The sequence below is a fragment of the Schistocerca serialis genome, chromosome 9, assembly GCF_023864345.2.
Source record: "Schistocerca serialis cubense isolate TAMUIC-IGC-003099 chromosome 9, iqSchSeri2.2, whole genome shotgun sequence".
In the NCBI taxonomy this organism is placed as follows: Eukaryota; Metazoa; Arthropoda; class Insecta; order Orthoptera; family Acrididae; genus Schistocerca; species Schistocerca serialis.
This window is the reverse complement of record NC_064646.1, coordinates 230679732-230751820: the sequence shown is the minus strand read 5'-3', so window position 1 is coordinate 230751820 and position 72089 is coordinate 230679732.

Sequence of the window (72089 nt, the reverse complement as noted above, 5' to 3'; positions counted from 1 at the left end):
AAACAGTGGAATTCCCGTTGCACTCTTAATGTTACCACTGTTGCTTTTAATGTCACCAAAGGTTGTTTTGACTTTCCTGTATGCTGAGTCTGTCCTTCCGACAATCATATCTTTTTCGATGTCTTCACATTTTTCCTGCAGCCATAAATATTAGTAAAACGAATTGTAATATGTTGATTAATGGGGTCACACACAATGTGGAAAGGTTGCCAGTAACGAGATCCATAAAATCATTAATTAAAGAATCCTTAACTTTGTATGAGAATTTAGCAAAATATTGTTCGGTACCTTGGACGAGGAGAATGTCGCTTATTACAAAATGCACATGCATATGATCGAATCTAGACCAGAACAACTGTGGAAATTATCAAAGAGCAAGTGACTGTAATAAATTCCCTTTGTCTGGTCTGAACTGGATGGTAAATTCGATCGGCAGAAATGGGAAGTTGCTTAAGAATAGTATGACAGAAATGGAACAGTTCACACGTACTGTCTGAGAACTACAGATGTGACTCTGAAAAGAGCGAGATAAGTATAGAATATGAACAGTTAGTGAGTGCTGTAGTTCACGCACAGAAAGACCACCTGCACCACATGTGGTAAATTCACTAGAGAATGTTAAATACCTAAGGTTAATCCAAGCTGAAGAGAGATGTAAGGTTTCCATTATATCTAATTGTAGATTTTATAGGTATAGTCTATTGAATGTCATGGATCTTGATGTTTGAGGATATTTAATTGATATTCCCTTAAGTAGGAATTCTAGACAATTAAAATTTTATGTTGACCATTTGTTACAACAGCAGGTAAGGAACACAAATTATGTAAGGAGAGAGACGAAAGGAAGAAAATTTATAATGAAACTTTTGTGGAAATTACGATTTATGACCGAGAAAAGTGAAAAGACCTACAACGAGACAGGCATTATCCTAATAATTGTATTAAATAAAAACTAATTCATTAGCTAAAAGTTAATGGACACATTTATGTGCCAACAAATGGTTGTATGTAGTTTCTAGTGAGGAAGATAATACCATATTTTGTAATAAGTGTTCGTTTCAAGCTGTTGAAGTAAATGAAATCTGGATGATTGGTGAAAGGTGGGGTCCTCATATATTCAGTTGGATAAAGTGGTACAACAAATTATAATTGGAAAGAAGTAATACCAAATGTGGCTTTGAGCACGGATGTTGTGAGGGCCTGGAAACAAACATTACTGCCTGACAGGTACGATTATATTTGACTTTGAAATATGTAACATCGAATCTGTTGATTTAAGAAAACCCGTCAAAAGAGTAGAGAAAATTTCCAAAACCATAGGTAAGGAGTAGATCGAAATGGAAACCCAAGAAAGGGTCTAAAAATGTCCCATTGCTACATATCCTAAGTAAAACCTTAGTTATAATAGATGTTGCAACTTTGCGTTGTTCCGAATGTGATTGTTGCAACAATTGTATAAGAATTAATTTGATGATATTTGAGGTGGTGACTATTGTTTTCTCTTTCTAAGAGGACGACTGTAGTGAGTTCATCAGAGAAATCGAATTACCGTCGCGAGCAGGAGGACAAATGACAAAATAGTGACGTAAGAAAGACTTCGTAGAGAAACAGATGACAGAGTAATCCCAAGAAACTGACTATAGTGAACTAAATGTAGCTGCGTTCTTTCAGGATCATATAAACAATCCATGTACAACTTTTATTGTGCTACTGCTACTCTGTGTAGGGCCCTTTAATGTATTTCTGCGGGGAGCTGTCAGGACCGGGACTATTTTAGTTAAAAGTGAGAAAATAAGTGGGGCTGTTCCACTGGGGCTTCTTCGAAGACGCCAATGGGTGTGCGGAGCACGAGGAACAAGAACGGAGCAAAGCCAAGTAATTTTTAACGAGAACGCCTTCCGAAGCAAATTTTTAGGTTAGAGGGTCTCAGGAAACCGCAGAAATGGCGTCCGTCTAAATGGGGGCAGGTTAAAACACAGAAAGGTAGTTGCAGAAACGATCGGTGTTGTAAATGTGAATTGTCATAACTGTGTTGGAAAAGAACCAGAGTTCCAAGCCCTAATAGAAAGGACAGAAGCTCAAATAGTTATAAGTTCGAAAAGCTGGATTAAGCCGGAAATAAGTTTAGCAGAAATTATTTCAAATGATTTAACAGTGATCAGAAAGGATATATTAAATATTCTTGTGATGGCGTAATTATTGACGTCAGAAGTTGTTAACCTCGCAGTGAAATTGAGCTAGATATTTCCTGCGAAGTAGTATGTCGGACTAAACTATTAATTGGATCGTTTTACCGACCACCCGACTCAGAACATATATTGCTGAACAATTCAATGAAAACTTGAGTCTCATTTCAATAGGTACGCCAGTCATGCAATTGTAGACGGAGGTGACTTAAATCTACCATCGATATGCTGGAAAAATTATACATATAAAGCCGGTGACAGGCATACCACGTCATCCGAAATTGTATTGAAAATTATTTTCAACGTGTAGTTCATGAGCCAACTCGATGCATAAATGGTTGCGAAAGCATACTTGGCCTCTTAGTAGCAAATAATCCCGTACCAATTGGGAGTATAATGACGATTACAGGGATTAGCGACCACAAGGCGGTTTCTGCTAGGCTGAATACCGTAACACCCACAACCATCAAAAGGAAACGCAAAGTACATTTGTTTATAAAAGCTGATAAAAATGCTCTTCATGCCTCTTTAAGAGGCAGTCTCCACTCCTTCCGATCTGATCATGTTAGCGTAAAAAAGATGTGGATTGCTTTCAAAGAGATAGTATCGAAGGCTGTTGAGAGATATGTACCTCATAAAGTAATAAGTGATGGTAGGGGACCTGCATGGTACACAAAACGGGTGAGATCGCTGTTGCAGGAGCAACGAAAACAGCACTCCAAATTTAAAAGAACGCAAAATCATCAAGATTGGCAATGTTTTGCAGAACTTCAAAATATAGCCTGTACTTCAGTGCGAGATGCTTTTAATAATTTCCACAACGAAACTCTGCCTCGGGATCTGGCAGATAACCCAAAGATATTCTGGTCACACATAAAGCACATCAGTGGCATGACGCAGTCAATACCTTCACTGCGCAATAACAACGGTGAAGCCACTAATGACAGTACCACTAAAGGAGAGTTATTAAACACTGCTTTCCGAAACTCCTGCACCAAAGAAGATGAAGTAAACATTCCTCAATTCCAATAAAGAACATCTACGAAAATGTGAAACGTAGGAGTAGGTAACCCCGGCGTAGTAAAGCAGCTTATATCACTTAATAAAGGTAAGCCTCCGGTCCAGATTGTATACCAGTCAGGTTCCTTTCAGATTACGCTGATACAATAGCTCCATATATAGCAGTTATATACATCTGCTCGCTCACAGAAAGTTTCGTACCTAAAGACTGGAAAATTGTTCAAGTCACACCGATACCCAAAATGGAAATAGGAAAAATCTGCTGAATTACAGGCCCATATAACTAACGTCAATTTGCAAGAGGGTTTAGGAACATATACTGTATTCGAACATTGTGAAGTACCTCGAAGAAAACGATTTGTTGACATATAGAACGAATTCAGGAAACATAGTTCTTGTGAAACACAACAAGCTCTTTATACTGAGAAAGTGGTGAGTGCTATTGACAGGGGATGTCAAATTGGTTCCACATTTTTAGGTTTCCAGATCGCTTTCGCCACCGTTCCTCACAAGCGTCTTCTAACCAAACTGTGCCTATGGAATATCGCCTCAGTTGTGCGACTGGATTCGTGATTTCCTGTCAGAAACATCACAGTTCGTAGTAGTACACGGAAAATCATCGAGTGAAACAGAATAAATATCCGGCGTTCCCCAAGGAAGTCCTATAGCCCTCTGTTATTCCCGATCTATATTAACTACAGGGAGACAATCTGAGTAGCGCTATAAGCTTGTTTGCAGATGATGGTGTCATTTACCCTCTCGTGAAGTCATCAGATGACTAAAACGAATTCCAAAGCGATTTAGATAAGTTATCCGTATGGTGCCAAAAGTGGCAATTGACCCAGAATAAAGAAAAGTGTGAAGTTATTCAAATGAGTACTACAAGAAATCCGCTGCATTTCGATTACGCGATAAGTCACACATATATCAAGGCTGTAAATATGGGGAGATAATGCCACAGACATTATAAGCGAAATGGACTGGAAATAATTAAAAGGAAAGTGTTTTTCGTTGGGACGGGATCTTCGCAAAACATTTGAGTCACCCGATTTCTCCTCCGATTGCGAAAACATTCTGTTGGCACCCACCTAAAAAGGAGAAATTTCATCACGATGTAAAAAGAGAAATCAGGGGTCGCACAGAAAAATATAAGTGATTATATTATCCGCGCGCCGTTCGAGAGTGGAACGGTAGGAACTTCTTAAAGGTGGTTCATTGAACCCTCTGACAGACACTTTATTGTGACTAGTAGAGTAATCACGTAGATGTAGATGTAGATACATCCTCCCAGAAGTGATCTGCTTGCCTGTCATGGGTACAGCACATGGATGAAACTTATCAACCCATCAAATGAGTCGAGGATAGAGAAAAAAACTCATGACAGGAAAAAGCCATGTTCTAATTGTGGTTACTAGATGCGTAGATGCAGTGATCGAGAAAAATAACGAAGAGGCTCGTGGACAACTATATTCGAGTGGAAAAACAGTCACTCTGAAAACCTATAAAGGGTGAGCTATGGGCCGTAGTTTCCGGTCATAGAGTCAGCTGAATCTGTAGTGGACGTCTTTTTCCAATCACCTTCTCACTCCAAGTACCAAGACACGGCTACCTGTCAGGATTTCTCGAGTGCTGGCCAGGCAGAGACCGGAAAAGCCAACAGTTAATTTACAAGCGCATGTTCTCGACATCCATTACGAGAAACATATTAATCGATCTTTTCAACTGTTCGACTGTGCCCCCTGTGCGTGGTAACGGCTGAGTCGTTTACCTGCGTTTACCTGCGTTTACCCGTTATTGCGCTACATCACAGTTTGTATTTGCTAATAATAATTCCTGTACTCCCTTTGTATAACTAAAGATTTAGTGATTACTTTTTCTTCCAAATTCTTAGTCTCCTGTAATTTGTGAACCAATAAATTAGCCGATAACACTGATATGTAGTTGTGTTTCATATCATTTTCAGTCTGTATTGAAATTTCATAATGGTAAATTAACCGATCAAAAGCTGTTTCGGGAAGCGAGTGTACTTGATTTAAACGCAGACTTCTACAGCAGTGGGATTTTTCTGTCACAGAGAAGAAAAGGCTGCTTGCGGGAGAGATACAGGCCACCAGTGTGTGCTCTGGAATGCCCACCTCTGTGTGCATATTCCAGATGCGAAGGGTGGAAACTCATAATCGGAAAACACACGACTTTAGGAAAGCTTTTTTACAAAAAAGACTTCATATTTTAGGCAATTCTATGGTCGCCTTTGTGTCGCGTATGTGTGTTGTGCTCTGAGTTAATAGCTTCTGAGACGTGTAGTTTGCTCAAGAGTCTGTGTAGCTATAGCAGTGTTCATATCTCGGATACAAGTTAATGATGCTGCAGAATTAGTGTGTGGATGAAAGTTACTCACGATTTTCTCTGCAGTCGATAATTCGTGAAAACCTCTAGGACCTTCATGGAGTCTGTAAAAGAGCTTCCCAGTACCATGCAGGACAGGGGGTGAAAAACATAATGTCAGTGGTTAGTGTAACATTCACGTGATAAATTTTTGGCTACAGTGCGACGAGAGGAAATTATGCCTCTAACAGTTACAAACATTATCTATTCACGTATCAAAAAACAGTGAAAATTTTTAAATATTAATTATTTACATAATATTCTATGATATAATTGGACATATCGATGTGTACAATACAAAGACAATGATATTTGTAAATTCCTTTTATGATCTGCGTTTGTCTTCCTTTGTTTGTACCTTTTGTTGGATGGCTTTTGTAGGTTCAGCACGCAAGACGCATATCAAACTGAGGTCTGTTAAGAAAGTGTAATTATTTGTTAATTATTACTTGAAAATAGAGTTCATTATAATTATGAACATGAGTGAATAATTATTTGTAACTGTAATTCCTCTCTCAGTAAGCATTATCTGTGTTAATTATTTCTTTCTGCTGAAAGGAGCGCAGCCATTGATGATAGCGATTTGTATCGCGCTTTTGTCTGTGTTTTCCTTTGAAAGAAATCGAATGTTTCCTTGATGATGTCTAAATAGTGCACAATACGAAAATAGATTTTATAGCGTTCAATAAGCATTTTAAATATTTACTTATTTGCTCTAACAATAGAAAGTCTCTATCAATTGCCTGCCGCCATCTCAACAATTATCTCAGCGGCAAATACAAATTTAAATCACGCAACTCTGCAGACATAAATGCCGAACGTAATACAAATGTGTAAAAATAAATGTGCACTGGTGGTTCCGAACTCATTTTATATGAAAATGATTCGAATCAGATTGGTTCTTTAAAAACAGTGCTCATTGCACGATCCTTATAAGAAAGTTTTCTAGCTGATGTATGGAGCCGAAATTAATTACGCACGAGTTGCGAAGAATATTGGTTCAGGTAACATACGTCAGTGTTATGCGCGGCTGATATTCGGTGGTTTTAATGATCATTTTGCTGAAGATAACTGTTTCCATCGTAATCCATAGTTGTATTGAATCTGTTGTATGAACTGTGATTTAGTGACACACAACTTACAGACAACACTTTAACACGACGTTAACTTGGAGATCTTTAGCAACTTGATCAAATCTTTAGCCGGGAGAAAAATTATTTAGTAATTACCCAATGTAATAAAATAAGATTGTCATTTCCATTTAGAAATTAGTTAAATACCAAACCACTGAATAACACAGCGAACGCCACATTAGTGGGGCTGATTAGTACAATACTTTTTAGTGTGTGGTGTAAAAACAAGTCTGTGGCCCATTTACCTTCCGTGAGAGTCACTTTGTTACGTGGGACTCACACTGTTACGATGGAAACGCAATAGATAACTGGAGGTAGTGTTTTAAGTAAACAGCGAGGTTTGAGAAAATTTTTAGAATGCAAATGGCTTTCTTAACAACTAAAGGGTTTATATAATTATTTGAAAAGAATTTCTTTAAGTACTACCTTGAGGACTGTGCATTTCCTTGTTTTGCGGACATTAAAAAAACCTGTTAAATGCTGACCAATTATATAATTCGCATCGAGGTTAATGATATGATCTCATGTTCTTCCTAGTGTTTTCAAATAGAGGAGAAGATTAATTAACCGGCTCTTGTATGAAGGCGAGATATATAACCTTACCTACAAATCAATAACGAAGCTTACCAATAAAGTGAGTATCTCCCCATTAACATAATACCTATTACTGAGCTTGTAACAAAAAAAAAAAACCAGTGAAGCACTTCGACGTTATTTATACGTTTAGCCTTTATTAAACGAAGAAATACTTTCAAATCCGGTGTTTAGAGTAAACTGGGCTTTTTAATTTTTTTTTTTTTTTTTTGGTCATCAGTCTACTGACTGGTTTGATGCGACCCGCCACGAATTCCTTTCCTGCGCTAACCTCTTCATCTCAGAGTAGCACTTGCAACCTACTTCCTCAATTATTTGCTTGACGTATTCCAATCTCTGTCTTCCTCTACAGTTTTAGCCCTCTACAGCTCCCTCTAGTACCATGGAAGTCATTCCATCATGTCTTGGCAGATGTCCTATCCTCCTGTCCCTTCTCCTTATCAGTGTTTTCCACATTTACCTTTCCGATTCTGCGTAGAACCTCCTCATTCCTTACCTTATCAGTCCACCTAATTTTCAACATTCGTCTATATCACCACATCTCAAATGCTTCGATTCTCTTCTGTTCCGGTTTTCCCACAGTCTGTGTTTCACTACCATACAATGCTGTACTCCAGACGCACATCCTCAGAAATTTCTTCCTCAAATTAAGGCCGGTATTTGATATTAGTAGACTTCTCTTGGCCAGAAATGCCTTTTTTGCCATAGCGAGTCTGCTTCTGATGTCCGCCTTGCTCCGTCGTCATCGGTTATTTTACTGCCTAGGTAGCAGAAGTCCTTAATTTCATTGACTTCGTGACCATCAATCCTGATGTTAAGTTTCTCGCTGTCCTCATTTCTACTACTTGTCGCTACGTTCGTCTTTCCCCGATTTACTCTCAAACCATATTGTGTGTTCATTAGACTGTGCATTCCGTTCAGCAGATAATTTATTTCTTCTTCACTTTCACTCAGGATAGCAATGTCATCAGCGCATTGTATCACTGATATCCTTTCACTTTGTATTTTAATTCCATTCCTGAACCATCCTTTTATTTCCATCATTGTTTCCTCGATGTACAGATTGAAGAGTAGGGGTGAAAGGCTCCAGCCTTGTCTTACACCGTTTTTATTACGAGCACTTCGTTCTTGATCGTCCACTCTTATTATTCCCTCTTGGTTGTTGTACATACTGCATAAGTCTCGTCTCTCCCTATAGTTTACCCCTACTTATTTCAGAATCTCGAACAGCTTGCAGTATTTTATATTGTCGAATGCTTTTTCCAGGTCGACAAATCCTATGAAAGTGTCTTGATTTTTCTTTAACCTTGCTTCCATTATTAGCCGTAACGTCAGAATTGCCTCTCTCGTCCCTTTACGTTTCCTAAAGCCAAACTGATCGTCACCTAGCGCATTCTCAACTTTCTTTTCCATTCCTCTGTATATTAATCTTGTAAGCAGCTTCGATGCATGAGCTGTTAAGCTGATTGTGCGACAATTCTCGCACTTGTCAGCTCTTGCCGTCTTCGTAATTGTGTGGATGATGCTTTTCCGAAAATCAGATGTTATATCGCCAGACTCATATATTCTACACACCAACGTGCACAGTCGTCTTTTGCCACTTCCCGCAATGTTTTTAGAAATTTTGATGGAGTGTTATCTATCCCTTCTGCCTTATTTGACCGTAAGTCCTCCAAAGCTCTTTTAAATTCCGATTCTAATACTGGATCCCCTATCTCTTCTAAATCGACTCCTGTTTCTACTTCCGTCACATCAGACAAATCTTCACCCTCATAGAGGCTTTCGATGTATTCTTTCCACCTATCTGCTCTCTCCTCTGCATTAAACAGTGGAATTCCCGTTGCACTCTTAATGTTACCACTGTTGCTTTTAATGTCACCAAAGGTTGTTTTGACTTTCCTGTATGCTGAGTCTGTCCTTCCGACAATCATATCTTTTTCGATGTCTTCACATTTTTCCTGCAGCCATAAATATTAGTAAAACGAATTGTAATATGTTGATTAATGGGGTCACACACAATGTGGACAGGTTGCAAGTAACGAGATCCATAAAATCATTAATTAAAGAATCCTTAACTTTGTATGAGAATTTAGCAAAATATTGTTCGGTACCTTGGACGAGGAGAATGTCGCTTATTACAAAATGCACATGCATATGATCGAATGTAGATCAGAACAACTGTGGAAATTATCAAAGAGCAAGTGACTGTAATAAATTCCCCTTGTCTGGTCTGAACTGGATGGTAAATTCGATCGGCAGAAATGGGAAGTTGCTTAAGAATAGTATGACAGAAATGGAACAGTTCACACGTACTGTCTGAGAACTACAGATGTGACTCTGAAAAGAACTACACCTCATTGAGCGAGATAAGTATAGAATATGAACAGTTAGTGAGTGCTGTAGTTCACGCACAGAAAGACCACCTGCACCACATGTGGTAAATTCACTAGAGAATGTTAAATACCTAAGGTTAATCCAAGCTGAAGAGAGATGTAAGGTTCCATTATATCTAATTGTAGATTTTATAGGTATAGTCTATTGAATGTCATGGATCTTGATGTTTAAGGATATTTAATTGATATTCCCTTAAGTAGGAATTCTAGACAATAAAAATTTTATGTTGACCATTTGTTACAACAGCAGGTAAGGAACACAAATTATGTAAGGAGAGAGACGAAAGGAAGAAAATTTATAATGAAACTTTTGTGGAAATTACGATTTATGACCGAGAAAAGTGAAAAGACCTACAACGAGACAGGCATTATCCTAATAATTGTATTAAATAAAAACTAATTCATTAGCTAAAAGTTAATGGACACATTTATGTGCCAACAAATGGTTGTAGGTAGTTTCTAGTGAGGAAGATAATACCATATTTTGTAATAAGTGTTCATTTCAAGCCGTTGAAGTAAATGAAATCTGGATGAATGGTGAAAGGTGGGGTCCTCATATATTCAGTTGGATTAAGTGGTACAACAAATTATAGTTGGAAAGAAGTAATACCAAATGTGGCTTTGAGCACGGATGTTGTGAGGGCCTGGAAACAAACATTACTGCCTGACAGGTACGATTATATTTGACTTTGAAATATGTAACATCGAATCTGTTGATTTAAGAATACCCGTCAAAAGAGTAGAGAAAATTTCCAAAACCATAGGTAAGGAGTAGATCGAAATGGAAAGCCAAGAAAGGGTCTAAAAATGTCCCATTGCTACATATCCTAAGTAAACCATTAGTTATAATAGATGTTGTATCTTTGCGTTGTTCCGAATGTGATTGTTGCAACATTTGTATAAGAATTAATTTGATGATATTTGAGGTGGTGACTATTGTTTTCTCTTTCTAAGAGGACGACTGTAGTGAGTTCATCAGAGAAATCGAATTACCGTTGCGAGCAGGAGGACAAATGACAAAATAGTGACGTAAGAAAGACTTCGTAGAGAAACAGATGACAGAGTAATCCCAAGAAACTGACGATTGTGAACAAAATGTAGCTGCGTTCTTTCAGGATCATATAAACAATCCATGTACAACTTTTATTGTGCTACTGCTACTCTGTGTATGGCCCTTTAATGTATTTCTGCAGGGAGCTGTCAGGACCGGGACTATTTTAGTTAAAAGTGAGAAAATAAGTGGGGCTGTTCCACTGGGGTTTCTTCGAAGATGCCAATGGGTGTGCAGAGCACGAGAAACAAGAACGGAGCAAAGCCGAGTAATTTTAAACGAGAACGCCTTCCGAAGCAAATTTTTAGGTTAGAGAGTCTCAGGAAACCACAGAAATGGCGTCCGTCTAAATGGGGGCAGGTTAAAACACAGAAAGGTAGTTGCAGAAACGATCGGTGTTGTAAATGTGAATTGTCATAACTGTGTTGGGAAAGAACCAGAGTTCCAAGCCCTAATAGAAAGGACTGAAGCTAAAGTAGTTATAAGTTCGAAAAGCTGGATAAAGCCGGAAATAAGTTTAGCAGAAATTATTTCAAATGATTTAACAGTGATCAGAAAGGATATATTAAATATTCTTGTGATGGCGTAATTATTGACGTCAGAAGTTGTTTACCTTGCAGTGAATTTGAACTAGATATTTCCTGCGAAGTAGTATGTCGGACTAAACTATTAATTTCATCGTTTTACCGACCACCCGACTCAGAACATATATTGCTGAACAATTCAATGAAAACTTGAGTCTCATTTCAATAGGTACGCCAGTCATGCAATTGTAGTCGGAGGTGACTTAAATCTACCATCGATATGCTGGAAAAATTATACATATAAAGCCGGTGACAGGCATACCACGTCATCCGAAATTGTATTGAAAATTATTTTCAACGTGTAGTTCATGAGCCAACTCGATGCATAAATGGTTGCGAAAGCATACTTGGCCTCTTAGTAGCAAATAATCCCATACCAATTGGGAGTATAATGACGATTACAGGGATTAGCGACCACAAGGCGGTTTCTGCTAGGCTGAATACCGTAACACCCACAACCATCAAAAGGAAACGCAAAGTACATTTGTTTATAAAAGCTGATAAAAATGCTCTTCATGCCTCTTTAAGAGGCAGTCTCCACTCCTTCCGATCTGATCATGTTAGCGTAAAAAAGATGTGGATTGATTTCAAAGAGATTGTATCGAAGGCTGTTGTGAGATATGTACCTCATAAAGTAATAAGTGATGGTAGGGGACCTGCATGGTACACAAATCGGGTGAGATCGCTGTTGCAGGAGCAATGAAAACAGCACTCCAAATTTAAAAGAACGCAAAATCATCAAGATTGGCAATGTTTTGCAGAACTTCAAAATATAGCCTGTACTTCAGTGCGAGATGCTTTTAATAATTTCCACAACGAAACTCTGCCTCGGGATCTGGCAGATAACCCAAAGATATTCTGGTCACACATAAAGCACATCAATGGCATGACGCAGTCAATACCTTCACTGCGCAATAACAACGGTGAAGCCACTAATGACAGTACCACTAAAGGAGAGTTATTAAACACTGCTTTCCGAAACTCCTGCACCAAAGAAGATGAAGTAAACATTCCTCAATTCCAATAAAGAACATCTACGAAAATGTGAAACGTAGGCGTAGGTAACCCCGGTGTAGTAAAGCAGCTTATATCACTTAATAAAGGTAAGCCTCCGGTCCAGATTGTATACCAGTCAGGTTCCTTTCAGATTACGCTGATACAATAGCTCCATATATAGCAGTTATATACATCTGCTCGCTCACAGAAAGTTTCGTACCTAAAGACTGGAAAATTGTTCAAGTCACACCAACACCCAAAATGGAAATAGGAGCAATCCGCTGAATTACAGGCCCATATAACTAACGTCAATTTGCAAGAGGGTTTAGGAACATATACTGTATTTGAACATTGTGAAGTACCTCGAAGAAAACGATTTGTTGACATATAGAACGAATTCAGGAAACATAGTTCTTGTGAAACACAACAAGCTCTTTATACTGAGAAAGTGGTGAGTGCTATTGACAGGGGATGTCAAATTGGTTCCATATTTTTAGGTTTCCAGATCGCTTTCGCCACCGTTCCTCACAAGCGTCTTCTAACCAAACTGTGTGCCTATGGAATATCGCCTCAGTTGTGCGACTGGATTCGTGATTTCCTGTCAGAAAAATCACAGTTCGTAGTAGTACACGGAAAATCATCGAGTGAAACAGAATAAATATCCGGCGTTCCCCAAGGAAGTGCTGTAGCCCTCTGTTATTCCCGATCTATATTAACTACAGAGGAGACAATCTGAGTAGCGCTATAAGCTTGTTTGCAGATGATGGTGTCATTTACCCTCTCGTAAAGTCATCAGATGACCAAAACGAATTCCAAAGTGATTTAGATAAGTTATCCGTATGGTGCCAAAAGTGGCAATTGACCCAGAATAAAGAAAAGTGTGAAGTTATTCAAATGAGTACTACAAGAAATCCGCTGCATTTCGATTACGCGATAAGTCACACATATATCAAGGCTGTAAATAGGGGGAGATAGTGCCACAGACATTATAAGCGAAATGGACTGGAAATAATTAAAACGAAAGTGTTTTTCGTTGGGACGGGATCTTCGCAAAACATTTGAGTCACCCGATTTCTCCTCCGATTGCGAAAACATTCTGTTGGCACCCACCTAAAAAGAAGAAATTTCATCACGATGTAAAAAGAGAAATCAGGGGTCGCACAGAAAAATATAAGTGATTATATTATCCGCGCGCCGTTCGAGAGTGGAACGGTAGGAACTTCTTAAAGGTGGTTCATTGAACCCTCTGACAGACACTTTATTGTGACTAGTAGAGTAATCACGTAGATGTAGATGTAGATACATCCTCCCAGAAGTGATCTGCTTGCCTGTCATGGGTACAGCACATGGATGAAACTTATCAACCCATCAAATGAGTCGAGGATAGAAAAAAAACTCATGACAGGAAAAAGCCATGTTCTAATTGTGGTTACTAGATGCGTAGATGCAGTGATCGAGAAAAATAACGAAGAGGCTCATGGACAACTATATTCGAGTGGAAAAACAGTCACTCTGAAAACCTATAAAGGGTGAGCTTTGGGCCGTAGTTTCCGGTCATAGAGTCAGCTGAATCTGTAGTGGACGTCTTTTTCCAATCACCTTCTCACTCCAAGTACCAAGACACGGCTACCTGTCAGGATTTCTCGAGTGCTGGCCAGGCAGAGACCGGAAAAGCCAACAGTTGATTTACAAGCGCATGTTCTCGACATCCATTACGAGAAACATATTAATCGATCTTTTCAACTGTTCGACTGTGCCCCCTGTGCGTGGTAACGGCTGAGTCGTTTACCTGCGTTTACCTGCGTTTACCCGTTATTGCGCTACATCACAGTTTGTATTTGCTAATAATAATTCCTGTACTCCCTTTGTATAACTAAAGATTTAGTAATTACTTTTTCTTCCAAATTCTTTGTCTCCTGTAATTTGTGAACCAATAAATTAGCCGAAAACACTGATAAGTAGTTGTGTTTCATATCATTTTCAGTCTGTATTGAAATTTCATAATGGTAAATTAACCGATCAAAAGCTGTTTCGGGAAGCGAGTGTACTTGATTTAAACGCAGACTTCTACAGCAGTGGTATTTTTCTGTCACAGAGAAGAAAAGGCTGCTTGCGGGAGTGATACAGGCCACCAGTGTGTGCTCTGGAATGCCCACCTCTGTGTGCATATTCCAGATGCGAAGGGTGGAAACTCATAATCGGAAAACACACGACTTTAGGAAAGCTTTTTTACAAAAAAGACTTCATATTTTAGGTAATTCTATGGTCGCCTTTGTGTCGCGCATGTGTGTTGTGCTCTGAGTTAATAGCTTCTGAGACGTATAGTTTGCTCAAGAGTCTGTGTAGCTATAGCAGTGTTCATATCTCGGATACAAGTTAATGATGCTGCAGAATTGGTGTGTGGATGAAAGTTACTCACGATTTTCTCTGCAGTCGATAATTCGTGAAAACCTCTAGGACCTTCGTGGAGTCTGTAAAAGAGCTTCCCAGTACCATGCAGGACAGGGGGGCGAAAAACATAATGTCAGTGGTTAGTGTAACATTCACGTGATAAATTTTTGGCTACAGTGCGACGAGAGGAAATTATGCCTCTAACAGTTACAAACATTATCTATTCGACGTATCAAAAAACAGTGAAAATTTTTAAATATTAATTATTTACATAATATTCTATGATATAATTGGACATATCGATGTGTACAATGCAAAGACAATGATATTTGTAAATTCCTTTTATGATCTGCGTTTGTCTTCCTTTGTTTGTACCTTTTGTTGGATGGCTTTTGTAGGTTCAGCACGCAAGACACATATCAAACTGAGGTCTGTTAAGAAAGTGTAATTACTTGTTAATTATTACTTGAAAATAGAGTTCATTATAATTATGAACATGAGTGAATAATTATTTGTAACTGTAATTCCTCTCTCAGTAAGCATTATCTGTGTTAATTATTTCTTTCTGCTGAAAGGAGCGCAGCCATTGATGATAGCAATTTGTATCGCGCTTTTGTCTGTGTTTTCCTTTGAAACAAATCGAATGTTTCCTTGATGAAGTCTAAATAGTGCACAATACGAAAATAGATTTTATAGCGTTCAATAAGCATTTTAAATATTTACTTATTTGCTCTAACAATAGAAAGTCTCTATCAATTGCCTGCCGCCATCTCAACAATTATCTCAGCGGCAAATACAAATTTAAATCACGCAACTCTGCAGACATAAATGCCGAACGTAATACAAATGTGTAAAAATAAATGTGCACTGGTGGTTCCGAACTCATTTTATATGAAAATGATTCGAATCAGATTGGTTCTTTAAAAACAGTGCTCATTGCACGATCCTTATAAGAAATATTTCTAGCTGATGTATGGGGCCGAAATTAATTACGCACGAGTTGCGAAGAATATTGGTTCAGGTAACATACGTCAGTGCTATGCGCGGCTGATATTCGGTGGTTTTAATGATCATTTTGCTGAAGATAACTGTTTCAATCGTAATCCATAGTTGTATTGAATCTGTTGTATGAACTGTGATTTAGTGACACACAACTTACAGACAACACTTTATCACGACGTTAACTTGGAGATCTTTAGCAACTTGATCAAATCTTTAGCCGGGAGAAAAATTATTTAGTAATTACCCAATGTAATAAAATAAGATTGTCATTTCCATTTACAAAATAGTTAAATACCAAACCACTGAATAACACAGCGAACGCCACATTAGTGAGGCTGATTAGTACAATACTTTTTAGTGTGTCGTGTTAAAAACAAGTCTGTGGCCCAATTACCTTCCGTGTGAGTCACTCTGTTACGTGGGACTCTCTCTGTTACGATGGAAACGCAATAGATAACTGGAGGTAGTGTTTTAAGTAAACAGCGAAGTTTGTGAAAATTTTTAGAATGCATGTGACTTTCTTGGCAACTAAAGGGTTTATATTATTATTTGAAAAGAATTTCTTTAAGTACTACCTTGAGGACTGTGCATTTCCGTGTTTTGCGGACATTAAAAAAACCTGTTCAATGCTGACCGATGATATAATTCGCATCGAGGTTAATGATATGATCTCATGTTCTTCCTAGTGTTTTCAAATAGAGGAGAAGATTAATTAACCGGCTCTTGTATGAAGGCGAGATATATAACCTTACCTACAAATCAATAACGAAGCTTACCAATAAAGTGAGTATCTCCCCATTAACATAATACTTATTACTGAGCTAGTAACAAAAAAAAAACCGTGAAGCACTTCGACGGTATTTATACGTTTAGCCTTTATTAAACGAAGAAATACTTTCAAATCCGGTGTTTAGAGTAAACTGGGCTTTTTAATTTTTTTTTTTTTTGGTCATCAGTCTACTGACTGGTTTGATGCGACCCGCCACGAATTCCTTTCCTGCGCTAACCTCTTCATCTCAGAGTAGCACTTGCAACCTACTTCCTCAATTATTTGCTTGACGTATTCCAATCTCTGTCTTCCTCTACAGTTTTAGCCCTCTACAGCTCCCTCTAGTACCATGGAAGTCATTCCCTCATGTCTTGGCAGATGTCCTATCCTCCTGTCCCTTCTTCTTATCAGTGTTTTCCACATTTACCTTTCCTCTCCGATTCTGCGTAGAACCTCCTCATTCCTTACCTTATCAGTCCACCTAATTTTCAACATTCGTCTATATCACCACATCTCAAATGCTTCGATTCTCTTCTGTTCCGGTTTTCCCACAGTCTGTGTTTCACTACCATACAATGCTGTACTCCAGACGCACATCCTCAGAAATTTCTTCCTCAAATTAAGGCCGGTATTTGATATTAGTAGACTTCTCTTGGCCAGAAATGCCTTTTTTGCCATAGCGAGTCTGCTCCTGATGTCCGCCTTGCTCCGTCCGTCATCGGTTATTTTACTGCCTAGGTAGCAGAAGTCCTTAATTTCTTTGACTTCGTGACCATCAATCCTGATGTTAAGTTTCTCGCTGTTCTCATTTCTACTACTTGTCACTACCTTCGTCTTTCTCCGATTTACTCTCAAACCATATTGAGTGTTCATTAGACTGTTCATTCCGTTCAGCAGATAATTTATTTCTTCTTCACTTTCACTCAGGATTGCAATGTCATCAGCGCATTGTATCATTGATATCCTTTCACCTTGAATTTTAATTCCATTCCTGAGCCATCCTTTAATTTCCATCATTGCCTCCTCGATGTACAGATTGAAGAGTAGGGGTGAAAGGCTCCAGCCTTGTCTTACATCGTTTTTATTACGAGCACTTCGTTCTTGATCGTCCACTCTTATTATTCCCTCTTGGTTGTTGTACATATTGTATAAGTCTCGTCTCTCCCTATAGCTTACCCCTACTTATTTCAGAATCTCGAACAGCTTGCAGCATTTTATATTGTCGAACGCTTTTTCCAGGTCGACAAATCCTAAGAAAGTGGCTTGATTTTTCTTTAGCCTTGCTTCCACTGTTAGCCGTAACGTCAGAATTGCCTCTCTCGTCCCTTTACGTTTCCTATAGCCAAACTGATCGTCACCTAGCGCATTCTCAATTTTCTTTTCCATTCTTCTGTATATTAATCTTGTAAGCAGCTTCGATGCATGAGCTGTTAAGCTGATTGTGCGACAATTCTCGCACTTGTCAGCTCTTGCCGTCTTCGTAATTGTGTGGATGATGCTTTTCCGAAAATCAGATGTTATATCGCCAGACTCATATATTCTACACACCAACGTGAACAGTCGTTTTTTGCCACATCCCGCAAAGTTTTTAGAAATTTTGATGGAGTGTTATCTATCCCTTCTGCCTTATTTGACTGTAAGTCCTCCAAAGCTCTTTTAAATTCCGATTCTAATACTGGATCCCCTATCTCTTCTACATCGACTCCTGTTTCTTCTTTCGTCACATCAGACAAATCTTCACCCTCATAGAGGCTTTCGATGTATTCTTTCCACCTATCTGCTCTCTCCTCTGCATTAAACAGTGGAATTCCCGTTGCACTCTTAATGTTACCACTGTTGCTTTTAATGTCACCAAAGGTTGTTTTGGCTTTCCTGTATGCTGAGTCTGTCCTTCCGACAATCATATCTTTTTCGATGTCTTCACATTTTTCCTGCAGCCATTTCGTCTTAGCTTCCCTGCACTTCGTCCGCAGTTCGTGGTCGTGCGGTAGCGTTCTCGCTTCCCACGCCCGGTTTCCCGGGTTCGGTTCCCGGTAGGGTCAGGGATTTTCTCTGCCTCGTGATTGGGTGTTGTGTGATGTCCTTAGGTTAGTTAGGTTTAAGTAGTTCTAAGTTCTAGGGGACTGATGACCATAGATGTTAAGTCCCATAGTGCTCAGAGCCTTCCCTGCACTTCCTACAGATTTAATTCCTCAGCGACTTGTATTTCTGTATACCTGATTTCCCCGGAACATGTTTGACTTCCTCCTTTCATCAATCAACTGAAGTATTTCTTCTGTTACTCACGGTTTCTTCGCAGCTACCTTCTTTGTACCTATGTTTTCCTTCCCAACTTCTGTGATGGCCCTTTCTTAGAGATGTCCATTCCTCTTCATCTGTACTGCCTACTACGCTAGTCCTTATTGCTGTATCTATAGCGTTAGAGAACTTCAAACGTATCTCGTCATTCCTTAGTACTTCCGTATCCCACTTCTTTGCGGACTGATTCTTCCTGACTAATGTCTTGAACTTCAGCCTACTCTTCATCACTACTATATTGTGATCTGAGTCTATATCTGCTCCTGGGAACGCCTTACAATCCAGTATCTTATGTCTGCTCCTGGGAACGCCTTACAATCCAGTATCTGATTTCGGAATCTCTGTCTGACCATGATGTAATCTAATTGAAATCTTCCCGTATCTCCCGGCCTTTTCCAAGTATACCTCCTCCTCTTGTGATTCTTGAACAGGGTATTCGCTATTACTAGCTGAAACTTGATACAGAACTCAATTAGTCTTTCTCCTCTTTCATTCCTTGTCCCATGCCCATATTCTCCCGTAACCTTTTCTTCTACTCCTTCCCCTACTGCTGCATTCCAGTCGCCCTTGACCATTAGATTTTCGTCCCCCTTTACTTACTGCATTACCCTTTCAATATCCTCATACACTTTCTCTATCTGTTCGACTTCAGCTTCGACGTCGGCATGTATACCTGAACTATTGTTGCCGGTGTTGGTCTGCTGTCGAATCTGATTAGAACAACCCGGTCACTGAACTGTTCACAGTAACACACCCTCTGCCCTATTTTCCTATTCATAACGAATCCTACACCTGTTATACCATTTTCTGCTGCTGTTGATATTACCCGATACTCATCTGACCAGAAATCCTTGGCGTCCTTCACTTCACTGACCCCTACTATATCGAGATTGAGCCTTGCATTTCCCTTTTCAGATTTTCTTGTTTCCCTACCACGTTCAAGCTCCTGACATTCCACGCCCCGACTCGTAGAACGCTATCCTTTCGTTGATTATTCAATCTTTTTCTCATGGTAACCTCCCCCTTGGCAGTCCCCTACCGGAGATACGAATGGGGGACTATTCCGGAATCTTTTGCCAATGGAGAGATCATCATGACACTTCTTCTAATACAGGCCACATGTCCTGTGGATACACGTTACGTGTCTTTAATGCAGTGGTTTCCATTGCCTTCTGCATCCTCATGTCGTTGATCATTGCTGATTCTTCCGCCTTTAGGGGCAATTTCCCACCCCTAGGACAAGAGAGTGCCTTGAACCTCTATCCGCTCCTCCGCCCTCTTTGACAAGGCCGTTGGCAGAATGAGGCTGACTTCTATGCCGGAAGTTATCGGCCACCAATGCTGATTATTTATCAAAACTTAGGCAGTGGCGGCGATCGAACACGGGACCGAAGAAGTTTTGATTATGAATCAAAGACGCTACCCCTAGACCACGGGTAGCTTCCAGCTTTATTTCTGTCCAGTTCACTCTGTTGGTCCAGGTAGTCACTTATGGTCTGTGAAAATGCATCCACATTTGCTTCATTACTCTGCAATTCACAATGAAGTGCCTGACACAGGGTTCACCGAACCACTGTCATTCTTTTTCTCTAACGCACCACTTTGTTACAGCCCGCGGGAAACACAAATACATACGAGTACATCTGTCCGTGAGTGCTCTGATTTCTCATCTTTCATTACGATGATCATTGCGCCCTATGTAGGTGGGCATAATCCCAAATCTCCACACTCTGAGGAAAAAAATTGTGATTGAAATTTCGTGACAACTTCCAGCCACAAAGGAAAACGACTTCCGTTTAGTGATTGCCGCACCAGTTCACGTACCATATCCGTGACACTCTCTTCGCTATTTCGTGACAGAACAAGACGAGGTGCCCATCTCTGAACTTTTTCAGTGTCCTCCGTAGATCCAATATGATTTGTCTCCTACACCGCACAGGACTACTCCGGAAGAGCACGGACAAGCGTAGTGTGCGCAGTCTCTTTAGAGACCCCGTCACACGTTTTAATTATTTTGTAAATAAATTGGGGTTTTCGGTTTATTTTACCCACAACATTATATGTGATTGAACCAACTTCAGTTATTCGTAATAGATATCCATAAGTATGTAGTTGAGTTTATAGCCTTTATATTTGTGTGATGTTTTAGTATAACCGAAATTTAGTCGATTTCTTTTAGTACTCATGTGGTCGACTTCACCTTTTTAATTATTTAGAGTCAATTGCCACTTTTCGCACCATATAGATACCTCGTTTAAATTGTAGTGGAATTTGTTTTGAGCATCTGATGACTTTATAAGACCATAAATGACAGCTCCATCTTCCCACAATCTACGAGTGCTACTCATATTGTCTCCTAAATCGGTCATGTAGACGAGGAACAACAGAGGGCCTATAACACGCTACAGTCTGGAACCGCGCGGCCGTTGCGGTCGCTGATTCGAATACTGCTTCGGGCAGGGATGTGTGTGATGCCCGTAGATTAGCCAGGTTTAAGTAGTTCCAAGTTCTAGGGAACTTATGAACTCAGAAGTTGAGTCCCATAGTGCTCAGAGCCATTTGAACCATTTTTTGAAGCCTATAACACTTCCTGGGGAACGCCAGGTATTTTTTCTGTTTTACTCGATGACTTTCCGTCTATTACTACGAACTGTGACCTTTCTGGCAGGAAGTCACAAATCCAGTCACACAACTGGGACGATCCTCCGCAGTCACGCAATTTGAACAGAAGCAGCTCCTGCCCGTGGAGAACGGTGTCAATAACTTCCAGGAAACCTAAAAATACGGAATTTCAGGAAACCTGCAGCTACGGAACACTATGACAACCCCGTCAATAGCGCTCATTACTTCCTGACAATAAATTGGTAGCTGTGTTTCACAAGCCGTTATCCGTTTTTCAATAAATTGTTTGCTTTGAGGTAACTCATAATCTTCGAACAGAATATATGTTCCTAAGCACTACGGCAAATCGACGTTTACGATTTGGGTCTGTAATTCAGCGGATTAAAGCCATTTCCTTTCTTAAATATTGGTGTGAGCTGCGCAACTTTCCAGTGTTTAGGTAAGAATGACTCGACGAGAAAGCGCTTGTACATACTTCTATAAATATGAAACTACTTTATCAACATACTCTGAGAGGAACCTGTCTGGTATACAGTAAGGACCGGAGGCTTTGCTTTTATGATTTAAATTGCTGTGTTACACCAAGGATATCTGCTTGTAAGTTACTCACGTTTCCAGCTTATCTTGATTCGAATCTGGAATATTTACTTCGTCTTCTTTGGGGAAAGAATTTGCTAAATCCGCTTTTAGTAACTCTGCTTTAATGGCACTGTCATCAGTAGGTTGTTATAGTGTAATGGAGATATTCATTGCATATTTCCGCTTGCGTACTTTATATACGACCAGAATGTCTTTGGATCTTCTGCCACATTTTAGATTTAGTTTCGTTGTGCAAACTATTAAAAGTATTTGTCATTCGAGTTCGGAGTAAATTTCTAGCTTCTGTAAAACTTCAACACTCTTGGAGGTTTCGCGTTCATTCTAATTTGATATGCTTTTTTCGTCGCTTTTGCAACAGTGTTCCGACCTGTACTGTGTAATGTAGGGGATCAGTAGCATTTCTTATTAATTTATTTGGTATATGTTACTCGAGAGCCGTCGATAGTATTTCTTTTAATTCAAAGCATTATATAAATAAATAAATGAAAAACTAAAAACTTTACGTAACCAGACTTCGTATCTTGTAAACGTTTTGTTATCTGGCTCGTTCGAGTAGCCACGCCTCCCTCAGCCAGTGACATGTAAATTCATTTCCCTTTTCCTTGTTCGACTGCTATTAACATCCACAGGAGGGAACAACGGATAATTTTCTGTGAAGTACAAAACGCCTGGTAGCTTTTATCACTACAATTCGCACTTAACTGATGACGTTCGCTTTACGTAACAACGGAAGCTTACTAGCTTATAAAAGGCGATGTTCCTAACTCCTGGCTACTATTCGCCATGCAGAAGACACTCATTGTCATCGTCGTGGTCGCCGCCTGTGTCGGTAAGTCAATTCGCCGAACAGAACCACGTAACTTCGTTTGTAATCGACTCTTAGACGCATTTTCAATTTGTAACAGATGTACCAATAACGATGTTTGACCTCTAACTACGTTTCGAAGAGGCGAACAGCTGGAAACGAATTACTTGTTGCTAATCTTTGAGACACTCCGTTCATCCATTCGTTCCCTATATGCATCCCCTTTCATCGAACTGCACTGTATGCGTTCACCAGTATACAAGCCTTTATTCATTTGTTCTTGTACACTGACTGACAGGACGGACTCAACAGCGTCATAGTTTTTGCTCTCACCTCATATTGCTTGACAGAAAATATTAAAGGTGGAACCATAGGCATAACTTTTTCTAGTAATATCTGATATGTGAAGAAAGGGAAACGTAAAGGATAAATGAGGCAAGCGTCGCGTACAGCAGAGTGACACTATGTGCACTTAATTACCTAGAAATGAACTCTGAGAAAGAAGATTAATGTTACCAGTCAGTAACTGCTAGCTCCAAAAACAGCACCCATTTGGAACAAAATGCAGCATGAAGTTGCTATGTTCACATATTCAGAGCTGTGATAGCATTCCCGTTTAGATGTTTAGGTAAGTGGAGTTCGTTTGACCAATATCTAACAGACGTTTCCTAAATTTCAATAACTCAATGAACGCTGTGCTTACATATCGTTGCGATGACAAGACTATAGAAATGAATTTTCTCCCAAAATATACGGGCTATACTACGGATTATTTATTGTGATAATTTGAAGAAGCAGTTACGACATAGATATCATACAAATTTCCACAAGCTAAACAGTAAATTAACTACCTTGATATTTCGTAAATAACTTTAATGAATACATAAATTTTTGTCGTTTTGTGCTCCATGGCTGCGTTTACATTCCAGTTTCGTTAAATTAAGAGTTAGTTCCATTTTAATGGGATGCAAAGAGATGACGCGCGATTATGGTAACTGTATGGTATTGTTCGTAGCGTTCGTCACATAGCTCGACAGGCGATCCTGCGGCAGTCAGTTCTAAAGCTAAACCCATTTTGCACATATTGGGTCATCCGTGAGGCAGCGTGGCTCATGTGCTGCTTCTTAACCGGACAGGGCTTTTTACTGAGTATTAACAGCTTTACGATACAAGGTCTAAATCTTTTGTGCCTCTTCCATTGTGTCGAATAATTTTCGTTCTCACGTATGCAGATAAAAGATTCCCATATTCCTCCCGCCTTGATTTGGAACGAAAAGGTTATTTGTTATGAAATTGACCACTATGATGTAATGTGCGTGTACAGTCAACAAATGATTGCAACTTGAGAAAAAATTCGATAGTTAATTCAAGAGGAAAAGCTTCATAAGTTGAGGAAGTCGTTTACGCTTTGGTCCACCTTTGGCGCTATGTTAGCAGTTATTAGTATTGACATTGTTTGATAGAATGGTTGGATGTCCTCCTGAAGGATACCTTGGTACATGCAGTCCCAATTGCTCTTTAGATCTTCAAAATGCCGAGTTGCTTGGAGGGTCTTTCCAATAATGCTCTAAACTTTCTCAACTGGGGTTAGATAAGGTGACCTTACAGTGTAACGTATGTTTTGGAAAGCACGAAGGCAAGCAGCTGAAAGTGTCGCCGTGTGCAGGAGGGCGTTATCTAGCTAAGATGTAAGCCCATAATGCCTTGCCATAAAGGGCAATAAAACGGGCTTAGAACATGCTGTAAAGTTGCGTGGATGACACTCAAAGGGGTCCTGCTATGATATGATATGGCACATCCATCCATGCGTGTCTGCAAGTACGTCTCCACTGGTCATCGGGGCTCAGTTTGAAGCGGGACTCATCACTGTAAACACCTCTACTCCAGTTAGTGAGATTACTAGTCGAATATGCCCGGCACCACTGATAATGGACCTGTTGTTGTACAGAGGTCAGTGGATGACGGTTCAAGGGTCGCCTCCACAGCAGGCGACTGGATCATGTACGAAACATAACTCTAAGGTAACAAAAGTGATGGGATAACGACATGCACACATGCAGGTGTCGGCAGTATCGGGTACACAAGGCGTAAAACGGCAGTGCGTTGGCGGAGCTTTCATTTGTGATCCGGTGGTTAGTGACAATCATTCTTTGCGCGCACTATTTGCGAGTGGAACATGGTTGTGGGGATCAGATAGTTGTACCAAAAGTACGGTCCGCCACTCACCATTAGGTGGCTTGCGGAGTATGATGTAGATGCAGATGTGATTCATGTACAATAATTTACCAAGTTAATTATGGCCTCAACAAGGTAATTAGCATACTTTGAACGCGGAAAGGCATTTGGAGCGAGACGATTGGGTAAGTACATTCTGGAGATCGTTTGGGAATTCAGAGTGTGTCGAGAATATGACGTTTCAGGCGGAGAATGCAGTGGTTGATGGCCTTCACTTAACGACCGACAGCAACTGAGTTAGATTGGTCAGTACTAACAGGCAATAACAATACGTGAAATAGCCGTAGTAATCAGTGTGAAACGTACGACTAACGTATCTGTTACGGCTGTGCTGCGAAAGATGTCGTTAACGGGCTATGGCAGCAGACGACCGACCTGAGTGCCTTTGCTAACAGCATGACATCACTTGCAGTGCCTCTCCTGAGCCGATGACCATATCGGGTGGACCCTAAACGACAGGGAAACGGTGGTCATGTCAGACGAGTGCCTATTTCAGTTCGTAAGAGCTCATGCTAGGTTTTGAGTGTGTCACACACCCCACTTATCCACAAAACCAAGTTTTCAACAAGACACAGTGTAAGTTGGTAGTGGTTCAATAATGGTGAGAGCTCTGTTTCGATTCAATGGACTGGGTAGTCTAGTTCATCTGAACCTCTCATTGACTGGCGATGGTGAGAGATTGCAGGGTACAGTCAGTTCTGATACGGTGTTGTGTTCCTAGGGAAGTTGATCTTTATTACATGGTTGCTATAGTTGGAAATTATCTGACTTCATTCATATCATGAAATGGTTGGCAGTAGTTACGCTCTTGCTTGTGTGCTCTACTGAAGGAATTGCGGTAAACTTTGCCTGCATCTAAAGGAAGAGGGTGCCGATTTAAACGACTGCAGTGAAAGCGTACGGTGGCTCAGAGCCGAGGGGACGTTTTTTCTGCAGGGTGAAAACGTGCTGCTAATCAGTCTCATTGTGCAGACTCGTTGGATGGCGCCAGTCGGCCGGCGGCCGCGTTCACATCGGCCAACTAGCTATGGGCAGAGCATTGATGATCAGCAAATAAATCAGAGGATGGGCCCTTGTTAGGCAGGAAGGCAATGAGACGACTGTGCGTTTCTGCAAATTTCCATGACCAGGGGCGCCCATACGTTAAGACTCTACTTTAAGACATATTTGTAAAGGCACAAGGGTTTAGCGAGTTTATGGCCATTCTTTGGAAAGTTCGAGATGGACGCTACAGGGTACATAGCAATCTTTGTATGTAAGACTGTGGTTCCATCGAGTTCATGCTTTTAGCAAACGTCACAGCGTAAACGTGGGAGAAAGAGGCCTATAATCTGAGTCTGTTTCTCCTTTTCTCCCAATTAATTCTTAAAGTCACTAATTGGTCAAATCTGTGTATGCAGAGAAAGGGAGAGCCTGTGCCAGTTTTCATCTGAACTGTCAGACGTACTGCTTTTAGCATCAAGCACACAACGAGTGGTGCGTGGGTGGACTTATTTGTTTTGAGTCATCCGTCTAAACATTTGACATATTCCGTCATTCATAGTTGTGGCATGGAGTCAAATTGGTTTGGCACAACAGCAAACTGGTCCACCTGCACACTAGAACCCACCGGGGTTTGAGAGGCTACGAATTAGCCAAACGCGAGACCGCCTACTTGCATCTTTCGGACGCGCGACATTAATAACAGTTTACTGCCGTCCATGACTCGGGTCGCCGAGCGCATCGCGGGGTGCCGCCCTGTCGAGCAGGAGGGTAAAGTGTTCGTTGCTATGGCGTAGGGCTCCAATATATTCTTCTCAGCACCATGCTTGACTGTAGCGTAGTTTTTGGGCCATACCGCGGATTCACATGTATGAAGTCAGGTAAAGCGTTTAGTGTTCTGGTTTGTGTCGTGTGTTGATCCCCAGGTGATCACTTTGTTCACCTTAGGCCGCATATCTTTGATAGCGTTTGTCCAAATAAAAAATGTGTGTGTCGTTTCTTTAGTCATTTTTTGTCTTGTGATGTTAAGAATGAATAAATCTATTCTTATTTAGATCACAACTGCTCCGAGTGATATGATTCAACATTACCTTTGCCATATTTTTACTATAGTCATGATTGAAATTGAAAGTTGGATGTTTGCAATGGTTATATTCGGCTAACAGAAGACCATTTGCAGTCATTCAGTGGTGGAATCATTATGGATGACAATGCGCCATGTGCCATTGTTCTAGTTTGGTATGAAGAACATTCTACGAATAGATTGGTCACCTAGATCGTCCCACACGATTACAGTCAGGCGCTTATGGGACATAATCAAGGGCTCACTTCGAGCACAAAATCCAGCACTCGCAACGTTTTTGCAGTTGTGCACGGCTATATACGTAGTATGGGTCAATTTTACTGCATGAGACTTCCAACGACTTTTTGAATCCATGCTAATACAAGTTACTGCACTTCACTGGGCAACAGGACATCCGGCACGATATCCCATGACTTTTTCCGCCTCAGTGACAGCGCGTGGCCTCTCATGTGAGATGTCTGGTTGACCAAAAACTTGTGGAGGTCAAGGACGTGGTGGCTTCTGTGACAGGGACACAAATAACGAGATTCTTAGGGCAGTGTTTGATACATCTCTAAACTGAACGTGATTCCCAGCAAGTCCGGCGTAATATCCAACACAAGTCGGTGAGATAGGTCAAGTCCGATGTCCGCAGTAGTAACAAAGGCTGAATGACAACGCTTAGACTAGACAGAGAGAGCGGAACAACAGAAAGACTAGACTAGACTACTCTAGAGAGCGGTGGGTCGTCTATTAAGTCGGTTTCGTGGCGGTACTAGCGGCGTGGGCTGAGGAGGTCTTGTCTCTAAGCCGGCCGTAGATTTGCAGCGTAGTCACATGGGCTACCGCCAAATTCTACATGTGGACTCAGGTGGCGTAGTATTGACAGCACACGACGTCACACGAGGTAAAAAGTGTGCTTGCACCCTGGGGAGTTGGTGATGTAGACAGAGGTTATGTTAGTCACGTAACTTGTTTAGACGAAATCATTAACAGGGCAGCGAAGCACTGACGTGCTCATATTGGGGACAAGTTGGATGTAACACACATTCGTTCATGGTCAGTTCTAATCATCTAGCATTACAACTACTGGTGCCGGTATGGATTACATCATAATAGGGCAGTTTCGTTCTAATAACTCATTGCGTAATGTACGTCTTCTTTGATGTGGCGACAGCATTTCTGTCCAGCTGAGCTGCCGCTGCGAAATTTCACTCTTCATTTTTACCATCTACTGATACATGGTATTTGGATACCGTCAAGATGAAACGAAATCAGTAGTTTGTGTAACATGAAAGTTAATAATTTCTGGTCAGTTACAAAAAATACCTGCGACGTCAACACACGTACTCTAAGTCGTAGTTTTTGGAACACTGAAGAAAGATCAATATTCATATGCCTGATATTCATTGACGCATTGTCAGCGTGTTTTCAGAAAATTCGTTCTTGTGAAACGCAACCAGCTCTTCATTCGCAAGTAATAATGAGTGCTGTCGACGAGGGATCTCAAATTGATTCCATATTTCTAGGCTTCCAGAAGGCTTTTAACACTGTTCCTCATAAAAGACTTCTAATCAATTGCTTGTCTATGATGCATCACCTCAGTTACGTGACTAGACTCGTGCGCTCCTATCAAATGGGTCACAGTTCGTAGTAATCTACAGAAAATCATCGAGTAAAATAGAACTATTTCAATTCAATCTCGTACTTATTCTTCAGTAACGATTGTGGTAACTCTATGAAGAAAAACACGTCCGTTTTCTATAAAGCAGAACTATTATCTGGCTTTCCCAAAATAAGAGTTATAGTCTTCTGCCCTCCCTAACCTATGTAAACATTTTAGGAGGCAATCTTGGTAGCCCTGTTAGACTGTTTGTAGAAGAAGCTATCATTTGCCCTCTAGTGAAGTCTTTAGAATATCCAAACCATTTCCAAAACCGACACTACATCTACATCTACATCTACATTGATACTCCGCAAGTCACCCAACGGTGTGTGGCGGAGGGCACTTTACGTGCCACTGTCATTACCTCCCTTTCCTGTTCCAGTCGCGTATGGTTCGCGGGAAGAACGACTGTCTGAAAGCCTCCGTGCGCGCTCTAATCTCTCTAATTTTGCATTCGTGATCTCCTCGAGAGGTATAAGTAGGGGGAAGCAATATATTCGATACCTCATCCAGAAACGCACCCTCTCGAAACCTGGCGAGCAAGTTACACCGCGATGCAGAGCGCCTCTCTTGCAGAGTCTGCCACTTCAGTTTATTAAACATCTCCGTAACGCTATCACGGTTACCAAATAACCCGGTAACGAAACGCGCCGCTCTTCTTTGGATCTTCTCTATCTCTTCCGTCAACCCGACCTGGTACGGATCCCACACTGATGAGCAATACTCAAGTATAGGTCGAACGAGTGTTTTGTAAGCCACCTCCTTTGTTGATGGACTACATTTTCTAAGCACTCTCCCAATGAATCTCAACCTGGTACCCGCCTTACCAACAATTAATTTTATATGATCATTCCACTTCAAATCGTTCCGCACGCATACTCCCAGATATTTTACAGACGTAACTGCTACCAGTGTTTGTTCCGCTATCATATAATCATACAATAAAGGATCCTTCTTTCTATGTATTCGCAATACATTACATTTGTCTATGTTAAGGGTCAGTTGCCACTCCCTGCACCAAGTGCCTATCCGCTGCAGATCTTCCTGCATTTCGCTACAATTTTCTAATGCTGCAACTTCTCTGTATACTACAGCATCATCCGCGAAAAGCCGCATGGAACTTCCGACACTATCTACTAAGTCATTTATATATATTGTGAAAAGCAATGGTCCCATAACACTCCCCTGTGGCACGCCAGAGGTTACTTTAACGTCTGTAGACGTCTCTCCATTGATAACAACATGCTGTGTTCTGTTTGCTAAAAACTCTTCAATCCAGCCACACAGCTGGTCTGATATTCCGTAGGCTCTTACTTTGTTTATCAGGCGACAGTGCGGAACTGTATCGAACGCCTTCCGGAAGTCAAGAAAAATAGCATCTACCTGGGAGCCTGTATCTAATATTTTCTGGGTCTCATGAACAAATAAGGCGAATTGGGTCTCACACGATCGCTGTTTCCGGAATCCATGTTGATTCCTACATAGTAGATTCTGGGTTTCCAGAAATGACATGATGCGCGAGCAAAAAACATGTTCTAAAATTCTACAAGAGATCGACGTAAGAGATATAGGTCTATAGTTTTGCGCATCTGCTCGACGACCCTTCTTAAAGACTGGGACTATCTGTGCTCTTTTCCAATCATTTGGAACCCTCCGTTCCTCTAGAGACTTGCGGTACACGGCTGTTAGAAGGGGGCCAAGTTCTTTCGCGTACTCTGTGTAGAATCGAATTGGTATCCCGTCAGGTCCAGTGGACTTTCCTCTATTGAGTGATTCCAGTTGCTTTTCTATTCCTTGGACACTTATTTCGATGTCAGCCATTTTTTCGTTTGTGCGAGGATTTAGAGAAGGAACTGCAGTGCGGTCTTCCTCTGTGAAACAGCTTTGGAAAAAGGTGTTTAGTATTTCAGCTTTACGCGTGTCATCCTCTGTTTCAATGCCATCATCATCCCGTAGTGTCTGCATATGCTGTTTCGAGCCACTTACTGATTTAACGTAAGACCAGAACTTCCTAGGATTTTCTGTCAAGTCGGTACATAGAACTTTACTTTCGAATTCAATGAACGCTTCACGCATAGCCCTCCTTACGCCAACTTTGACATCGTTTAGCTTCCGTTTGTCTGAGAGGTTTTGGCTGCGTTTAAACTTGGAGTGGAGCTCTCTTTGCTTTCGCAGTAGTTTCCTAACTTTGTTGTTGTACCACGGTGGGTTTTTCCCGTATCTCACAGTTTTACTGGGCACGTACCTGTCTAAAACCCATTTTACGATTGCCTTGAACTTTTTCCATAAACACTCAACATTGTCAGTGTCGGAACAGAAATTTTCGTTTTTATCTGTTAGGTAGTCTGAAATCTGCCTTCTATTACTCTTGCTAAACAGATAAACCTTCCTCCCTTTTTTTATATTCCTATTAACTTCCATATTCAGGGATGCTGCAACGGCCTTATGATCACTGATTCCCTGTTCTGTACATACAGAGTCGGAAAGTTCGGGTCTGTTTGTTATCAGTAGGTCCAAGATGTTATCTCCACGAGTCGGTTCTCTGTTTAATTGCTCGAGGTAATTTTCGGATAGTGCACTCAGTATAATGTCACTCGATGCTCCGTCCCTACCACCCGTCCTAAACATCTCAGTGTCCCAGTCTATATCTGGTAAATTGAAATCTCCACCTAAGACTATAACATGCCGAGAAAATTTATGTGAAATGTATTCCAAATTTTCTCTCAGTTGTTCTGCCACTAATGCTGCTGAGTCTGGAGGTCGGTAAAAGGAGCCAATTATTAACCTAGTTCGGTTGTTTAGTGTAACCTCCAACCATATTAATTCACAGGAGTTATCCACTTCTACTTCACTACAGGATAAACTACTACTAACTGTATCTGCATTGTGCGAAAAGTGACAATGGTCTCAGAATAGATAAACTATAAGGTCACCCAAATGAGTAAGAAAAGAAAGCCATTAAATTTTGGTTACACATGAAATTACACAAATTTAAAAGCTTCCAGTTGAACTAAGTATCTGTGAATTACTGTTAAGGACAATTTAAATTGGAAAGACCAGATAGGTAATGTTATGGGGAAGACACCACATGGACTGTACTTCACGAAGACTTAGAAGGTATACAATTTCTACTAAAGAGACTGCTTACAGTACCCTTATACGTCCTTTGCAAGTCATTAAACGAATGGCGATTTCACTGCGACAGGATCTTCTCACGAAATTTCAGTCACCAATATTTTCCCTTAATGTGAAATTATTTTAGAGTCGCCTACCTACATAGGGAGAAATGACCATCTTAATAAAGTAAGAGAAATCAGAGTAGCTACAGAAGTATGTGTATGTAATTGTCTATTTTTCTCACGCGCTGGACCAATTTCTTGTGCATCAAATACTTTGCCGAACTCAAGCAGTGTCGTTATGGTAGCCGCACGTTTGTCAGTGGCATATCTCAGGTCATCAGTTGGTACCGGGTGCTTACTTAATTCCGACTGATATTTGCGGTATAAGTTGTACAAGTTTATCAGCTATGATGTGATATACAGCTATTGATTTTTTCTGATTTTTACCAAAGCTACAGAAATCCTTTAACAGGACGCAGGGCTCGTATTGTTATACTGAATTGAATGTTTTTTGTATGGAGCCATGAAACAGAAGCTCAAAAATTTAGCAACTTTCTTGGAAGCACTGTTCATTTGGAGCCTTTGTATTTCTACAGGGTGATTCACGAAGATATGCTAATATTTTCCTATGTTATTCTATAAGTAAAACTAAAGAAAACAGTGCAGATAAACACACATCCGAAAATGTTTAGTTACGGCGTTGTGGCTAGTAAAATATTTTGTCGGGAATTTAGCAACGTCGCTAATTTGAAGCCATGACTGTACGAGGTTAAAGCAAAGCGTGATTTCCATTCATTTTGTTTTTATTGATCAAGTGGATCTAATAAAACATGTACCAGACGTGTATCTGCAGTAGTTTTCCATAACATCCAGAGAAGTAAAGACGTAATTTCGTGAAATTTTAATTTATTAACTACTTGGCCTAATTCGCTGTTTAAATTCCAGACTATGCACAACGTTTTCAACAGAAGTAGTAGAGAACTTAATTTAAAAAAAAACGGGGTAATAACGTTAAATGAAACTGTGTGAATATGTCTGATAATCTACTTTCATCAATACAATAGCACCTGTGAATTCATGTTGGATGATCTGGAAAACTACTGCACGTCTGGGACATGTTTTATTAGATTCAGGAGACCAATAACAACAACAAAAATCTGAAATCGTGCCTTACTTTAATCTAAAAAAGGTTTTGCTATGGTTTCACATTAACGAACTTGCTAAATTACACGGAAAAGCTACTATTAGCCGTAAATTAACATTTGCGGACCTATCTTCATTTGAACTTTTTTCTTTACTTGTACTTGCAGAGTAACATATTAAAATATTTGCATATCTTTGTGAACCATGCTGTAGGCAGTCCGCTTTGGACTGTCACGATCGATATATCTAACGTTCCTCCAAGTTGTGTGACTAAATTTGTGCTGTGTGGAGTAGACAATGGATATTAAATTATGCTCTCAGAGTTCTGTTGCTTAAATATTACCATATCTTTTACACTGTCAAACTTTCGCTGCAGCTACCTCTGCAACAAACTTCCTGGCAGATTAAAAGTGTGTGCCTGACCGAGACTCGATCGGGACCTCTGCCTTTCTCGGGCAAGTGCTCTACCATCTGAGTTACCCAAGCACGACTCACGCCCCGTCCTCACGGATTTACTTCTGCCAGTACCTCGTCTCCTACTTTCTAAACTTTACGAAAGCTCTTTTGCGAACCTTGCAGAACTAGCAGTCCTGAAAGAAAGGACATTGCGGAGACATGGATTAGCCACGGCCTGGGGGATGTTTCCAGAATGAGATTTTCACTCTGCAAGGTTCGCAGGAGAGCTTCTGTAAAGTTTGGAAAGTAGGAGACGAGGTACTGGCAGAAGTAAAGCTGTGAGGACGGGGCATGAGCAGTGCTTGGATAGCTCAGCTGGTCGAGCACTTGCCCGCGAAAGGCAAAGGTCCCGATTTCGTGTCTCGGTCTGGCACACAGTTTTAATCTGTCAGGAAGTTTCATATCAGCACGCACTCCGCTGCAGAGTGAAATTCTCATTCTACATCTGTAAGTGTTTATTGCATGCAGTGAGATGCGTGGGGTGTAGCAGCAACAATCTCAAAATGTTGCGACTACACAATCTTCTTAGCTATATTATGGAGAGAGTTTCTCCTAGTAAGTTTCTGTTCACGCCTCGAATTAAGTTAAATTACTCTTATAGACACAGAAGTGAATGTAATTCCCATTGAATGGATGACAGTTTGGTAAATTATTACAGATTCTGGAACTGTTTTCTCACAACTCAGAGGTCAGTTGACCATAGTAAATACAGGAAAAGCATCGAGATATAGTACTGTGAGACTTTTGATGTGTAAAGTGAACATTTAGTAACTGTTTAGGTCTCTCATCTAAATAAGTTCAATTTTCTGTTGTGAATGATGAATGTACTGGTGCAATTGCGTTGTATGAAACATATTAAAACTACAAAACAATTCCTTTGCGCAGGAGCCATCTCTGCACAGGTGGTATGTCCCAAGGAGTGCCTAGGGCTGGCAGGAGGGCCTCCGGCTGCAGAAGACCAACTGCAGTCTGGTTTGTATATTAGCACTACATATGTCTGAAAAATGTACTAAAAGAAATATTTTTTTAAATTAATTGAGTATTCCAAAAATTATGCGATTTTTATGCTCATATTCTTTTCAATTCTTCGTTGCTATTTTTATACAATTAATAAGTACTGATATTTGTTGGCGCTTGTGGTAGTTTAAAATATTTACTGCCAAGTTTTAAATATATTTTCAAGGTCATATTTTTATGATGAAAAATTACATATGTTACTTTGCTTTTAATCAGCGATTTTATTTTCAAGCGATGAATTTATGTCAATCCTTACAGTTTGAGCACGACTATTAAGTAAATAAAATTTGCAGCACCTTTTAAACGTAAAGAAGTGCCCTAGAAAAAAATTTTGACACTAACTTGTGAAACTATATTTGCAAGAAAGTAAAATTCTGACATCAAAGAATACCAAATAGTAAGGCAGACAACACACTTCAGTTACTTATCTTATAGTTGGTAATTATTAGTGTCCGCAAATCGGTCTAAGCTGTTTCGAACAAACACAGCTGCCTCGTGGTATTGATTATAACATGGGTTAAATGGTTATCACAGGTAACAATTAACACCATCAGTAGCCGAATAAGTTGCACACTTAACAGGTATTACCTGAGCCCGGTTTGTCGTAATCGTTGCTATGAATTAGTAGATACACTAGTGGAAACTCACCGAACTACAACCAAACTAACTCTTAACGTATCCGCCTCTTACAAGTAAGGCCGTTTGTCGTAAGATATCACTTACAATTTTCGTACAAAAACCCATTTACCCAAAGACGGCACTAACCTTACCTTATCCAGCTGAACCGCAGTGACCAACATACGTTTTTCCTTATTGCCACATTTGAGTATTTGACAGTAAATAACGTGCAATGCGAAAACACAATGCAGTTCTTATCGTAGACTTCCCAACAAAAGGTAACACTTAAATACGCACACACTTAACGGCGTTTAGAAAACTTCATAAAACACATACAGTGAAACTCAGTGCTCGCTCGGACATGGATATCATTAACTCGAGTTCTCGGTGAATCCAAACAGATACAAACTTGATCGAGTGAGGTTCGCGCGACTCTCTCCGTCGGAGGTTCGCGTCCTCCCTTGGGAATGGGTGTATGTGTAGTCCTTACCGTAACTTATTTTAAATTATATTCAGTAGTGTGTAAGCCTAGGAACCGATAACGTCAGCAATTTGGTCATATAGGAACTTACCACAAATTTCCAAAAAATAGTACATCCTTGCTCAGTCCCGGTTCCTTAACCGTTTAAACAGAACCACAGAGAGATGTGCGTAATTGATTCTCCGTCAGTACACTCTCTCAACTAATCGTGCAATCCCTGATATAGGCTATCAGTACAAGCTATCAGGCTAATTCCGCAAATCCAGAGATCTCAATGCACAATTGATAGTAAAAAACACCAGACAGACAAACTAATGATAACTTATACTCCGGGCAATTTGCATGCAGAAAAGAAAGGTAAACGTCCCGAACCACAAATTACACCTCATTGCACTAACATCGTAAGCTAATCAGAACGCACTTTCCTTAATTGACGGAAACGCACCGACGCGCACAAAACTCACAGCAAAAGATGTAGATTTCGGCGTGTTGTTGCCTGCACCAGAAACGAACGCTAAAGTAGAGCTGGTAGAATGTAGCTGATTGTAGCTCCTGCTTTCAGCATCCGTAAGTGGATTACCACGTCATCGGGTAGCTGAAAGAAGCGATTGTAAACACTTTTACTTCCAGGAAAATATTCAGCAGTAACTAACTCAACTTTCCTGCACAGGACGCGATGGGAGGGACCTGCCCAGTCAAAGTCTACGAGCGCCACTTCCCGCCTCAGCGACCACAGCAAATAGCAAGCCGATACCCCTGGATAGCAACGTTAGCGAAGAGTATAATCGATGGTTCTCGTTTTTTCAGGTAATTAGTTTAACACTAAGTGCATGTGGTTTTTTTAGGAGTAGTCTGAACTTTACTTCTTACTCATTGAAGGCGTTGTGTCCCAAACTCGAAGGCAAATTTAAATTCCCTGACGGAAAAAATGTCACAACACCAAGAATAATTAATGTGGAGGACGGTGGAGCTGTTGTGTGATGATGCTCCATATGGGTTCGATTGGAGACAGATGTGATGATAGAGCAGGCTGGGGCAACATGTCGACACTTTGTAGAGCATGTTGAGTGAAAACAACTGTATGTGGGAAATACACCCTGGAACGCTGTTCATGAATGGCATCACAATAGGTTCAATCTACAGGTTGACGTACAGATTTGCTGTCAGAGTGCGTTGGATAGCCATAAGAGTACTCCATCTGATATATGAAATCGCATCGCAGACCATAACTCTACGTATAGGTCCACTGCGTCTAGAAAGTAGACAGGTTGGCCGCAGGCCCTCAAATGATGTCCCAGTAACCAACACACAGCCGTCACTGGCAAAGAGACAGAGCCTGCTTTCACCAGAAAACACGACAGACTGCCACCGCGCTGTCCAATGGTTTGGGCACAGCGGAATGCACGCTACAAGGCGTCTGGCTCAGAGCTGTCCTTGAAGTAACAGATTTATAACAGCTTTCTATGGCGCTATGATGTCAACCGCTGCTGAAATATGCCCCAGAACTACACGCCGAACGTATGGTCTTCGTAGTGCCACGTAGCCATCCGGAGACCGATCTTCTTGCGACTGTTTAATCTCGTGACGACCGATTTCAGCAGTAGCGCAGAGTGGCTACGTTCCTGCCAAGTCTTTCTACAGTATCGGAGACGGAGCATCCAGCTTCTAGTACTATATTACACGACCTCGTTCAAACCTAGTCACCATAAACGTATTCTTGACTAACAGCAGCACACCGTGTCCACTATCAAAAGTAGCTAGTGCTCACGGCTGCTACAGCGTGTATTTAGAGTAGCTCTGATGTCTCACAACTATTTCTTGGTGTTGCGACTTTTTCCGCCAGTGAAGGTTAGCCGAGGCTCGCACGATGCCGTGTGGTATATTTTGGAAAATGGTACGCCTAATAGTGTCGATACCTATTGCTTCAGAAAGGATTCTCATTACAGCTTTTCTAATTTCACGTGCTGTAACGTGGTTTAAGTAGTAAGGATCAGGGTCATTTAGCCTTAATTTTCTTTCAGAAAGTAGTTCTTATTAGCATTTGGTCTGATTAAAGCTGAAAGAACTTGTTCACCTTGTCAGCTGGCTTTTTCTGTCCTTCACCCAAGCTACGGAGATTCTTCCTCGTAATCTAAGCTCTCGTACAATGCCACCTAAGGTATGCCATATTTTTGCATTGCAGACTTATTGCTTTCCCCGGTTGAGCAATTTTCTGTATCCTTCGTAGCACCAGCTAGCATCATACCTGTGGATGAATATTTGACATAACTGAAAGTTTTGTATCATTCGTATATGAGCCATGAACTTATTAATAAGTTTCTGGATCTTTGCTCAGTTGTTGGTTCACTGATTATTTGATGTTACAGCGTTTATGAGCACTACGCTCCAGAGATCCACGGTCGATATGATTAATGTTCCCATAAGCTGCGTGGCCGGCCATAGGTGGCCGAGCGGTTCTAGGCGCTACAGTCTGGAACCGCGTGACCGCCACGGTCGCAGGTTCGAATCCTCCCTCGGGCATGGATGTGTGTAATGTCCTTAGGTTAGTTAGGTTTAACTGGTTCTAAGTTCTAGGGGACTGATGACATCAGATGTTTAGTCCCATAGGCTCAGAGCCATTTGAGCCAATACTATTTGAGTAATACAACCCAGTACGTTTTCCTTGTCGGCAAGCGTTTACCAGAGACAAGTGCATTGTCAGGAATGTCTCTGGGGAGCATGATTTCACAGCTTTTATCCTCTATATACGTAAGTGATCGGACAGGCTACAGAGATTTACGTCTTTCTGCTGATGATTCTGTGATGTACGGCAAGGTGTCGATGTTGACTGGCTATAGGACTACGCAAGATGACGTTAACAGAATTTCTAGTTGGTGTGATGAGTTGCAACGTGCTTTAAATTTAGAAAGATATAAGATAATGTGATCGAGTAGGAAAAAAACAATTCCTGTAACTTTAGAATACAGAGTTAGTCGTGTGCTGCATAACACACTCATCGATTCAACATCTAGGCGAAAATTTACAAAGCAATATGAAATGGAACGATGAGGTCAGGTTTTTAGCAGGAAAGGCGAATGATCGACTTCGGTTTATTGGAAGGATTTTGGGTAAATGTAGCTCATTTATAACGGAGGCGGCATATAGAACGCTGGTGCGACCCTTTCTTGTGAACTGCTCATGTGCTTGGGATACTCACCAGGTCGGGTTAAAGGAAAACATCGCAATAATTCAGATTCGTGCTGTTAAATTTGTTACCGGATGGTTCGATCAGCAGGGAAATATACTTTGTGGACTCAAATGAGAACCTCGGAGGGCAGACGGCGCACTTCCCTCGAGGCACCATCCCAGAAATTTAGAGAACTCGGTTTTAAGGCTGACAGCAGAACTATTCTATTGCCGCCATCGTACGTTTCGTGCAAGGACCACGAAGATGAGACAACAGAAGCTGGGTCTCGTGTGGAGGCTTGTAGACAGTAGTTTTGTCCTCGCCCTATTTGCGAGTGCAACAGGGAAAGAAATGACTAGAAGTGATGCTGTGTAAACGAATAAGAGGCTGAACCTTTACTGTGAAATACACTCCTGGAAATTGAAATAAGAACACCGTGAATTCATTGTCCCAGGAAGCGGAAACTTTATTGACACATTCCTGGGGTCAGATACATCACATGATCACACTGACAGAACCACAGGCACATAGACACAGGCAACAGAGCATGCACAATGTCGGCACTAGTACAGTGTATATCCACTTTTCGCAGCAATGCAGGCTGCTATTCTCCCATGGAGACGATCGTAGAGATGCTGGATGTAGTCCTGTGGAACGGCTTGCCATGCCATTTCCACCTGGCGCCTCAGTTGGACCAGCGTTCGTGCTGGACGTGCAGACCGCGTGAGACGACGCTTCATCCAGTCCCAAACATGCTCAATGGGGGACAGATCCGGAGATCTTGCTGGCCAGGGTAGTTGACTTACACCTTCTAGAGCACGTTGGGTGGCACGGGATACATGCGGACGTGCATTGTCCTGTTGGAACAGCAAGTTCCCTTGCCAGTCTAGGAATGGTAGAACGATGGGTTCGATGACGGTTTGGATGTACCGTGCACTATTCAGTGTCCCCTCGACGATCACCAGTGGTGTACGGCCAGTGTAGGAGATCGCTCCCCACACCATGATGCCGGGTGTTGGCCCTGTGTGCCTCGGTCGTATGCAGTCCTGATTGTGGCGCTCACCTCCACGGCGCCAAACACGCATACGACCATCATTGGCACCAAGGCAGAAGCGACTCTCATCGCTGAAGACGACACGTCTCCATTCGTCCCTCCATTCACGCCTGTCGCGACACCACTGGAGGCGGGCTGCACGATGTTGGGGCGTGAGCGGAAGACGGCCTAACGGTGTGCGGGACCGTAGCCCAGCTTCATGGAGACGGTTGCGAATGGTCCTCGCCGATACTCCAGGAGCAACAGTGTCCCTAATTTGCTGGGAAGTGGCGGTGCGGTCCCCTACGGCACTGCGTAGGATCCTACGGTCTTGGCGTGCATCCGTGCGTCGCTGCGGTCCGGTCCCAGGTCGACGGGCACGTGCACCTTCCGCCGACCACTGGCGACAACATCGATGTACTGTGGAGACCTCACGCCCCAAGTGTTGAGCAATTCGGCGGTACGTCCACCCGGCCTCCCGCATGCCCACTGTACGCCCTCGCTCAAAGTCCGTCAACTGCACATACGGTTCACGTCCACGCTGTCGCGGCATGCTACCAGTGTTAAAGACTGCGATGGAGCTCCGTATGCCACGGAAAACTGGCTGACACTGACGGCGGCGGTGCACAAATGCTGCGCAGCTAGCGCCATTCGACGGCCAACACCGCGGTTCCTGGTGTGTCCGCTGTGCCGTGCGTGTGATCATTGCTTGTACAGCCCTCTCGCAGTGTCCGGAGCAAGTATGGTGGGTCTGACACACCGGTGTCAATGTGTTCTTTTTTCCATTTCCAGGAGTGTAATTCTCAAGACTTATTTTGTTTAAACGACTCAGTAAGTGCATATGCTGAAGTGAAACATGAGAAACATTTCTCGCAGAAGTGGTCTATCGCTGCATGTGCTTCATAAATTGGCTATAGTGTCTTCTTTTTTAAAAATCTAGTAGTCACGAAAATGATTACAGCGATGTTTGAAATGCGCACGTGAAACTCTCTTGAATCGATCTTGATCGATGCTGAAAAATATGCAAATCGCGACAGGAATGACTCGAAAAAAAAATTATGTTATAATATGTTATGTATAAAGTGTATCACTAAGATCGTTTATCAGTCTCTAGTTACAATGACTTCCTCGTATTCACAATAAAGTGAATGTAATCGCGTTTGAAAGGCTATTTATAAAGGAATCCTGGAACCGTATTTGTGTAACTCTGACTTCATTTCATTAAGGTAAATGCAGGCACAACACCTAGCTGTGTCAAAAAATGTTGCCCAGGAGACGTAACAATACCGCAGCTCCTGTTGAAGGCCTGAACAAAACTCAGTTAGATTCATATAAGTTTTAGTGCATTGTGAAGGCTGTGATTGTCTTAGACGCTTCTGCAAACGGTATCTGATATAAGCCTGGTTTAGGTCTAGTGTAATTAATATCTCTGACTTATCGTAGCACGAAAACATGAATGGAAGTCTCGTAGTGAAATAGACTGGAGGATTACTTTGTAATTCAGGTCTCTTTAATCAGCTGCTGGCCAAACCCCGCCTCATCTTTTCAGAACTAAAAATATTAGTCAATATAATGATGACACAAAGTCTAATTATTCCTTCACGTATCAACTAACCGATATTGGCTAAGGTTGTGTCATCCGTGAGGGTAAGAGTCGGTATGACTGTTACCTTTTCTTCACGTTATAACTGACATCAGTTTCGTCGCTCCCAAGTCATCAGTGGGAACGTCAGGAAAGAAATCCAGTAAGTATATGGCCTTCTCGATTGACAAGTGATCGATCTCGACGTCTTCCTTGCCCCCAACGGAATTACCAATGGTATCGTAAGCTCACAAAATTTGCATGTTTGTGCTTTGTAAAGCTACCCTCTGGCTCGAATGTTTTATCAAATAACAGCCCAAAGTTTGCAATACTGCTAAATGACTTCCCCCTCTCACGCGGAATTTGAAGTTAAATAGTGGTATTTAATCGGAGTCGCTTAGTAATAACATCTCGTCCGAATTTTCCATCTTACATGTACCCACATCTGAAACCAATGATGGAATTTTTCAAGTTGAATCGCTATTCCGGTAACAATTCTCGCTGACTAAGGAAATTTAACTGCGTGAGTCCAAGCATACACAGTTTTTTTTCGCATATAACGCAAATGAAGGGAACAGTAGCAGTAAATCCTGCTGTCCTACTGCACATGTCAAACATAATAATTAAAACAGTTTCCGTTCCGTGCAGCTAGTCACTAAGACATTGCACATTTTCCCTTACGTACCAGCTGGCAAACTCACTTAACATGGTTGGTACTCACTCACCCGAAACATTTCGGCACTAATTCTATTCTCATTACCGCCCTTACCCAATGTTGTCTCTACCTACAGCTTATTAAACTCGATTCTATCTTGTTCATCAACAGCACCACGAAAGCAAAAAGTTAAAAAAAAGTACAGATAATCTTGGCTGTTGTGGACTTTTACTAACAGCCTACATTTTAAATAGATGACGTTTAACTAGCGTTCAGAAGTTGAAAATATTTAATATGACTGTCGTTGTAGCAAGTCGTATGGACTACTAGTATACTACTACAACTACATTTATCACTACAACTTAAATTTCTGAATTAACTTTAAATGATAAAAGTTTAAAAGTACTGTAGAATATGGCACAAGCATTCTTGGGAACCAGCATACATTTTTTTCAAAATTTTTAAATATGAAGTACATGACTAGATTATAGTACTTACGAGAGATGGGTGTAAAGTACACCTTCCCCGTTGGTGCCGGAGGAATTTAGTTGTAGGGAGGACGGTTCCAGTTCTTCGAAGAATGAAAGTAATGTCAACTTGTCTACAAACGTCATTTCAGTAACAGACACGGCTGTAGTCATACATTCCCCGCCCGACGTCGGCAGCATGCCGGTTGATACAACACTTCATTTAAACTTCCGACATAGTAACATTCCTACTTATTTTTAATTCTGAACTCAGTTTTACTTTTCTCGAAGCATTAAACGTAACAGCTCTGAGGCAGACACGGTGAAACAGACCACTTCAAATAGAACGCCGGCCACGCATCTTAAACATAGAATTAATAGAATGTAATGCTATTATAAAATATAAGGCACATAGTGCTCTCAACCACACTCCGCTGCCACTACTGAACTCAACCAAGGAGAGTGGTAGTAGTGGTAGTACTGAGTTGGTTTTATATATATATATATATATATATATATATATATTTATATATATATATATGTGTGTGTGTGTGTGTGTGTGTGTGTGTGTGTGTGTGGGTGTGTGTGTGTCTGTGTGTGTTTGGTTTCGCTATATTTATTAAAATCCACTGCTTGGTATAAAAACAACCTCGCAGTCATTCAACTCCTCAATAAGGTAAGCTTCAGAGACGGTAAACAGGAAAAGAAATCACACAATAAGCTTTTGAACATCATAATAAATTAAAATCCGACACCACTGGAACGGTACCATGTCCATCGCGGCATAATTCTTGACGTTTCCACAATGTAAATCATGCATCTTTGCCTATTGTCAGTTTGAAATACTTAATTGTTAACTCTTCACCCACACGATAATACAACACTTACTTGAACCGTAATAGTTTTTCTGTGATGCCTCCTCGACACATAGACTTTCTGTTGTGTCAAACTAAGAAGAGATATTAAAAGACTATGCCTTGGTCAAAAACGTTTACTGATATATGCCGCCTTTCGCAATTGAAAGCTATGCAGTATTCATACACTTTGCCAACAACGATGGGTGAGAACGTAGTAAAACAACCCCATTTATAAAATACTGATTGACATTTGTGCACGATGAGTGTACAGACGGTCTGTTGCTGTTCCTATCTCTCTGCTATAGACGTGCACAGCAACAAAATAGCTAAGGAGACACTTCCTGCAAACGTAACATACAGGTCCTTGTGTATTCTCTGCAATTCTTATGCTACATTCGTTGATATAAGAAGTTAATTGTGGAACGTGATGATGGCTCGAGATATGATAGAAACAAAGTAATAACCAAGTTCTTTTTCTTGTCCTCCTCTCTAGCGTCCACGGCTTCATCCATCTAGGGGCTAAACCACGACGCAAGAAGGTGGATGAGCTCTTACAAACCAACAACCTCACTGACGTACAACGGCTACTGACAATTCCAGGCCTGTTGCTGTTCACCACCGTAGTAATGATAACATCTTCACTAATAAATGCCGACTATTTGCTACGATATCTGTCGCTCTTTCAATAATACGACTAATAACAGCACCATATGCAGAAATAACTCGCACGAATATTAATTTCCACAATTCTATTGGAAATAAACTACTTCTTTTCCTCATGATGATTTGATTTATTTTGTCAATTCATCCCAAAACTTCAGTCTCAATAAATAAGCTCTTCCTTTCACATTTTTCCTAACTGCCTACAACAAAATGTCCTCGTTTCCACACTAGTTCAGTCATAAACGACTGATCCTTGCTTTGTGCAATACGAAGTTAACAAAATAGAAGTTATGACTGTGATTAACAATAACACTGGTCAATCATTACTAAGGTATTAAAAATTGTAATGACACACATAGATACCTGCATTTCACCCAGTACAACTAAAGAAGCAGCGAAGTGCCACAGAAACAGTACAACTAAAGAAGCAGCGAAGTGCCGCAGAAAGAATACGACCGTTTGATGAAAGATATTATCCAGCAACAAAATACAAACTTACATGAAAAAGAATTCGTTAGAAAAGAGAAAATTTTGTTTACGATGAATATACACACCAAGGGCATTAGTTATAGGGTCGTAAATGGTAGGAGAACCAAAATAATGCCAATCAGAGAGTTCAGATAGAAAAATGCAACTAGAACGCCATCTGAAATCACTATTTCGTAAACAGCAGCACACCTTGCCTTGTTAATTCGCTTAAAGTTCTATTTCAGTTGACAGATCGCAATTTCACTCATGGGCCCGTCTCCTCAAACTAAATACATAGGGTTTTCTATCAAACCTAAGCCCCAGTTTGGTACTAGGTCAGTTTGGGGAACCATGTAACCCTGACTGCTGCTATTATCGGAAATAATCAGAATGACGGTATACAATTAATAGTAGCTATTAGCAACGGATGATCCAGTCTCTGACGACGCCCTAATTCACACTCTATCTCTCTTTTGTCCTCTGAAACCCTACTCCTTTCTCATATTTTCATAAAGTCAGAAACTTCCTCATAACAAATCTGAAATACAAATCGTCAAGTAGGAAGGTATTTACTGTATTGTACTGTAAAAATCATCCGACATTACGGTAAACAACATTGTCAACAAAGTATACGAGATAGGATATTTGGCGATTTGGGAGAAGAAGATATTGCAGGTCTTGTAAATAAACCCGTCTTAAATCCAAACTACACTGCAAGGCCAGCTTATGTAAGAGAGTCGCTAGAAGCTGCACCATAATGACACTCGGCGCCCAATCTCATGGCAAAACCACTTGGACTCCGATACCTTTTGAGGAAGGTCTGAAGCAGACACACACAACCTGCACACTCTCCATGCCTATGTTTATCAGGCGAATACAGCATTCACTATTGAAGGTACCTGGCGACTTAGCAGAAGATTTTATTCAGTGCATTCATTCTGGGATTAACACATTCATGCTAGGACTCGATTTACAAATTTTAACATCTCGCTTGCCAGACTCAGACCTGTGGTGTTGCTGTCACCTGTGGGAGCCACACGGCATGGCCCAAAGGTGAGTAAATTGTGTATATCATGGTGTTGCATGTGAACTAATAAATTCACCTTGGTTCTTTGAACGTTAGTACTGCTTTTATATATGTATAATAAAAATGGGGGTCCCTATTCAAAAAAACACAGTTGATATCGTTTGACCGTTTGACCTATGGCAGCGCCACCTAGCGGGCCAACCATAGCTCCATCTCGTTTCCCACTTCAAGCTAGGCGAGCTTCGTTCTTTGTGGTTTTAAGGACCACCCTTATATATATATATATATATATATATATATATATATATATATATATATGTATATGTGTGTGTGTGTGTGTGTGTGTGTGTGTGTGTGTATGTATGTATAATGTATTGTGCTGGTGCTCTGAGTACACACTCGAGAATGTACATAAGGTTTGTGCCCTGCTTTGTCCCCTGCTCTTAGCCAGCAAATTCTATAGTTTTTTGTGTGACATATTTCCCATGCTAATTCTGAATTTGGTCAACAGTGGTTATAGTTTTTTTGGAATGACATTTTAAAGAACTGTTCCACTTCTAACATGGGCATTAGTCTCTGAAAGTTGCCACTAACATTTTTCAGAGGGCGATATGTAAATACTTTATTCCATATCGTCTTACAAGTGACCAAGATGGTATTCAGTAATACATTAGAAATTCCGCAAGAGCTGCGGTCGTTGACTGGTCGAGACACGCATCTGCTAGCTGCAGTGTCTCCTCAACGGATGTTCGCCAGTATCTGAGTGAACAGGGGACGAGCATGTCTAATTCTGGACAAACAAAGTTTCAATTCATTGCTACAGGTAGCAGGCTATACTGGACAGACTAACCTGACCAGTTTGCAAAATGCCGCTAGATGGTACTTGGGCGTGGCTGGTAAGTTGTGAAACCAAACATACTCGTTCATTTCTATGGCTCTGAAATAGCAGATTTGGGTTAGCCAAGACAGTGGCTGTATTCATTTCACTATTTGTTTCTTTACATTTGCTAGATAATACAGGAGAGGTTTCCAAGAACTGAAAGCTTTCTAGCTGGCTGCATGAGATATCAGTCCTGTCAAGAGGATTGGCCGCCATAAAAATGTTAATCCCTGTGAGAGGCGCGGCCTAAGGTGGGCAGATAGGCATTCATGACCACTCTAACAACCCAACCCCTCTTTCTCCCTCCACCGGCTGACCAGGAAGCACTTTTTTTGTCGTAAGAATCATAGAATTCTCCGCAGAAGCCATTTAGTCATATAAGAGACCACTAGCTGGGTGTGGTTTCCCTCATGCCGCCTAAATTTTCAATACAACGTCTCATAATAACGTCCGGTTTAAACCTAGAGAATGTAGATTTGTGGCTCGGTCATGCTATTAATTTCTGGCATGCCCACACGTTTTCGTTCTTTCCACTTGCGGAACATTGGACAGGCCCTTTTGAGAATTGTACCATGTAGTAGGGGAGTTCTTCTGCCTTCCTCAACACCTAAGAGCTCTATTGGGTCAAAAAAGAGAAAAATCTACAAGAATAGGAGATCGTTTAACACCTTCATTAGGCTTTTTCTGGTCGGCATTTGCAATCTTCGTCACCATTGTCCAACGAATTTCTTCTCTGGCGAAATGCAGCGAAGATCCAAAGAGAAGCAAAAGGTGATCACCTGTACATTTCAGCAGAGTAATGAATTCGCTCTAGGTTGCTGCAGAGTTGTCACTTCACTTCAGGTTTCTGCAGAGTTGCAGCTTCAGGCTAGGACAGGAGAGGTAACTGATGATCTGAACCTTGCTGCCGTTGGAAGGATTTCAGCACTTGATCTTTAAGTACAAATGGGCTGCTGAATCTGACACTCGAGTTGTTGGTGCTGTCTTCCGATTTTTTCGCACTTTCCCCGCCTGGTAAGACGAATCTCCGTTGCCCGCTAGGTCGTCCTTTCAGACGCGAAGTTCATTCAGTTCCTTCAGCAGACTAGTGCGGATTTTAAGGTCACGAATCAAGCTTGTTGCCCTCGCTGCGCGTTTTGGCAAACGTATGGTGTTCACTCCTAAGTTTCTGTGTGCTTCCTACATTTAACTATTCAACTTACGTGGTCACTGGTCTTATCGGCAAATTATTAACGTAACTGTGTTTCATCCTCCCCACCCATATGTACCAAGATTATACTTCAGAGCTATAATCTCTCGTCCGATTGTCAATAGTTTCTTTTAATACACTGAGGTGGCGAAGATCATGAATTAGCTATATGCACGTATACAAATGGCAGTAGTATCGCGTACACATGGAATAAAAGGGCACTACGTTGGCAGAGTTGTCATTTGTACTTTGGCGATTCATTTGAATAGCTTTCTGACGTTATGATGGTCGCACAACAAGAGTTAACAGACTTTCAACGCGCAGTGGTGGTAGGAGCTAGACACATGGGATATTCCGTTTTGGAAATCGTTCTGGAACTCAATATTCCGTGATGCATAGTGTCAAAAATTGGTCAAAAGGGCATCTTGTGACTAATGCGCTTTTGACATATTTATTATTTTATAAATGAAATATAAGTACGGCCAGTCTTTCACGGTAATTCCATACTCTTAATTTGTACCATACGTTTTTAGTCACAATTCTAAGACCATGTTACAGACCATTCTTTGGTTTAACTTCTGTGAAAGACACTCCTGGCAGTGTCGAAACCCGATTAATTCGTTAAAAATTAGTGACCGAGGGCTGTTTTCTTTTAATTGCATTTTTAACTCTTTGGTCTCTATAACCGACGTATCTCCGTCCACTGGCTTCAAAGTTATAACAATGTGAGATAATTTTCAAAGAGTGGAGAAGATATTACAAATATTTTCTATCCTTTGGACTTACGCTATACCAGAAACTGCTTCTGTCATGAAAGAGGAAGCTTTAAATTATATGGAGTCATGAATTGCTCGACATGAAAAAATACTGCCATGGAAGTTACTCCACTTGTTCATATTAAGGACGTGACAATTATAAATTCATGTTCGCATGTGTGTTGCTATGTGCTTTGGCAAGCTTCCTCGCCATTATCCCGTCCCTTGAAATACGACATGTAACCATATTTCGGATGTAGGAAATCCTAGCAGTGGGAACTAGCCTCTTGTAGTTTGTAAAATAACCAAGACAGTCGTAACTACTCATTTGTCCTGTGTGAAAATGGCAAAGGTTTTGATTTTATATGGGGAAAACACATCAATTTACACGTAAGAAACTAGTCTACATGTCATCTATATCTACATCTACATCCATACTCCACAAGCCACCTCACGGTGTGTGGCGTGGACTGGACGGTTTTTTAGGTTAGAAGGCCTCGGGAAAGTACGGGGTGGGCTGCAATCTCAAAGGCTGCATGGCAAATACAGGACGTGCTTGGATCAAAGAACAGTCGGAATTGTAGTTGCAAATTGTTGTAGTTGTGGTGGGAAAGTCCCTGAGCTTCAAGCGCTAATAGAAAGCACAGAAGCTGAAATCGTTATAGGTACAGAAAGCTGGCTATAGCCTGAAATAAGTTCTGCGGAAATTTTTACGAAGTCTCAGACGGTGTTTAGGATAGATAGATTAGGCACAATTGGTGGTGGAGTGTTTGTGTCTGTCAGTAGTGGTTTGTCTTGTAGTGAAGTCGAAGTAGGAACTCTGTGCGAAATGATATGGGTGGAGGTTATACTTAACAGTCGAACTAAGTTAATAATAGGCTCCTTCTACCGTCCCCCAGACTCCGATGATATAGTTGCTGAACAGTCCAGAGAAAATTTGAGTCTCTTAACAAACAGATACCCCACTCTTACGGTTATAGTTGGTGGGGACTTCAAACTTCCTTCGATATGTTGGCAAAAATACTTGTTCAAAACCGGTGGTAGGCAGAAAACATCTTCCGAGATTGTCCTAAATGCTTTCTCCGATAATTATTTCGACCAGTTAGTCCACGAACCCACGCGAATTGTAAATGGTTGCGAAAACACACTTGACCTCTTAGCCACAAACAATCCAGAGCATCATGACTGATACAGGGATTAGTTATCACCCGTTTCTTCCAAATCCACCAGAAAGAAACGCAAAATAATTTTATTTAAAAAAGCGGATAAAGTGTCACTAGAAGCCTTCGTAAGAGACAATCTCCATTCCTTCCGAACTGACTATGCAAATGTAGACGAGATATGGCTCAAATTCAAAGATATAGTAGCAACAGCAATTGAGAGATTCATACCTCATAAATTGGTAAGAGATGGAACTGATCCCCCATGGTGCACAAAACAGGTACGAACGCTGTTGCAGAGGCAACGGAAAAAGCATGCGAAGTTTAGAAGAACGCGAAATCCCGAAGGTCTGCTAAAATTTACAGACGCGCGAAATTTGGCACGGACTTCAATGCGAGATGCCTTTAATAGGTTCCACAACGAAACATTGTCTCGAAATTTGGTAGGAAATCCGAAGAAATTCCTGGTCGCATGTAAAGTACACAAGCGGCAAGACGCAGTCAATACCTTCGCTGCGCAGTGCCGATGGTACTGTTACCGACGTCTGTGCCGCTAAAGCGGAGTTATTGAACGAAGTTTTCCGAAATTCCTTCACCAGGGAAGACGAATGGAATATTCCAGAATTTGAAACACGAACAGCTGCTAGCATGAGTTTTTTAGAAGTAGATACCTTAGGGGTTGCGAAGCAACTCAAATCGCTTGGTATGGGCAAGTCTTCAGGTCGTGATTGTATACCGATTAGGTTCATTTCAGATTACGCTGATACAATAGTTCCCTACTTAGCAATCATATACAACCGCTCGCTCACCGATAGATCTGTACCTGCAAATTTGAAAATTGCGCAGGTCGCACCAGTGTTTAAGAAGGGTAGTAGGAGTAATCCATCGAACTACAGAACTATATCATTGACGTCGGTTTGCAGTGGGGTTTTGGAGCATATACTGCATTCAAACATTATGAATCACCTCCAAGGGAACGATCTATTGATACGTAATCAGCATGGTTTCAGAAATCATCGTTCTTGTGCAACGCAGCTAGCTCTTTATTCGCACGAAGTAATGGCCGCTATCGACAGGGGATCTCTAGTTGATTCCGTATTTCTAGATTTCCGGAAAGCTTTTGACACCGTTCCTCACAAGCGACTTCTAATCAAGCTGCGGGCCTATGGGGTATCGTCTCAGTTGTGCGACTGGATTCGTGATTTCCTGTCAGAGAGGTCGCAGTTCGTAGTAATAGACGGCAAATAATCGAGTAAAACTGAAGTGATATCAAGTGTTCCCCAGGAAAGCGTCCTGAGACCTCTGCTGTTCCTGATCTATATAAACGACCTGGGTGACAATCTGAGCAGTTCTCTTAGGTTGTTCGCAGATGATGCTGTAATATACCGTCTAGTAAGGTCATCCGAAGACCAGTATCAGATGCAAAGCGATTTAGAAAAGATTGCTGTATGGTGTGGCAGGTGGCAGTTGATGCTAAATAACGAAAAGTGGGAGGTGATCCACATGAGTTCCAAAAGAAATCCGCTGGAATTCGATTTCTCGATAAATAGTACAATTCTCAAGACTGTCAATTCAACTAAATTCCTGGGTGTAAAAATTACGAGCAACTTCAGTTGGAAAGACCACATAGGTAATATTGTGGGGAAGGAGAGCCAAAGGTTGCGTTTCATTGGCAGGACACTTAGAAGATGCAACAAGTCCACTAAAGAGACAGCTTACACTACACTCGTTCGTCCTCTGATAGAATACTGCTGCGCGGTGTGGGATCCTTACCAGGTGGGATTGACGGAGGACATCTAAAGGGCGGAAAAATAGGCCAGCTCGTTTTGTATTATCACGTAATAGGGGAGAGAGTGTGGCAGATATGATACGCGACTTGGGATGGAAGTCATTAAAGCAATGACGTTTTTCGTCGCGGCGAGATCTATTTACGAAATTTCAGTCACCAACTTTCTCTTCTGAATGCGAAAATATTTTGTTGAGCCCAACCTACATAGGTAGAAATGATCATCAAAAAAAATAAGCTGTTCGGGAGAGGAATGGCAGGGAGATAGTATGATTGTGGTTCGATGAACCCTCTGCCAAGCACTTAAATGTAAATTGCAGAGTAATCACGTAGATGTAGATGTAGATGTAGATGTACCTACACAAACCTAGCAACAAACTCTCGGACCCCTGATACCCAGAATCAGTGATGTTTTTCGTTCCAAAGATTGACAAACAGGCTGTTAAGCAGGAAGACATATTTTGGCTCTTCAGTGTCTGTATAAATTTTATGACTATAACGAATTCGCATTTACAAACAAATCATAAAGCTAATATGTATATTATTCTGCTTGCAATGTAATGACATTGATGTCTGTATATGTATTGCGCTAGAAAATAAACTTTCTACTGTAGTAGCAATAAAACGTATGTGTGGATGATCAAATGTGAAACTTAAGCAAGTACACCAAAGAACGAAACTCTTCTTTAATAACCATTGACATGACAGTCTGAAGGCCCTGTTCGCAGTTTTTCTTTGGTTTTAAGCTAAACATGATCCAAAGACGGTTTAAGAGAGAAAATATTAATCCAAGGTTAAAAATAGCCCTACCTCTGGCAGCACATCTTGCGTAAAAGTACACTTATTTGTAAGAACGCTACATTGAAAGATGTGCCTCAACCACAGCTAGATGAAATAAAAAATTTATATATACACTTTTTTCTCAGACTCAAATATGGACTGCACTCATGTATATTCACTAGATTGTAATCCGACGAACAAACAACTTGAACTTCTGTGGCCCGTATTCCATCCTACTTGTTATGTAATCAAAGACAACACAATACTATATCTATTGTATGTAAGAGAAGTTTTTGGCTGAACATATAAACAGATATAAATAGAAGGCTACAGAATGTCAAAAGTACTGTTAACAGTGTAATATTTCCATACAAAAAAAATTGACATACTTATTCGCTTTCTTATAACTCTGTAATAACTGGCTGCATTCAGGCGAGGTTTCGTAGGCTGCATGTTTATCGACGTAATTGTCCACTTTTTTTATAACAGCTCATAAATGTATCGGACGCTCTTTAGAACACTCATCTTGTTCCTACGTCTTGAGCCTAGCAGACTGAAGTGATTTGGGGGAGGGAACCAAACAGCTAGGTCATCGGACCCATCAGAGTAGGGAAGGATGGGGAAAGATGTCGGCCGTACCATTTCGTAGGAACCTACCCTGCATTGGCCTGAGGCGATTTAGGGAAATCACGGAACATCGGAAGGAAGATGGCCGAGAGCGGTTTTGAACCGACGTCGTCGCGAGTGCAAGTCCATTGTGCCAACCACTGCGCCACCTTACTCAGTGACTAAAGTGAGACCAGTACGTACTCGCCCCATTGACTTCTTGTTGTATGTAATAAATACGCAACCATGATACTAGAACTATTTAAATATTACGCCATTTCTTATTTAAGATTTGTGTTTCTGACACCAATAACCTTAGGAACTTTGGTTTTTTTCAAGCTTTTTTTCTGAAATGTTTCGTGATTTATCTGCCGGTCGAACGATCGAGCAAGTGGGTGTTCTATTGTAATTTATTCCACTATTAAAGTCGAACCTTCTTCTTTGCTGACGTTATCCTTTGAATAAAGTTGCGATTCTGAATCTCTGCTTATACATTTTCTTTTATCATCCCCGTCATTAGATATTTCACGTAATGAAGATCAGTATTTTTCAATATTCCGTAGTACTCATGACAAGTCACTTAATAAGGTTACTTAAACTTAATACAATTCATCAATTTTAGTGAACTACATATTTTTGTCGAGATCGTTCAGTGCGTTGTTCGTGACTCTCCATTTGGTGAAACTGCCATTATCACCTTTGTACATAAACCATGTCGTCTCGATACTGTGTATTATGTAAACTTTCTAATATAATTTCCGAAATTAGAATAATTATACAAAAATGGTTCAAATGGCTCTGAGCACTATGGGACTCAACATCTGTGGTCGTAAGTCCCCTAGAACTTACAACTACTTAAACCTAACTAACCTAAGGACATCACACACATCCATGCCCGAGGCAGGATTCAAACCTGCGATCGTAGCAGCTGCGCGTTTCCTGACTGAGCGCCTAGAACCGCTTGACCACCGCGGCCGGTTAGAATAATTATACACAAATTCAAAACTGGTTGCAGCTTTTCCCTGAAGCATACCCAGTTGCACAAATTTTCAACGACCACACAATTATATTGTTTACTCAGACTTGTGATGCATTGTTATTTAGACATCAGGTATGCTAGAAATAGCAATGTTGGTAAAGGATTTTTGTATATAACGTATTTTTCACCTAGTAAAGATTTTAGTTCATTCTTAATTAGCTTTGCAATGCAGGTCGTTAACAAGTCACTGTTGGACATAATATGCCACTTAGAGCAACGTCATGATACCTACAGAACCTATATAAATACAAAACTTCGTGTTAAACATCTTGCTGGCGCTGAAAGTGTGCGTATTGTTTGCGTTTCTCTACATTTCTAAAAGTGAACGTATTTCATTCAATTTCTCCTCATTTCACAGCAGACAAGAAAATATTGCTGTTAATCTTTGCTGATTGACAACACTCTTCTATTAAAGAAGAGTATAGGGGCTTGTTTCTTATCTGACAGGAGCATTTATCAGCTGGTAAGTTATAAGGCATTTTAATAGTAAGAACGACTTAACAGACTTTTTATAGTGTAACAGGCGTTAGATGTTATGTTTGATGATTACAGTTAGTAGAGTCTCATAAACTATCATGTTCGCTACATATCCATCTGACGCACATCTTCTGGAGATAAGTGTTCCTAGGTTCGCATTTATCGAAAAATGCAATATTTTTGTCATCAGCTCCCTCAAAAGTTAAACTTTTCAGAACAGCAGAATGCATAATAAAATACTAAAACATGTAAAACATTTCATTATAGCTGTAAGAGAACTGCACTACCTAGACATAAACTTCTTTACCGTTCCGGTGTGGAGTAGTATTCTGTGGGCGGCTGGCACTGTGATGATACGTGTTGCTTGAAGTTCAGTGGTATGGAAATTTTTTATCTGCATGAAAAACCGGGCTTGTCGTGATTGCGGAGGAGATATATTAATGCGGGAAGAAGGAATTTACTGTCCTGGATTACGAGATATAATTAGGTCATGGAAATGCCAATCAAACACGCAAAGTCCACATCAACATTGCAACAGTCTACGTAAGTTCGACGATCTTTTGTAAAGTACTTCACCTGGATGACAGGTTTTCGTTCAAGTTAAGGACTTTGAAACCTGAATATGTTGCAGAGAGCTACAATTTTGAATAGGCTTCGTTACACCTCATTTTCCTAAATTTACCTTGGTTGTTATTTAAAGTCTGGCATCATAACGTAATGTTGCTTCACAAACATCGATTTCAGCAATTGCAGTGGGCTGATAGATTTATTATTTCCATGGTTGTGTATGTACTGCTATCATTATTGTTTAGTGCATGATTAGTAATGTAGTGACATGAATGGGTTTGACTGGGTTCTTTAAATTGTTATCGTAGCATCATGCTATGCGTCTAGGACACAGCAGTTGATGAAGGAACAGTATTACTTAGCCTATGAGTGGCCAGTGCTACATCTGATAGATGAGTAGCATGAGTAGCAGTCTAACAAATGTCACACACCCACACACACACACACACGCACACACACACACGCACATTTATGTGTGTATATATATATATATATATATCATTTAGTGTAATGTTCACGACAACACATCAACTCAGTTAGCAATGTTTTGGACAGTAACTGTCCCTGCGAGAGTTGTGCGAAGAGGCCAGTGATGTAATAACTGGTCAGGTAGAAGCTGATTTAGCAGTTAGGCCAAATGGCCATTGATTCACTAGATGACAGAACAGGTCCAAGCTAAGCACCCTAGGTAGTGCATTTTATATAGATTAGAACAAGAGACAGATGGCTCGTCTCTTCACAATGGGAATGCCATTTGTAATTATATGAAATCACAGTAAAGAAATTACGACAGTAAAATGTTGGTTCGAGGAGTGGCTCAGGAATGTACAGGGTGTGGAAGTTATCAATGCAGATATTTTTATATGTGGTACCTTTATACGTACACACATCAATGTGTTGGTTTTTTCTTCTGCATCAGTCTACCCACGAACAATAATTCATGTTTTCTCCATGGTCGCAACTGCACAACAAAGTGGACTATGCCTTTCGGTATATACTATCCGTTTTGCTTCCACACGTACACAAATCGATAATTGACTTGTTACACAGGGTGAAAATGAATGTTAGTGGCGTACTTGTACAACACTTCCGTGGAGGTACTACTATCGTGACAGAAAAAGTAAGAATTATAATAGCCGTAATTATTAGTCTACAATCGACTTAAATACTGATTCAATATTCTTCAGTACACCGTCCTCAGTCACCAGTAGACATGTCTGCACTTACACCCATTTACCTTGTATAGCAGATGGTCAAACACCTCACATATAATCAGGAATAAAGAAACTTTTTTTTAAGGAGTGCGTATTATCTTGCTACTTTCACATGTCTCCATCCTTATCAAAGATTCTTTTCTGTTTCCGCAATCCACCATACGACGAGTGGTGGAGTGTACTCCGTACCCTTGTCAGTCGTCCCCTTTCCTGATCCACTCAAAAACAGTTCGAGAGGAAAATGATTGTGTATGTGCCTTCGTATGTGTGCTAATTTCTCGTATATTATCTTCACGGTCCTAGTGGGCAAAATACTGTGGCGGCAGTAGAACCGATCTTCTGTCACCATCAATAGTGTTCCAGGTACATAATGTCTCCTTCCCTCCCAGAATCCTCATTTTAGATCCTGCACCTTGTCCGGAACACTTAGGCGACGCTCGGGCCTGTTAGTAAAATATCTAATTGCCCGTCTCTGAATTGCTTCGATGTCTTACTTTAATGTGACCCAGTATGGCTCCAAAAACAGGAGCAGTACCCAAGAATAGGTTGCACTAGCGTCCTATATGTGGTCTCATTTACTTATGTTTGTCCCAATAAACAGAATTCGACCATTCGCCTTCCTCACAACAATTCTCACATGCTCGTTCCGTTTCATATCGCTTGCAGCATTGCGCCTATGTATTTAAACGACGTGACTGTGGCAAACAGGGCACTATTAACGCTGTATCCCAGTATTACGGTTTATCATCCACATTCACTTTCATTTTTCTACATTTGGAGCTAGTGCCATTCATCACGCCAACTATAAATTTTGTCTAAGTCATATTTTGTCCTCCTACAGTCACTCACGTTCGACACTTGCCTTACACCACAGCATCGTTTGCAAACAACCGCAAATTGATGTTCACCCGGTCCGCCAAATCATTTGTATATTATGTAGAGGACAACGGTGGACCTGTCGCACTTCCATGGAGCACTCCTGACGATATCCTTGTTTCTGACGAAAACTGGCCGTCGAAGGCCACATCCTGGGTTCTATAACTTAAGAAATATTTGAGACACTCACGTATCTGTGAAACTAATCCATATGCTCGTACCTTCTTTAACAGGCTTCGAAGGGGTTCCGGTCCAAACGTTCTCCGGAAATCTAGAAGTATACGATTTGCCTGTTGCGCATCATCCATAATTCGCAGCATATCATGTGAGAAAAGGGCAAGCTGAGCTTCGCACTAGCGATACTTTCGGAAAGCATGCTGATTCGTTGAGATAAGATTCTCAGTCTCCAGAAAATTTATTATCAATTGAAGACATTAAGTCCGTATATGAGTCCACGATCATTTTATTTTGAGCACTTTTATTTTCACAAGTCCTTCTTGATCACATATATTTCTATCCACTTTACGACCGGTTTCGGCTTATCGCCATCTTCAGACCTGTTTTAATTATAAATACTGTCTAAGCGACGAGGTTCAATTAATTAAGATTAAATCTATACAAGTCTTAGTGATGCATGAAATATAAAATATTTACAGCCATGTACCACATTCATACATAGCGTTAAAATATTCTGATATAAATCATGGTTAAGTTAACCATGTGCTCGATAACACTCAGATTACGTCAGTATTTAAACAAAATCCTAATGCCAGCAGACGGCACCTTAGCCAGAGTACATAGTAAGCCAGTGCCGCCAATATAAAGATTAAAATTCAGTATGCATTGTCTTTAGTAAAAAAAATTTCTCCCTTGGCTAAACGAGCGTCTGTAATTAAAACATATACTGATATACTCGTTGTTGAAATCAATAAAAAGTACCAATTATATTGAGTACAACTCTCGCCTGGTTAGGGCCATTTTTTATACTGGCATTCATAAAAGTTGTACGTTACCTAACCAGGCTAAGGGTTGTATCGCATATTATTTGTACTTTTTATGAATTTCAAGTGAGAGTCTAATTTCACATGTAGTATATCAGTATATGTTTTTAATGATAGGCGCTCGTTTAGCCAAAGGGGGAAAAACTTTTAACTAAAGACAATGCGTACCGCATTTTAATCTTTATATTGGCGACTTTGGTTTACTATGTACTCTGGCTAAATTTCCCTCTGTCGGCATTAGGTTTTTGTATAAATACTGACGCAGTCTGAGTATTAGCAAGCACATTTTTAACTTGACGATGATTTATATCAGAATACTTTGACGGTATGTATGAGTGTTATACATGGATATAAATATTTAATATTTTATATTACATGCATCTCTAAGACTTGAATGGATTTAATCTTAATAAATAGAACTTGGCCGCTTACACAGTATTTATATTTTCAACATATCCGAAGATCTCAATAAGCCGAAAACCCTCATAAAGTGTAAAGAAATCTGTGTGATCAAGAAGAACTTGTGAAAATAAAAGTGTTCAAAGATTTATTATATAAGAACTGTGAATGTGTTCAAGGATTTTGCTGCATACCGATGTCAGGAATAGCAGTCTGTAACTTTTGTGGTCCGTTCTTTTGTCCTTCTTATATGTAAGAATTAACTGCGCTCTTCTCCAGTAACTGGCGACTTTTCGCTGGGAGAGAGATTCGCGGTAGATGCAAGCTAGGTAAGAGGCCACTGCTATGGAATACTCTTTTACCCGCTCAGCGATTTTACATTAAGACCAAAATTTTCATGAGTTCTCTGTCATATGGTTTGCAAATGTATGACGGTGGTAGTTGTTGTATGCTTCAAGCATAGATCTTTCACAGACGCTTCAATCTTTACTATCCTTTGCTAGCAGTCATTTACAAGTTGTCTTTTGAACTTAGAGCGCAACATCGTCTGCTTCCTCAAATTTTCTCGAATCTTGTTATCAAACCATGGTTGGTCTTTTGTCCTTAACCCACTTACTAGGCACATAATTATCTAGATTACGATGTATATCCGTTTAAACGTAGTCCCAGTATGATTGACGTTGAGCAGTTATAAACAAAATGATACCAGTTCAAGTCAGTATGTGTTTCAGTGCCGGAGAAACAGAAGACATATAGGCCACCAGACTGAGATCCATGCCAGAGGTTGCCCCAAGAAGCAGACGAGCAGAGGAGGCCCGCTGGTGGAACGAGCCACATGGCGCCAAGACATTTGAATTCCCATGTGTAAAAAGACGTCCTCCAGCAGCGATAGGAGCGGTATACGTTCTGAGAAACCGCTAGTAATAGTTTCAGGAACATTTCAGAGTAACAAAGGGGAAGTGCTGGAGTTACTGAGAATATGCATGTTGCATTTGAGGTAGCTAAAGGTAAGGACCAAGAGTTATTATTTAGCTAGCTCAATTATAAAATTACTGGTGATACAAGACCTAATTTGGTAGTCAGAGGTAACAGAGAAAAAACTTCCGATAAACGTACGACAGATTTTTACACGGGTATAATATTTCAAGCCAGACAACATTCAGGGGAATTGTAGCCTGAAGGGGAAATGGGATGAATTAGCAATCAAAGTCCCTTGGGGTTGCAATTAGAGTGTGACTAAAAATGTAAATTTAAGCGCCATAATAGAATAGGTTTATGCACTAGGACGTGCATATTTCCTTCAGAGATTGGAAAATGACAGACAACGGAGCGCAGCATGTTGGAGAAGGGCGAGAACATTAGTTTAAGCGACTCATTTCATTTCGTGCTGTAAGACGAAAGTGCGAATATGCCAAAGGTAGTGGAAAGTAAAGTGACAACAGTAAAATTTTGGGAGGGTAACAGTAAAGACACGTGATAAGTAACATTACAGTTGTGGGAATCGGAGGCATGTATGCTGATACTGTGATCAAAGTAAGATGGGTGCAGACACATACTATGGCAGAGTAGCTAGAAAATTTCTAGATTTCTGCTACTATTGTGACGAGTCAGAGCAAACAGATGCATAGTTGAACTATTAAAAAGTCAGAGACCTCACCGTAAGTCCTCTGAGACTTGCAGATGTTATTTATGTACTAAATACTGGCAAGCAGCACACCGGTGTGGAGAGAAACTCGGGAACACTCCTGAGAAAACGATGGGACATTCAATAGCTGCCTCGTGTGGCAGTCATGCGTGGCCACTGTCAAATATGGCACAATGTTAGGGTAGTAACACGCACAGCAGAAAATGACTGAGGTGACAGAGCCATGGGATACCTTCTAATATCGTTTCGGACCTCCCTTTGGCTGGCACAGTGCTAAGGCAGCTGGACCTGGCATAGACTCAAAATGTCGTTGGAAGTCCTCTGCAGAAATATTGAACCATGCTGCCTCCATATCCGTCCACAATTACGAAAGTGTTGATCTTGCAGGGTATTGTGCAAGAACTAACCTCATCAGTATATGTCGTAAATCTTTTACGGGATTTAAGAAGGTGGCCCTAGTGCAAGATCATTTTTTCGAATTGTCCACAATCTTCTTCAAGCTAATCACGAACAGCTGTGGCCCGGTGAATGGCGCATTGTCATCTATAAAAATCCCATCGTTATCCTGGAACATGACGTCCATGAATGGCTGCAAATGGTCTCCAAGTAGCCACACATAGCCATTTCCTGTCAATGAGCAGTTCAGTTTGACCAGAGGATCCAGTCCATTCCATGTCAATACAGCCCATACCATTATGGAACAGCCACCAGCCTGCAGAGTGCCTTGTTGATAACTTGGGTCCATGGCTTCGTGAGGTCTGCACCACTCGAAATCAACCGTGAGCTCTTACCAAATGAAACTGAAACTCATCTGACAAGGCGACTGTTTTACAGTTCTGCTTTTCTTCGAAATTTCTCGATGTTCTCCGTTAATCCTATCTGGTAATGACCCCTCACCGCGTAGAGGTACTCCAAAACAAGACGGACAAGCGTAGTGTAGGAAGTCTCTTGAGCAGATATGCAACTTTTTCAAAGTGTTTTTCCAATCAATCGCAGACTTTGGTTCGCTTATCACACATTTGATGTTGTTCTTTTGAGTTTAAGCTGTACGCAATTGTAATCCCCAGATATCAATTGAATTTACGGCCGTCAGATCTTATTTTTCGTTTAACAGAAGTTTTACCGGATTCTTTTTAGCACTCATGTGGATGATTCATACGTTTCATTTTTTATAGTCAATGGCCACTTTTCGCATCATAAAGATATTTTTTTAAGTCGTTCCGCAATGTACTTTGATCTTCTGATGACTTTGGTAGACGCCAAACGACAGCATCATCTGCAAACAACCTGGAGGGCTTCTCAGATTGTTTCCTAAATCATTTATATTGAAAAGGAACAGCAGATGTCTATAACACTACCTTCGGGAACGCCAGAAATCAGTTCCGTTTTACTCGATAACTTTCCGTCGCTTTCCTACGAACTGCGAACTTTCTGGCAGGGAATCAGGAATCCATTGACGTAAGCGAGACGATATCCGTAAACATGCGGTTTGATTAGGAGCCGCTTTTTAGGTACAGTGTCAAAAACCTTCTGCAGATCTAGAAATGCGGAATCAATTTGGAATCCCTTGTTAATAGCACTGACCATTTCGTGTGAGTAAATAGCTAGTTGTGTTTCACAACAAGGATGTTTCCTAAATCCGTGCTGACTGTGTCAATAGACAGTTCCCTTCAAGGTAATTCATTATGTTCGAAAACAATATACATTCCAAAATCCTGCTGCATATCAGAGTTAATGATTTGGGCCTCTAATTTACAGGATTACTCCTATTACCTTTCCTGAATACTGGTGAGACTGTGCAACTTTCCAGTCTTTGGGTAAGGTTCTTTCGTGAAGAGACGGAATGTACATTGCACATTAGAGGTACATTGTACATTAGGGGTCTACTGCACCAGCGTACTCAGAAAGGGCCCTGCACAGCTAGACTTGCTTTTATTGATTTAGGCTTCTACACTAATCGGAAGGCATCTACTTCTAATTTTCATATGTTGACAGCTGTTCTTGATTGGAATTCACGAATATTTACTTCGTTTTCTTTCGTGAAGGAATTTCGAGGATTAAGTCTAATAACCGTCTTAGTGTCCCTTTTATCGGTACCATTAGCATTTTCCAGTAAAGATACGGATTGCGTCTTGCCGCTAGCATTCTTTACATACCATCAGAATCACTCTCGAATTTATGCCAGGTTTCAAGAGAAACTTTCGTTGTGGAAACTGTTATTAGCATCTCGCATTGAACTCTGCGCTAAGTTTCGAGCTTCTGTAGAAGATCCCAAATTTTTGACATTTTGTTTTCATTTAAATCTGGCATGTTTCTTCCGTTGTTTCTGCAACAGTGTTCCTACCCGTTTCATGTACCCAGAGGAATCAGCTCCATCAGCTCCATCGTTCGTTAACTAATTTAGTGTAAATCTCTGAATTGCAGATACTATTTCTTTGAATTCAAGCCTCATTTGGAAGGATTAGAACTTGTGTTTCAGGAATGCGTCAAGAGAACATTTATCTGTTTTCTGAATACGTATACTTTTCGTTTATTTTTAGGGTATTTGGTCTCTCTGCGACTACCTGTGTTCACTAATCCCTTTATCCGTTTTGATGCTCATTATTAGCTCATAATTATTTGCAGCCATGATGTCAAGTATGTTTTCACAAACGTTTACTATTCGAGTCGGCTTGTGAACTAACAGATGGAAATAATATACAGAGAGTGCGTGTAGCACAATTCTGAATGATGTTTTATCCGTACCTCCGTATTAAACATGTATTTTAGGTAAGATATAGAGGGTAAACTGAAGTCAACACCAACTATAACGGTATGAGTCGGGTAGGTGTTATTATATTATTTGAGTTGGCAGTCGCTAAAGGGATCCAATTAATACCTTATTCCGGTTGCCACGAATGACCTCTACCCAAATTAATTCAATTTCGGTACAAGATTAAATACTTCTAACAGCCACAGACATGCCACCACAAACGGTGTTTAGCCTATCCTTTCAAAAAACCGTAAAGTCCTTATCAATAATATCGTCCCACATTGCGTTCTGCGCCTATTTCACACAGTGGTGTTCACTGTTAGCACTGACAACTTTACGAAAACGTCGCTGCTCGCGGTCGTTAAGTGAAGGCCGACAGCCGATGTATCGTTCGTGGTGATCGGTAATGTCTGCAGTTTGCTATTCTTGGCAAGCTCTTGAATTTTCTGATAAGTAGTCATATATCTGCTCTTATTTACTTAAATGTAGTTTGCATCTGGCGCAACGCATTTACTAATTTGACACTCTCTCTTGCACAGATCATCGGCAATGTGTTGTTCTTTGTTGTAATTGTGTTTGTTGCATTTTTTTTGCTTTGTCTTAGTTTCATTTATGCTTAATTCTGATTTCTGAAAAACACCGCGAAAAACTATTAACAGTACATCGCGATGTATAATGAGTGAAATAGCCGACTCGAATAATTTGACCGATAGTACTTGCAACACTCAGTGTAATAGTGACAGTCCTCCATTTACAGACAATCATTGCGTACCGACCGCTAATATTGACTTTGATCCAAGTGATGAGCAAATAAATTCAATTGTGTCGTCTGTTAATTTAACGACAATTGATGACGCGCGACGTTCTGTTACAATGAATGCTGCGCAGCTTGATACACCCGGTTTGCAAAATTTACGTAATGAACAGACAAATTTTTCTAACGAAAATGAACAGTGTAATCAGAATACGTCACATTTATTTGATTCCGAGGTAGTGACTAACAGTGCACATCCGATTAGCTAACATTTTCAAGAATCACAGAATATCCAAATGGATACACAAAACGTGACAATTGCAGATACACCATCACACAGCACTGAGAATAGAGTTGCTAATTTTAGCTTGGATCAAATTATGGCATTGTTGCTACAAATTAATGAACATAATAAAAAACAAGACGAAAATTCCAAACGACAGAATGAAAGACAAGACAACAATCACAAACAACTTAGTGAAAATTTCAAACAACTTAATGAAAAACAAGACAACCTCAATGAAAATTTCAAACAACTTTGTGAACAGAACAAACAACTTAGTGAAAATTTTAAATAAGTTAATGAACACAACAAACAACTTAGTGAACAGATTACAGCCGTTGCTGAGCAATGTCATGATACTAAAGAACAATTACATGAGGGAATTAAGGCTTGTGCTAGGAAATAGTGAAGAAATTAGATCTGTTGCTCAAGAATTAAGGAATATGCAAACAGCTACAACAGAATCACTTAGAGACGAAATTAGTGCAGTCGGTAAACAATGCTCTGAAAACGCAACACAGTTACGCGACGAGTTTAAACTAATGACAGCAGAACTTTCGCGCACACTGGATGCAAAAGTAGATGCGAAATTCGACCAACAGAACAGTCAAATTGACGAACGCTTTAATCACCACCTACAAAACAGTGAAACGCGTTACTGCAATTTCATACAGGAACAAAATAAAGTAAAACGACACACAGTAGACTTTCAGACAGTGACCGACAGACTCGAACAATTAGAACTAATACAGGATTCCGAAACCACTCGTAAAATACAAAAACAAATTAATGCTTGTGACACTAAAAACGATGATCAGGTAAAAATACTGACTGAAAAATATGATGAATTGGCCAGTCGTATTGACGTTATCGAAAGTAATAATGACACCAAATCAGACGATACGTCACCAGTTCCGTTTAATCAAACACATGAATTCCAAAATTTACAGCAGACGATCAGTGAGATAGATTTGTCCAATAATACATTACGTAGAAAATTGTCAACTTTACAGCAAGAGGTGACAGAGATCAAAAATATTTCAGTCAATAACACGTCACAGCATACGGCATGTTCCGAACATTTGTCACACTCACACAGCCAGTATAATTTAGGTAATTTACAGAGAGTACGTGACTTAAATTCCGAACAATCACAGACAAATAGATTCTCATACAATCCTGAACCTGTTCACACATACAGAGACGATTATTTTGATTACAAGCATTTTCTATCCGTGAGAAAATTTAAAGTGTTTAAAAATGACAGAACACAGGTACACACTTTGAAGTGGATACGCCGATTTATTTTTGTACTTTCACCAGCTTGTCCTGTAATGCTGAAACTAGAATTGGACTGGATACAACAATTTGCTTTTGAATTTTCATCGGCATTGCTTGTAACGCAAAAACTAAAATTTATTTGCAGCTCGTAATAGACCTCAAGGGATTCATTATGCTTTAATGAATATGTGCTGTAGCGTGCACAGCGCCCCGAGCCGTAGTAGTGCCTTTTCATCTTTACTTTTCTGCACTGCTGCCTTCTCTTCTACTATCCTTTATACCTATTAAAACAGCTCTTCAACTATCGATCAATCTAGAATTAAGAATGAGTAAAGAAAACCTGATAGAACAAATTTTACCGAAAGTGACAGTTCTCTTTAGACACTCCCGAAATGACAACTACCGCCGTAATTTTAATAACAGATGAAATTGTAATCAGCAGTATGTACAACATTTTTAGCATTCATCAAAATTGTCAGCAACCACATTTTGGGAACAACAGAGGTTTTTCACCGCAACAGCATCAAAGCCAGCCGGTTAGCATACCTAACCAACAATGTAATGTACAAGGTCAACCAAGCTTTAATCTTTCGCCGCCTACACGTATAGCATCAGCTTCAACAAATAGTAACGCACAGCAACAAGGGAATCAGTACGTACAGAAAACACACTATCTCAATTCCTATCGCAATGAACCGTATAGAAATGACTATCATGACAGATGTAAAAGTAATGAACACAATTTTCAGCGTACGTTTAATAACAGTCGGTCTTATCAGCAACAAAATCATCCGCAACAACATATTATCATGAATGAACCAGACAGTAGATATCATCCCGAACGTAATACGTCAGGAAGAAATAACAGAACAGTACAAATAGTTGAAATGCCACAGCATCCTACTGAAAATAATAGCGCGTCAGATAGAATTTGACTAGATACAGTACAGGTTGCATCTTCCAGTAACGTAAGCACTACTTTTGACACGCAGAATGCTGTTCACGAAAATGTTATTACTTTTGACGACATCCTATACACACTTTTGCATTGAAAGACAGAATCACAACGTACGTAGACGATATTCTTATTGCAGAAGCTAACTGGTCTGAGCACAATCTGATTCTTGAACAACTGTTACGAACTTTTCGTGCAGAAGGACTCACAGTTAATCTCAGTAAACCGCTCTTTGGTAAAACTTCTATAAAATTTCTTGGACATATAATTTCTGCAGAGGGCACTACGCCTGACCCGAAAAAACTTCAAGCTTTACGTGACATTACTGTTCCTACGACGAAGAAACAACTACGCAGCTTTTTGGGTTTAATTAACTTTTTTCGTAAATTTATTCATTACTCTGCTTTAGACACCCCTATATTATGTCAACTGACAGGTAAAAACACTATTTGGTCCTGGGATAAGCAAGCACATTCTGAATTTATGAACCTGAAACATGCTTTGTTGCGTGCACCACTTTTATCTCACCCAGATCTTACTAGAAATTTTTCCATTGCCACCGACAGTTCTAACACCGCTTTAGGCGTACACATTTTTCAGGAAGTTGAAGAAGATGGTTCTACAGTAATTAAAAATATCGCCTTTGCGAGTCGCATTCTGTCACCTGCTGAGCGGAATTATTCTGTTACAGAACTTGAAAAATTATGTGTTGTATGGGCATTTACCAGATTTCGGCATTTCCTTTATGGATGCCATACGACCGTTTATACAGACCATAGAGCGATACAGTTTTTACTTTCCGCCAAGTTTACACACGACAGATTAAGCAGATGGAAACTTTATTTGCAGGAATTTAATTTTACAATTGTTCACATTCCCGGCACACAAAATATTGTACCAGACGCACTATCCCGTTCTCTCAGCAAAAATCAGCAAGACATCGCAACCAACTTCTGCAAAGCAAATTTCAGCGTCATGTACATTCAACGAGTTGCATTTGAAAATTTCGTTTCGTCGTCATTACAAGACATAGCACAAGAACAGAGTAAAGACAACGTGTGGAAAGAAATGAAACACCTTTGGCAAGATAGGAATAATGTTACCATTAGAAACCATTACACTGTACGCAATGCCATTCTGTTTCGCCGCTCTCATCCAGACAGCAACAATTGGTTATTATGCATTCCAGGCGAACTTGTTAACAAATTAATCTGGTATACTCATTTAAGTTACGCACATTACGGAGCCAAAAAATGTTTTCTTATATTGAGACAGAACTGTTATTTTACCAACATGGAGAAACGTATTCGACGAGTTTTAGCGTCACGTAAAATCTGCCAGAAAGCTAAATCAGACACGACTTCACATATTCCTCCATTACATCCCATTTTACCTGTTAAATTGAGACCTATGGCCGCTGTAGACATTTTTGGTCCGATTCCCAGAACTAATAGAGGTTTTTGCTACATCTTTGTCGCTGTTGAACTCACATCAAAATTTGTTACCTTCACTCCGTTACGCAAAGCTACTGCTAAAACTGTTTCGAAAGCATTTGTAAAACATTTTCTATTTCATGTAGGGTATATGTTGGAAGTAATTTCCGACAATGGATCACAGTTTCGATCTGCTATATGGACACGTATGTTACGAGCTAGAAACATTTCTCCGATCTATATATCCAGGTACCATGCTTCTTCGAACCCTTGTGAACGATTAATGAAAGAAATTGGTAAAGTGTGTAGAATATACTGCCATAAAAAACATATTGATTGGGACACACACATACTCTCATTCCAGGATGTAATTAATTCCATACCAAATGAATCTACTATGCTATCTCCGTCTGTTATACTGAAAAATGTTGAACCACCTAACAAAATTAAAGAATTAGTAACATTTCCTACATCTCGTCGACTACGACACCATGAAATAATTGACATTGCGCTGAACAACATCAAACGGCCCGCAGAGCGCCGGAGAAGACAGCAAAAACAGGTTTGTACACGCGTGACTTTCACATTGGACAGAAGATATTAGTGCGTACACACTGTATATCGAACAGAGGAAAGAGAAGATGCAGTAAATTTGAGCTTTATACGCAGGTCCATATAGAATTCGCAGCGTTCCTCACCCCAGTGTAGTACACGTGGAAACTTTGAGAACCAGAAAAAGTATGGGCAATCACCATGTCTCCAACATCAAACCGTGTACTGAATGAACATACTTTATGATTTATCACACTGTAATGCCACTTCCTAATCTTACGCAATTATATTTATGTGACTACTAACTGATGATTAACGTATTTTTTCTTGGCAAGTACCTGGCAAGGTAAGGTTAGCAAGTCGCTTTTCTTGTCGTTACACATCAGACTGTGCTCACTTTTCCAGATATACTTACGTATTTTATGAATAATTATGCAGTTCTATCTAGTGACATATTAATTTTATGTAATTCTCTCTCCATTAAAGTCTTCAATTCTCGCCTCTATTAACTACACAACTTACAAGCTGAACACAAAGAAAGTCATTTCTTGTCGTTATATATCTGACTGTGCTTATTTTCCATTTATCATGTATGTATGATTGTTTTATTATTTTGTTCGTATGCATTATGAAATATTTAAGATGTAAGAAACACTAGTTGACTTTGACATTTTTCCTTATGCTATCTCAACATCGTGACTACTTTACTTTTTTTTTTTTTTTTTTTTTTTTTGCTGCTACATTGTGATACTCTGCGTACATTTTTGCCTCTGAACACTGTCTATGTTTTTGACATATTACGTTTTCTGTCATGCTATGCTGTGTGCTCAATTGTGTTACTATAAACCAGTTTTTATTTAAGGGGTATATGATTTAAATACAAGACATTAATCATTGTACATCAATTTCAGAAAGCAATAACGTATAAAAGAAATAAATGAAAGAAACACAGTGGATTACTATGAAATGGGAATTTCACCTTCGGAATGAACGAAAAAAGATGCAATACCTCGTCACGAAGAGTAAATGGATCAGAATTAACAAGCATTAACGAGAATATACTATACACATCGTAGAATTGCAGTCTTAACTATTTTTTTCTTTCAGAGTACGAGGCGATTGTTGCAGGCTGTCAGACAGAACTACACATCTTAGTTTTAGTGAAGAAATATGCTAGAAATAAGGAACTCTATACTATGAATAGTTGTATGATGAAGTGTCTTTTTGCAGATGATAATGAATGGTGATGAATAGCGATGAAGAGTATGCTACTACGGATTATGAAGTTTTCCTTTGCAGGTGATGATAATAATGGAGTTATAGTGATATGGATAATGAAGTTTTTCTTTGCAGGTGATGATAATAATGGAGTTATAGTGATATTAATAATGCAGTTTTTCTTTGCAGGTGATGATAGTAATGATAATGAAGTTTTTCTTTGTAGATGAAAATAATGATGAAGTTTATATATTTACTGTCAGTTAAGAAATGCTATGTCGTTATTTAGGTATTTGTTGCAGTTCCTTTTGACTGTATGTCTTATGTCGCATGTTATGATGACTGAAGGTTTTGGAAAGGACAGCTACAGAACATATATAATTAATACACATTTCATTACCTGTTAATTCGAAGTTCACTACTCTTCAGCATAATATGCGTTTCTTCTTTCACCTTAATAATCCATTTTGTATTTTTTGCAGGAGAAATTATTCATGAAATTAATGTGCTATAAACAGTTGATCATTAAACCTGTGTCATTTATGAATGGGATCACATATACTCTACTTGTTTCATAACCTTGCTACAGTTGACTCATGACGAATGACGTTACACATCTTCATTTGCAGCAGTAACTCAAAAGCAAATATTGTTATGCCCCAGTAATTAATTATCGATTCCAACGCAATGCATTGCTAGCACAAAAAAAAATTATTACCAGTCCCAAATAATGCTACCAGTTTAAGAGAGTTCTGAGTAATACTGAATAATGTTTCCTAGTCACAGACCTTGAATAATAGTTACAGTATGTTACATTTTCAATTTGTCCTATGTCACTGGCATGATCAGTTCTGAGTAATACTGAATGATGCTTTGTAATAATGCATAAATACTACGCCAGTAATTTCTGTAAATAATATTTTTGTTACACTCTATAAATGCTATGCCAATAATTGACTCTCATTTTGAATAATAACTTCTGAATAATACTGAATTAGGTTTTATTAAAATATAAGAATATTTTGTAACCGGCCAATTAGAGCCAATAATTATTTTAAGTATGTCATATGTCACTTTAATGATGAAAAATGTTTTGAAATATTCAATACTTGCTATATGTTTAGTTACTGGCCAATGAGTGCCAATGATTACTATAACTAAGTGAATTATGTTAATACTATGCCATTGATTAGCTCCTGTTTTGAATGATGACTTCTGATGGTTTCTAACTGGTCAATGAGAGACGATGTTCACTGTAATCAGATGATTTATGAAAATTATTCTGTAATACTTCATACATGGCACAGAAAAGTTCAGTAACTGGGCGATGAGTGCCACCTATTAGTCAAATCAGTTGTTAGACTAGTGTAATTCTCAATGAAGACTTGTATGTGACTTAATGTCCTTCACCTTCTGGCCTAGTTACCAGAAGTTACTGCAATATCCGTTTGTTCTGTCTATCCTCATGATCATGCAGCACTATATTTGGTTTTTGCACTAATTCTACATTGGTGTACCTTACAGAAACGTGATGTTGGCACGACATGCTGTCCACCACCTTGAGCGATGGAGATGTTATTATGGTCCCACTGTTTGGTGTACCTAATGTACTACCAAAATGATAACATGGAATATTACTACGACATTTCAGTGTCTTGGCTACACTGATTAATACTTCAAGGAAAAGAACTTCAGATTGTCTCACTTGGTGTTGTGCTTCTGTAGAAAGATATGGACTTTCAATGCAGCTGCGTGCAACCTAAAGTGCTACGACCATGATGCAATACTTCCCTTTCCTATCCTAGTTCTTGTAAAATAGTAAAAAAAGTATATACAGTGCGTGTGCACTTTTGTCATTTTGTTAATATGGTTAGTACTCATTCCGTATACATTTGTGATTTCCTGATATGTTCAGTACTACAGTGAATGAGCACTTTATGTCATTTGCCGATATGATTTGTACTCATTCCGTATACATTTTGTGATTTTCTGATATGTTCTGAACTACAGTGCGTGTGCACTTTTGTCATTTGTTAATATGATTTGTACTCATTGTGTATACATTTTGTCATTGCTTGATATGTTCTGTACTCAGTGCATGTGCACTATATTATATTTCATATTCTGCACTTATATATATGTATATATTCTGTGATTGTAAACTTAGTTAATTAAGAAAAATTTGTTGCTCATGGCCATTCCAATTGACTCACCATCGCTGCCATATTTTTGCCCCCCCCCACCCACCCCCGTGGAGGGTTATGTAAGACGTATGCGTTGCCGGCGATGGGCGAGGCATGGCAGAGTCTCTGACCCAAGAGTAGTATGTAGTTAGTTGTTGCTTGTCGTCAGTTGGCAGTAGTGTTCAGTTGTCTGCGGTAGTCTTGAGTAGTCTGCGTTAGTCTGCAGTAGTCGGCGCGTACCTGCGCGTGTCGGCAGTCTCCTCTGGTCGGGACTTTGGAGGCTGAGTTTTATTGTAGAAGGTAAACTAGCAGCGTTGCGCATATCTAGTAATGTATATTAACTGTCATTAATTTCTTTAAAAAATCCCCCAATAATAATTTTTATAATATAAAGTAATTTTTTAAAGACAAGCATTCATTTCAATTTAAAGAATATTTCCAATGCATGATCATTCCTTTCAAGAATCAGAAAAAAATATACGCCAGCATTGCACGAAGTTGTGCCGAAAAATTTATACATAAGAGCAGATATATTCGCAGTTTCTAGTGAGGTAAGAATTTTTCCTTTTTTATTCAGAATACAGGGCCGAGGCTCAGCGCTGCTGCCGTCATAAAATTTACCAGGTTACTGATTTTTTTTTTTATTCTTTCGGTGTTTAGGAATTTTTTCTGTTTCGAACTTAACATTAAATGAGAAAAGAATTTTGTGGGTACATTAAATGTGAATGCGTTTCTGCACAGAGATCGTAAATACGACCCAATTTTGTGGGGAGGTTAC